This window comes from Somniosus microcephalus, unplaced genomic scaffold, assembly GCF_052327205.1.
Source record: "Somniosus microcephalus isolate GS21.2 unplaced genomic scaffold, FLI_Smic_1.0 unresolved_chr1, whole genome shotgun sequence".
In the NCBI taxonomy this organism is placed as follows: domain Eukaryota; kingdom Metazoa; phylum Chordata; class Chondrichthyes; order Squaliformes; family Somniosidae; genus Somniosus; species Somniosus microcephalus.
In genome coordinates, this window is record NW_028225179.1 from 137,357,649 (window position 1) to 137,429,737 (window position 72,089).

At 47.4% G+C, this 72,089-nt stretch overlaps 1 protein-coding gene across 1 annotated transcript; it reads right to left on the reverse strand.

The window, feature by feature from the left end:
- Positions 1–14,004: 14,004 nt before the first annotated feature.
- On the reverse strand, positions 14,005–55,592 carry LOC147095987 (zinc-binding protein A33-like). The gene is made up of 5 exons (XM_085973749.1): positions 55,171–55,592; positions 44,452–44,547; positions 43,988–44,105; positions 37,391–37,579; positions 14,005–14,968 (listed from the first exon to the last, which is right to left on the reverse strand). Exons 1-5 carry the CDS (start codon positions 55,543–55,545, stop codon positions 14,370–14,372), a joined length of 1,377 nt encoding a protein of 458 aa, XP_085829875.1. The 5' UTR covers positions 55,546–55,592; the 3' UTR covers positions 14,005–14,369.
- Positions 55,593–72,089: the final 16,497 nt, after the last annotated feature.

The window sequence follows — 72,089 nt, forward strand, 5'->3', positions numbered from 1 at the left end:
CATCCTGCCAGCGGGAGGTCGGAAGGCCCCTAGGCTTTAAGGCTAGCAGGGCAGCCTTCCAAACTGTCGCATTCTCTCTTTCCACCTGTCCGTTCCCCCGGGGGTTGTAACTGGTGGTCCTGCTTGTGGCAATACCCCTAGCGAGCAGGTACTGACGGAGTTCGTCGCTCATAAACGATGAGCCCCGGTCGCTATGGATATAGCTGGGGAAACCGAACAGGGTGAAGAGGTCATTCAGACATTTAATGACCGTGGCACTGGTCATGTCCGGGCAGGGGATGGCGAACGGGAAACGGGAGTACTCATCAATAATGTTGAGGAAGTACACATTGCGGTCGGAGGAGGGGAGAGGCCCTTTAAAATCAACGCTCAGGCGCTCGAAGGGGCGAGTGGCTTTTATCAGGTGAGCCCTGTCTGGTCTATAAAAGTGCGGTTTGCACTCAGCGCAGACTTGGCAGTTCTTGGTCATGGTCCTGACCTCCTCAATGGAGTAAGGCAGGTTGCGGGCCTTGATGAAGTGGAAGAACCTGGTGACCCCCGGGTGGCAGAGGTCATTGTGGGGGGCCTGCAGTCTATCGATCTGCGCGCTGGCGCAGGTGCCATGCGATAGAGCATCCGGGGGTTCATTGAGCTTCCCGGGCCGGTACAAGATCTTGTAATTGTAAGTGGAAAGTTCGATTCTCCACCTCAAGATCTTGTCATTTTTGATTTTGCCCCTCTGCTTGTTGTTAAACATAAAAGCAACTGAACGCTGGTCAGTGAGCAGGGTAAATCGTTTTCCAGCCAGGTAGTGCCTCCAATGACGCACAGCCTCCACAATAGCCTGGGCCTCCTTCTCAACAGCGGAGTGTCTGGTCTCCGGGCCCTGGAGAGTTCGTGAAAAGAAGGCCACGGGTCTCCCCACCTGATTAAGGGTAGCGGCCAGGGCAAAGTCGGACGCGTCGCTTTCCACCTGGAAGGGGATGGATTCGTCCACTGCGTGCATGGTGGCTTTGGCAATGTCTTCCTTGATACGGTGGAAGGCTAAGCGGGCCTCTGCCGTCAAGGGAAAAGAGGTGAACTTGATCAGCGGACGGGCCTTGTCCGCATAGTAGGGGACCCACTGGGCGTAATAGGAGAAAAACCCTAGGCACCTCTTCAGGGCCTTGAGGCAGTGGGGCAGTGGGAGTTCCATAAGGGGATGCATCCGGTCGGGGTCGGGACCGATGACTCCGCGTTCCACAACACAGCCAAGGATGGCGAGGTGGGTTGTGCGGAATATGCACTTCTCCTTGTTATACGTCAGGTTCAGGAGTTGGGCGGTGCAGAGGAATTTTTCGAGGTTTGCGTCATGGTCCTGCAAGTCATGGCCGCAGATGGTCACATTGTCCAGATATGGGAAAGTGGCCTGCAACGCATTTTGATCGACCATCTGGTCCATCTCCCTTTGGAAGACGGAGACCCCGTTGGTGACGCCAAAGGGAACCCTAAGGAAGTGATAGAGGCGGCCGTTTGCCTCAAAGACAGTATACTGGCGGTCCTCAGGGCGGATAGGGAGCTGGTGGTACGCTGATTTCAGGTCAATGGTCGAGAAGATGCGGTACTGCGCGACCTGGTTGACCATATCAGCTATGCGGGGGAATGGGTAAGCGTCCAGCAGGGTGTAGCGATTTATTGTCTGGCTGTAGTCGATGACCAGGCGCTGCTTCTCGCCGGTCTTTACGACCACAACCTGGGCTCGCCAGGGGCTGGTGCTGCCCTCAATAATCCCCTCCTTCAGGAGCCGCTCCACTTCGGTTTTAATGAAAACCCTGTCCCCGGCACTGTATCGCCTGCTCTTTGTGGCGATGGGCTTACAGTCGGGGGTGAGGTTAGCAAACAGTGGGGGGGGGGGGGGTGACTCTGAGTGTGGAGAGGTTGCACCTGGTGCGCGGCGGGCAATTTGGAAGCTGCTGGCTGCAGACTGTGAGTGGGGGGAGGGGTCCACCGTACGCCATCGTAACACTTTTAAGGTGGCACTGAAAATCTAACCCCAGTAGAACGGCAGCGCAGAGGTGGGGCAGGACCAGAAGTTTAAAATTATCATACACAGTCCCGTCTACTAAGAGTGTCACCACGCAGTAGCCGCCAATGTCCGCCGACTGGGACTCGGAGGCCATAGGAATCCGCTGGTGCGCAGGCAGGACTGGGAGAGAGCAACGCCGCACCGTGTCGGGGTGGATGAAGCTCTCCGTGCTCCCAGAGTCAAAAAGGCAGGTTGTTTCGTGACCATTTACCTTAATGTCCATTGTGGACCGGGCCAGTTGGTGCGGTCTCGCTTGGTCCAGCATAACGGAGGCCAGCGTAGGGGTCGGTGTGTCGCTGTGGGTATCAGATGAGGTGGTTTTGGGGGCCTGCTGCGTCCCGGCTGGCATCCAAGATGGCGGCGTCCATGATCCCCATGTGGCTGGAGGCGTCCAAAATGGCTGCTGTTCCGGTGGTTCGCACATGGCTGGGGAGGCCCAAGATGGCGGACCGCACGGCCCACAGGCGGCGCTGCTGGGGTTCAGGGTGGCTTTGGCCCTGCAGGCGCTGGCGTAGTGTCCCTTCTTCCCGCAGCCCGAGCAGATCGCATTTTTCGCCGGGCAGCGCGCTCTGGGGTGTTTGGCCTGGCCACAGAAGTAGCATTTCTGGCCTTGGGACACTGCTGCGGTAGTTGGGCCGTTGCTGGGATGTGGCTGGGATGGCACGGCGCTATGAGACGGTCCTACCATGTCCCAGGCTGTCGTTCCCCGCAGCGTCCACGGTGCAGAGGAGTAGGCATCCATGCCCCGGTAGGCTGCGTCCAATGATAGTGCGAGTTCAGAGGCCTTGTTGAGGTCGAGGTCACTCTGCTCCAACAGTCGCTGTCGGGTGTAATTGGACCTGTGGCCCGCTACAAAAGCGTCCCGGATAAGTTCCTCTGTGTACACGGCGGCCTTTACATCCTTACAACCACAGGCCCGGCCAAGCACAGACAGTGCCTGAAGGTATTCCTCGGTCGATTCCCCAGGTTGTTGTTTACGACTCCCCAGGAGGTGCCTGGCGTACACCTCATTCACTGGGCGCGTGTACTGGTCCTTGAGGAGCTTGAGAGCAGCCGTGTACGAGGTCGCGTCCTGGATGACCGAGTACGCTCGGTGGTTCACTTTGGAGGTCAGGACATCCAGTTTGTCCTCATCCGATTTGACCATTGCAGCGGAGGCGATCAGGAATCTTTCAAAGCACTTAAGCCAGTGAGCAAACTTGGTGGATGCGTCCGCCTCCCGATGGTCTAAGTCCAGGCATGCTGGTGTGAGGATCTTCTCCATTATAAAAAATCTTGTTAATAAAATTGATGCGCTATCAATTACTCAAAAGACTGAGGTTAAGCGAGTAACTAACAGGCTTTTATTAACAAGAGAATGAAGGTGTGCCTCGAGTGGTCGACCAGTCCAGAATACAGAGGGACTGTGGAGCAGTCACCTCTATACCTGGACTCGTGGGAGGAGTCAGCCGAGGCATGTACAGACATGTACACAGTGGAATACAACCACACACACAGGCAGGTATAACAGTGGTTTACCACAAGGCTTTTATTAACTAAGAACTGGAGCATGCCTCTGCTAGTGGATCCATCCTAAGAGCTCCCGGGGGAAGGGTGGTGAGTCACCTTTATACCTGGGCTTAGGGGTGGAGCCAGGGGCGGAGACATGCCCGGACTTGTACAGAGTTAACAGTGGTTTACCACACAGACATGTACAGAGTTAACAGTGGTTTACCACATTCACCCCTCATTTAAAAAAGAGTCCGGCGGGGTGAAGTGTTTCAAAAGTTCGTATACGAAAGTCTCTCCGGGGGTCTTGTCTGCCGTAATGATCTTCATGGTAGGCACCCCGGTGGTGCGTCATGGATAGTGGTGGTGGGTGGAGGTCGTGGATGGTGATCGATGGTGTTTCGGGTGGTACCTGAGGGTGCGAGGTCTCGAATTGAGACTGTGGCAAGGATGCCTGAATCCATCGAGACACTGGCAAGGAGTGTCCAAGACTTCGGCGCAGCACAGGCCCGGAGTGCGCAGGACTTCGGGACAGCACTGGAAAGGACTGTCCAGGGTTTCGCGACAGCAATGGAAAGGACTGTCCAGGGCTTCACCGAAGCACTGGCACCTGCCACGCAAGTGCTGAGTGCTGCCACGCAGTCACTCGCTGGTCTCATGCAGGCGCAGATTGAGGCCACGCGACAACTGACTGCTGCCACCCTCGCTGGATTAGGCAGGATTCCCCAGGGCCCTTGCAGCACCACAGCAGGCCAGCAATCTGTGGACCAACCGATTGCTGTGCAGCCTGCGTTGCTGGCCCGTCAGAGTGCCAGTGTGTTGGCCGACCAGGGAGCTGCTGTCCGCTCTCAGGATGACAGCATTCCTGCTCCAACCGCTGGCACTTCTCCACTGCAGCTGCCACCACCTGCAGGACAGACTGCTTCCATCCATGCCACGTTGGAGCAGTCAGCAGCCCGGCCCTCCAGGGCCAGAGCTCGTCCAGGCCGTTCCTCACGGGCATCTGCGATTTCAGACAGTCAGCAGGCCTCCCCCAGCCTTGCTGCAGCCACTGGGGTCCCACTACGAAGGAGCTGCAGGGAGGGATGGGGCAGAACTCGCAAGAGAAGCAGATCACCATCAAGGGGGAAAGATTAGAGGGTGCTGGTGAAACCCCGTTTTTGTTGAAATCAAGGCCGAGGATGCTGGTCTGGATGGTAGTAATGTTTTGGACAGTCTCCCGGGTGTGCGAGTCACTTATGTGTCAGTGTGATATTTTTGCTTTTTGTTGCCATTGCTTTGTTTTGTTGGAATGAAGCACATTTTGTACAATAAACAACTTCCTTTATTTACAATGGCCATGTCTGCTATTTACATGAATTTTGCCCTTCACAGGCTTTGGGGTATCAGAACGGAACCATTCCAGTTCCTAGAATGGCAGCAAGCATTCCGTTAGAGGGGCCTAGAAGTGACTTCTGATCAGCCTCTGACGGATGGACCTTCCAGTTTGTGCCTCCCTCCCATCTTGGTCCTTGTCCTCCTCGTCCTCATCCTCGTCCTCCTCCTCCTCCTCCTCCTCCTCTGCTGGTGCTTCAATGTCTGGTGGCATTGGCTGGGTACGTAGGATAGCGAGGTTATGTAGCATGCAACACACAACCACAAAGTGGGAGACTCGCTCAGGCGAGTACTGCAGGGCTCCTCCGGAATGGTCCAGTCAGCGGAACCGCTGCTTTAGCACGCCGATTGTGTGCTCCACAATGTTCCTCGTCGCCTGATGGCTCGCATTGTAGCATTCTTCAGCAGGGGTGCTGGGCGAATGGAGCGGGGTCATCAGCCAGGTGCACAGAGGATAGCCCTTGTCCCCGAGAAGCCAGCCTCTTGGGTGAGCCGGGGCCTCGAAAAGGTCTGCAACAGAAGTCTGGCGCAGGATGAAGGCGTCGTGGCTGCTTCCTGGGAACTGCGCATTCACTGCGAGGATCAGTTGTCGGTGGTCACAGAGCAGCTGGACATTCAAGGAATGGAACCCCTTGCGGTTGCGGAACTCCTCCGCATTCTCTACAGGCGCCCGCAAAGCCACGTGCGTGCAGTCAATGGCACCCTGCACCATGGGGAAGTCCGCTATTGCTGCGAAGCCCTCTGCATGCTCCCGCTGCTTGTCTGGGGTCATTGGGAAGGAAATGTACTGCCGCCTCCTTTTATACAGGGCATCAGTCACTTGACGGATGCAGCAATGCACCACAAACTGCGAGATGTTGGCTATGTCCCCAGTTGCGCCCTGAAAGGAGCCGCTTGCGTAGAAGTTAAGGGCAACAGTGATCTTCGCAGCCACCGACAGAGATGTCCTGCACCTTAGCTGAGGCTGCAGATCTGGCTGAAACAGGTGACGCAGCTCAGTCACCACCTCCTTTCTAAAGCGCAGCCTTCTGATACACTGCTCCTCCGACATGTTCATGTATGAGAACTGCTGTCGGAAAACCCTGGCAGCGTACGGTCTCCTGTGGCGACGTCTGTTGTCCCTCCTCCGTCTGGCCATGCCTGTCCCTCTCTCCCTGTGTCTCTGTGCCCTTTCCAGATGATTCAGCAGCAGAACGTTCGTCTCCAATGCAGCCCCCATAATAAGTGTGCACAGAAAGTTTCCCTGTTTGAAAAGTTCACAAACAGCAAGGTGATGGTCAGAAGGCTGAAGTTCTTCTGCCAGCACTGGCTCAGTGGTGAAAAGGCTCTCAGTGTGCAGCTCAGCAACTCTCTGTAACTCTGGAAGAAGTTGAGCTCCAGAAATGGCTGCCGCTTTTAAACCACAGCAGTCCCCTTTAAATAGCGCCCCCCCAGCCCGAGAGTGGCTGGGGAACGCTCCAGGTAAGCTGTCCTTATTAGCGCCAGGCGGAACGAAGGGGGGCACCACTGAATTTCCGGTCCGGGGCGCCCAAAAGGCATTGCACACTGAAATGACGTCATGATCTGCCTGCGCCCGCGAACGGGTGCTAAAATTTAGCGCTGGCGCTAAATGTCCGCTCAATATGGGAGGAGGTGCAAGGATCGCTGCGCCCGGGCGCTAGTTGGTTAGTGCCCCACTTCTCGGCATCTTTAGGTGCTAATAGGTGGCGCAACCAACCAAATTTCTCCCCCATTGTTTACTGCGGCCATGTTTGACTTACACCCTTGATTTCTCTGACTTCCACTTTCGCTTTTCTCCTTCCTGTCTTTTGCTTTGATCCTTGCTTCCCTTTCCTCTGTCTCCCTGCACAGGTTCCCAACCCCCTGCCATTTTAGTTTAAACCCTCCCCAACAGCACTAGCATATTTCAATATTATGTAGGGTTTTGATAGAGTAAGTAGGGAGAAACTGTTTCCAGTAGCAGGAGGGTCAGTAACCAGAGGACACAGATTTAAGGTGATTGGCAAAAGAACCAGAGGCAGCATGAGGAAACATTTATTTACACAGCGAGTTGTTGTGATCTGGAATGCACTGCCTGAAAGGGCGCTGGAAGCAGATTCAATAGTAACTTTCCAAAGAGTATTGGATAAATACTTGAAAAGGAAATAAATTGCAGGACTATGGGGAGAGAGCAGGGGCGAGTGGGACGAATTGGACAGCTCTTTCAAAGGGCCAGGACAGGAATGAGGGGCCGAATGGCCTCCTTCTGTGCTGTAAGATTCTTTGATTCTATTTAGAAATTGTTAAATGTGAAAAGTGACAAAATAAAAAGACTACAAGAGCCTTTTTCAGTAAGAACCTTTGGGACAAGGCTGCAAAAAAGAGCTTTCAATTGGAGTCATGGAAATAGACGGATCTCTCACTGTACCTCCTACGTTACACAGTGAGCGGGATGACAATGGGAATCTGATACTAAGAGATTGGATGATGACTCTTTCCCACGAGACGGTTTTCTCTGCTCCTCTCCATTGGTTCATGGGGGTGAGCACCTCTTCAGAGTGAACCTTCCTCATGTGTAAGCTGAGATAGTGAGTGGTGGAAGGCTATCTTATAACGGGGGGATGTAACACAGCGCAGCCGATCCCTGATAAATGAAAGAACTTGCATTTATATAGTGCCTTAAGACGTCCCAAAGCGCTTTACAGCTATCGTGCCTGTGCCGGCTCTCTGAAAGACCATTCCAATTAGTCCCACTCCCCCCTGCTCTCTCCCCGTAGCCCTGCAAAATTATCCTTCTCAAGTATTTATCCAATTCCCTTTTGAAAGTTACTATTGAATCTGCCTGATCTGAGATTGATTGGCACATTCCCAATCAAACACAAGAAGGGGCAGAGGGAGCGATGGAAGGTGAGCAGGGTAACAGAGACAAAGGGAGGGCAGGTCACAGAGAGGAGCAGAACTTCCTCACGGAGGACATTCCTGGAGAAGTGGCAGTGAATTAAACAATACCAACAAACAGCAACATCTGACCGTGTTCTGACAAAGGCTCCACTGCTCAGACATCGAGCTGAAACCCTCATCCAAGCCTTTGTTACCTCGAGACTTGACTATTCCACTGCTCTCCTGGCCGACCTCCCACCTTGCACACTCCGTAAACTTGAGCTCATCCAAAGCTCAGCTGCCCGTCTCCTAACTCGCACCAAGTCCCGGTCACACATCGGCCCTGTGCTCACTGACCTACATTGGCTCCCGGTCCAGCAACGCCTCGATTGTAAAATTATCATCCTTGTGTTCAAATCTCACCATGGCCTCGCCCCTCCCCACCTCTGTGACCTCCTCCAACCCCACCAACACTTCAAGATCTCAGCGCACCTCCAATTCTGTTCTCTTGTCCATCCCCAATTTCCTTCGCTCCACTATTGTGCCTGCAGCTGCCTAGGCCTAAAGCTCTGGAATTCCCTCCCTAAACCTCTCCGCCTCTCTATCCTCCTTTAAAGCGCTCCCTCAAACCTACCTCTCTCACCAAGCGTTTGGTCACATAGGAACAGGAGGAGGTCATTCAGCCTCTCGAGCCTGTTCCGTCATTCAATGAGATCATGGCTGATCTGTGACCTAACTCCATATACCCGCCTTTACCCCATATCCAGCAATATATTCGGTTAACAAAAATCTAACATTCTCAGATTTAAAATTTGCAATTGATCTAGCATCAAATACCGTTTGCGGAAGAGAGTTACAAACTTCTACCACACTTTGCTTGTAGAAGTGTTTCCGAACTTCACTCCTGAAAGGTCTGGCTCTAATTTTTAGGCTGTGTCCCCGGTCCCAGATTCCCCAACCAGCGGGAATAGTTTCTCTCCATCTTCCCGATCAGTTCCCCTGTCCTAATATCTTATTATGTGGTTCAGTGTCAAATTGTGTTTGATAATCACTCCTGGAATGTTTTATTATGTTAAAGCAGCTATATAAATGCAAGTTGTTGTTGTTGTTGTCTGCTCTGTCCACAATTGCTGCCTGACCTGCTGTGTGTTTCCAGCACTTCCTGCTGTTGTTTGTGATCTGTCCTTGTTGCTTTGTCTGCTGATGCCTCCTGTCTGATAATACAGAAAAATATCCCAAGAGATTGTTGACCGAAATATTTATCCGGAGTTCTTGCTGGATAGGAGTGATCTCTCAGCGTGTATTCAGTATCTGCTGGGCACGTTCTCTGCACTGTGTGAAAGCAAAGTATCAGAGCAAATAGCTGGAACAATTCTGCCATCTGCTGGTAGCACTGAGAAGTGGTTCATTTATTCTACCTCGTTCATGGTGGGTTTGTTAAATGCAATTCTCATTTTGAATGAAATTTGATTTATCACGGAATCATGCAGCACAGATCAGGACATTCGGCCCATCGTGCCTGTGCCGGCTCATTGAAAGAGCTATCCAATCAAGGGCAACGAGGGATGGGCAATAAATGCTGTCCCTGACAGAGACCCCCATATCCCAAGATTGAATTTAGAGAAGGACAAGGGGACACAGGATCAATATAGTAAAATGCAAGCTCGTGACTGTAAATAGGAAGTTCTTCTCCACACAAAGAGTGATTAATACTTGGAATGGGCTCCTCGATAAAGTGGAAGCAGAAACACTGAAATTATCGAATAAAAACTGGAATGCTGCAATGAAGGGGGAACAGTGGAGTCCTCCTGGATGGATCAAGTAAGATGGGCCGAATGCCCATCCTGATCCTTAAATATCCTGTGAAGTCGCCCAAGGTGCACTGATGAGTTAGGAAGAGCAACTGTGCCCACCTGTTGGCGAATCATCAGTACGGCTTAGTACATTTCTACCACAAAAAATCACAAATACTGCAGATGCTGGAAACCTGAACCGAAGACAGGAAATGCTGGAGACGCTCAGCAGGTCAGGCAACATCAGTAGAGGCAACAGACAAGCTGATGTTTCAGGCAAGAATAAAACAGGTGGGCACCATGGGCGCAGACCACCTGGCCAGCACAGTGTTCCGACTGGATGGATCCCCACCCCAAGTACCTCTCCCTCCCCCTGTCTCCAGAATCACTGGCACATCCGTCCTATATTGCTAGCAGCTCCTACTGGAGAGAAAGTGGGAGATATAGTTAAAGATTGAAGTCAATATTGAGGCTAGAGGGCTGTAAAATACCTCATAGACAAACCAGGTATCTACAGGCCTGTCCGTTTAACGTCAGTTGTGAGAAAGCTACTAGATTCTGTCATTAAGGATAGAGTGACTGAGCACTTGAACAAATCTGAGCTGATCAGAGAGAACCAGGATGGCTTGTCATGTCTGACTAATCTAGTTGAATTGTTTGTGGAGATCACTAATAAGATAGACACGGGAATGTCTGTGGCTGTTATCTATATGGATTTTCAGAAGGCATTCGATAAAGTTCCACACTAAAGATTATTGGTAAAAATGAGAGTGTACAGAATTGGAGGTAGCCTCTTGACTTGGTTTGGAAATTGTTGGGAGGTCAGAGGCAGAGAGTGGGGATAAAGGGGAGGTACTCAGATTGGCAGGATGTGACAAGTGGTGTTCCCCAGGGATCTGTTCTGGGGCCTCAACTTTTCACCATATTTATTAATGACTTGGTGATGAAAGTTGTATCTCCAAGTGTGCAGATGACAGAAGGAGGGACAGTAAGTAGTGCAGATGGGAGCAGGAAGTTGCAAAAGGATATAAACAGATTAAATGAGCGGGGAAGACTATGGCAGATGGAGTTTAATGTGGGCAAGTGTGAGGTCATCCACTTTGGACACAAGAAAAGATAAATCTGAATGGTGAGAAACGAGGGTCCGTAGAGGAACAAAGGGATTTGGGAGACCAAGTTCACAAATCATTTACAGCGAGTAGACAGGAACAAAAAGCAATCAAAGAGTCTGGTGGAGTGTTGGCCTTTATCTCAAGGGAGGTGGATTACAAAGGGGAGGAAATGATGCTGCAGTTGTATAGAGCGTTCGTCAGACCCCATCTGGAGAACTGCGCCCAGGTTTGGGCATCGCTCCTCAGGATGGAGGGGGTGCAGCAATGATTCACCAGAATGATACCGGGGTGTAAAGGGTTAATTACGAGGGCAGGCTGGCTTGTATTCCATGGGTATAGAAGATTGAGGGGTGATCTGATCGAAGTGTTTAAAATGTTACAAGGATTCGATAAGGTAGAAACAGAGAAACTATTTCTGCCGGTGGGGGAAGCAAGAACAAGGAGACATAACCTTCAATTAGAGCCAGGCCATTAAGGAGGGAAATCAGGAAGTCCTTTCTCACACAAAGGGCAGGAGAAACCTGGAACTCTCTTCCCCAAAAGACTGTAGATGCCAGGTCAATTGATATTTTCAAGACTGAGATCGATAGATTTTTGTTGGGTAAGGGGAAAGGCCATGGAGGGATTTGAAAACAAGGATGAGAATTTTAAAATTGATACATTGCTGTACCAGGAGCCAACGTAGGTCAGTGAGCACAGGGGGCAATGGGTGAACAGGACTTGGTGCGAGTTAGGAGACGGGCAGCTGAGTTTTGGATGAGCTGAAGTTTATGTCGGGTGGAAGATGGGAGGTCGGCCAGGAGAGCATTGGAATAGTCAAGTCTCGAGGTAACAAAGGCATGGATGAGGGTTTCAGCAGCAGATGAGCTGAGGATGGGGTGGATTTGGGCAATATTACAGAGGTGGGAGTACGCAGTCTTGGTGATGGAGCGGATGTGTGGTCGGAAGCTCATTTCGGGGTCAAATACAACCCCAGGGTTGTGAACGGTCTGTTTCAGCCTCAGACAGTTGCCGGGGAAAGGGCTGGAGTCAGTAGCAAGGGAACGGAGTTCGTGGTGGGGAGTGAAGACAATGGCTTCGGTCTTCTCAATATTAATTGGAGGAAATTCTGCTCATCCAGTACTGGATGTCAGACAAACAGTGTGACCAATCAGAGACAGTGGAGGGGTCAAGAAGGTGGTGGTGAGGTGGAGCTGGGAGTCGTCAGCGTACATGTGGAACCCGACATTGTGTTTTCGGATGATGTCGCCGAGGGGCAGCATGTAGATGAGCAATAGGAGGAGGCCAAGAATAGGACCTTGGGGGACACCAGGAAGAGAATCCATTGCAAGTGATTCTCTGGCTATGACTCAACAGATAAGAATGGAACCAGGCAACAGGAACTGATAACACCTGATGGCCAAATGATGTACTGTGTCCCTAAATATAATTTGAGTTCAGGCCTGTTGAATCAGACACGACTACATAGACATTGATTAAAATCAATTGAAGCTTTATTTGCGAGAGACTTGAAACATACCAGCAAAGCAGCAACATGTCACAGCAGGTAGAGGACATCGTACAACATTCCCGCCATAAGACAGCCTCACCTAACAGGGCACAGTGATCACAATGATTGTCTCTGTCCTGGGAACTACGCCAACCAAGGCTTCTTCTGTGGAGGATTCACCGTAGCTCTCATCCTCGGTTCAGGCTCTCTATTTTTATATGCACTGCGCATGCGCGGGAAACCGGCACTTCCGTTCCCCTGAAAGAAGGGGTTCAGCGGTCGAACGCGTGCGCAGGAAAGGCTGCTACCATTGGCTCTCCATGGCCCATGTGATCCCAGGGGACGCATCGAACTAACTGCGCCCCTGAGATATGCAAGCACTGCACGCCGGCAGTTGGAGGAGGCCCAGGATCGCAATTCCTTGGGGCCCCACAGCTCAACGGACGGCGCGCAAGGTAAGTGCAGGTCGGGGACTTATCATACGTGGCGGACTAAAGCTGAGATTTGACACAACTCATTGACATTCATAGAATCTTACAGCACAGAAGGAGGCCATTCAGCCCATCGAGCCTCTTTGAAAGAGCTATCCAATCAGTCCCACTTCCCGCTCTTTCCCCATGGCCCTGCAAATTCCTCCCCTTCAAGTATTTATCCAATTCCCTTTTGAAAGTTACTATTGAATCTGCTTCCACCCCGCTTTCAGGCAGTGCATTCTAGAGCATAACAACTCGCTGCATCAAATATCTCCTCATCTCCCCTCTGCTTCATTACTACACTAACAAACTTCATGAATTCACTTCAGCTTAGCTGTAGGAATCCCTGATTAACCCTTTCCATCCCCGGTCTGTTACATTCATCCGATGTTAACTGGAGTCTGATCACCTATCAGACTGGCCCGGTCACTCTGTCAGGCGGGAACGATTGTAAGGAACTTTGTTATAGATCCCAAACTCTTACATTACACACCCATCACAGGAATCACACACATGTTGTAAAGAGAGAGATGCTTTAAATGACCAACAAGTAAACCTGTTATCAGATTGCATCACAAGTATTTCTACAAAGTATCGGATCTATATTGCAGTGACCTTACATCACATGTCAAACACAGTCAGTGAAGCTGAGGGACCCCACATAAAGATCACCTCCAGAGATATAGAGCAGAGTGATGTGCCTCAATAATTCCGAGACTCGAAGGTAGCAGAACAAAACAAGGCTTTTATTAACTTAGAACGAAACACGTAAGCGAGAGAGATGTCATCCTTCTGGAGATTGGGGCTAGACTGAAGCTAGCTTACAAACGGGGCCAGGTATGGGCGGAGCCCTACACACAGCACATTCCAGCACATTCCAGTATACAATACAGCACATTCCAGTACACAATACAATGAGGTCTGGGGGAAGGGAAATGACACTGAAACCGATCTCAGTCACAGGCAGTGATGAATGGAAATATTTCATCACACAGAGCACTAAATACATGTAGAGAAATACATTCAGGACCACAGGGAATGGAATAATTATACAGACCTGATACGCCATCAATTCAGCAGTTTCCAACATCTTCCACAGGACATTATTCTTAAAGCAATGTGTTAGTGTGTGTGAGAATATTCTATCACTGTGGTTCAGTTCATTGTTTACTGATACTCATACAATTTACTATTATAAACAGAAGCTGGGATCCTAAAATCAAGCTGTTTTCTCAATCGCTGAGGCACTGGGCGATGGCAAAGTACAGAGAATCAGATTACTGCAGTTATTTTTTAAAGTGGGCGTGATTTTCCCAGACCCTGCGGGTATTTATCGGTGATTATTGTTGTTATCAGGGAGGGATTTTCCCAGACCCTGCGGGTATTTATCAGTGATTATTTGTGTTATTGGGTGGGATTTTCCCAGACCCTGCGGGTATTTATCAGTGATTATTTGGGTGGGATTTTCCCAGACCCTGCGGGTATTTAGCAGTGATTATTGGTGTTATCGGGTGGGGTTTTCCCAGACCCTGCGGGTATTTATCGGTGATTATTTGGGTGGGATTTTCCCAGACTCCTGCTCCACTGCCGGGACCTGGCACTCACCGGGTGAGTCTATGGGTGGAGTTTTGAGCCGGTGCACCGCGGGTTTCCAATAAGCTTCAGGCTGCCTGCGCGGTCTCGCCAGAGGTGCCAAGTCTGGGAATATTGTGCCAGGTATAAGAAGCTGTTTTATTTTTATAAAGGGATAAAACCCTCATCCTCCTGGATTGTTACTGTCCGGGGACAGATTTTCAGCGGGTCTGTGTTTTTACCCCCATCATTGCCACATGGACTGAAGAAAGGATAGAGTTTCTCAGTTAATATACCAGTGAAAGTGTAGATATGGGACTTGGTATCTGAGTTATAAAAGGACACCTTCCCTCCCTCATAATCCAGGCAGACTCGAATCTTTCTCGGGTTCACACTCAGCGCTGAGCTTTTCAATGATTCGCCACAAGCCCAGTATTTATTCCCATTTCTCACCGTCACTGTCCAGAATCCGTGACCTGGAGTCAGGGTGATCTTCCCCTTCCTGTTGATGGACTCCCTGGCCACACCCAGATCCCACTCAGTCTTGTTTCCCACCTCTACCTCCCAGGAATGTTTCCCTGATGTGAAACCCTCCGATCCCAGGACATTGACACAGGAATCAAATCTCTCTGGATTGTTGGGGATCTGCTGCCGTTTCTCGGTGTTTCTCACGGTGCTCAGGGCCTCAGACAGGAGAAGTTTAGGATGGGCTGTATTAGGGTCCAAGGTGACTGGAGCTGGCAACAGAGGGACACAGATAGAAAGTTAGTCACTCACTGCAACTTTCACAGCCAGTTAGTGATTGGCAAAATCAGCAATGATCCAGAATTAGAAATTAATTCAGCAGCGCACAGGGGAAACGTGAAGACACAGTCGGGGGAAGGTTTTACCGGGCGGACACACCCTGCAATGAGAGAGAGAAAGAGAGAGAGGCACAGAGTGAGAGAGAGATAGAAAGACAGCAAGAGAGAGTGTCAGAGTGTGTGTGAGAGAGAGAGGCAGGCACAGAGATAGAGAGACAGACAGAGAGAGACGGAGCGAGACGGGGAGACAGAGGCAGACAGGCAGAGAGAGGCAAAGAGAGAAAGAGAGAGGCAGACAGGCAGAGAGGGAGAGGGAGAGGGAGAGGGTGAGAGAGAGGCTCCTTATCTCACCATATATTCTCCATCACAGGGCAAAAGCAAAATACTGTGTCTGACCTCCTGAGGCTTTCCAGTATTTTCTGGGGGCTTTTCTCCATCACAGTGTATTGTGATCTACAATAAAAGGGCCAAGGAAGGGATCTGAGCCTTAAAATATCACGGTTCAGATGTGGTCGACAAGACATTGAAGTGAAGTATAACATGAACAGAAATTCATTATTGACTAAAGGATGTTTGTGTAGACTTTCACACAAGGTCAATCCAGTTTTGGTCACACTGAACATTAACGCTTTTATATCTAAACAGACTGTAATCCTCTCTAGTGACGGTGTCTGGAATTGGCCAGCAGCCCAGGTTTGCTGAATAAATAAAATAATTACAAATATTCTCATTTCAAGTTAATTATATGCTCCAAATTCTTGAGTAAGTGGCAAACAAATTATCCCCTTCACACAACAGGAGAGAAAGTATATACAGGTAGTTATCAGATAGGCAAATGGAAAAGGGATAAACAGTCAGGAGGATTGAAAGAAACTGAGACAGAGGAAGTAAAGGACCAGGTCAGTGAACTGAACGAGAAAATGTAATCAACAGCTTCCAGCAGTTACACATGCAGAACTGGTCAATATCAGTTTGATGTCATTGAATATATTTCTACCTGATGAACAAATAGATTGGGTAAAATTAAAATCATTCTGGTTAAAAACATAGAATGTAACCCTGCGTGTGGTGTGGTATAACTGTGCCAGTCACTCTGATTGATGGGGTCGATATCCTTAGAATAGGATCCCATGAAATTATTACAATTCTACATTTACAGACTCCGCTTTTGTAAAGATTGATCTGTGCACAAAATGATTCTCAGGTACCAACGTTTAACTTCAACAGTTATTGTATTTATTATAAAAACAGAAAATGCTGGAAATATACCGCACGACAAAAAGCACCTGAAACAAGAAGAGACAAGTTAACATCTTGGGTGTCGACCCTTCATCAGAACTGAAAACTGAAATAAGTAAATCCCTGAGTAGAGGGGGAGAAAGAAAAGGGGGAGAAGAAATAGCAGATGCTCCAATCACAGAGAGAACATTAATGGGCTGAGTGACCTGCTAACTGCAGGAAGTGGGACTAAGTGGCGACAAATCCCCTGGACCCGACGACCTGCATCCTAGGATTTTAAAAGAGGTAGCTGCAGAGATAGTGGATGTACTGGTATTAATCTTCCAAAAATCCCTAGAATCCCGATCAGTCCCCAAGGATTGGAAGGTAGTAAACATAACCCCGCTATTTAAGAAAGAAGGAAGAGAAAAAGCAGGGAACTATAGGCCAATTAGCCTGACATCAGTAGTAGGAAAATGCTAGAATCTATTATTAGGTACGTGGTAACAAGGCACTCAGAAAATCGTAATATGATTAGGCAGAGTCAACATGGTTTTATGAAAGGGACATCGTGTTTGACCACAAGGATCAGTGCTTGGGCCTCAGCTATTTACAGTCTATATTAATGACTTAGATGAAGGGACTGAGTGTAACGTATCCAAGTTTGCTGATGATACAATGTTAGGTTGTAAAGTAAGCTGTGAGGAGGATGCAAAGAGGCTGCAGAGAGATATAGACAGGTTGACTGAGTGGGCAAGAACATGGCAAAGGGAATACAATGTGGGGAAGTGTGAAGTTATCCTCTTTGGTAGGAAAAACAAATATGTAGAATATTTTTGAATGGTGAGAAGCTGGGGAATGTTTGCATTCAGAGGGACCTGGGTGTCCTTGTACATGAATCACAGAAAGCAAAGATGCAGGTACAGCAAGTAATTAGGAAAACAAATGGTATGTTAGTTTTTGTTACAAAGGGATTAGAGTATAAGAGTAAAGAATTATACAGAGCATTGGTGAGGTCACACCTAGCGTACTGTGTACAGTTCTGGTGTCCTTACCTAAGGAAAGACATACTTGCCCTTAGAGGGAGTGAAATGAAGGTTCACCAGACTGGTTCCTGGGATGAGGGGTTTGCCCTATAGGGAGAGACAGAGCAGACTCGGCCTATATTCCCTAGGGTTTAGAAGAATGAGAGGTGATCTCATTGAAACATTATATTTTAAGGTGCTTGACAAGGTTAATGCTGAGAAAATGATTCCCCTGGATGGGGAATCTAGATCATGGGATCATAGTCTGAGAATAAGGGGTCGGCCATTTAGGACTGAGATGAGGAGAAATTTCTTCACTCAAAGGGTTGTGAATCTTTGGAATTCTCTACCCCAGAGAGCTGTGGATGCTCAGTCATTGAGTATATTCAAGAGAGAGGTCGATACATTTTTGGGAACTAAGGAAATTAAGGGAGATGGGGATAGTGCGGGAAGGTGGAGTTGAGGTAGAAGATCAGCCATGATCTAGTTGAATGGCGGAGCAGGCTCAAAGGGCCAAATGGCCTATTCCAGCTCCTATTTGTTATGTTCTTATGAAGTCTGAAATGTAAACAGAATATGCTGCAAACACAGACCTCACCCACATTTCATGTCACCTCTCACTGCAGTATTTTATTAATTTCTATCCAATTTCTACCAAATCTTGCCTCTTTTCCTTAGGAAAATCTTTCCCATGCATTCTCCCTATCTTAGCTGGCTCCACACTCTTTGCTTCTCTTAATGACCTTTCATTGCCTCACTGACAGGATCTTGTACAATCTAATAGGTTCTCTCTTTACTACGGAGCAATTTTCAGTTCATTGAATGCTTGAACTTTCTCTCTGATTAAACTATCTGTGTTTTGTTTGTCTCTTTATTCCACCCTGCAAAGAGTTTTACTTATCTTCCAGTCTTCAGTTCCGAAGTAGGATGTAACTAAAACACGAGTCTGTTTTTTGAATGCAGACTGCTAAAAGCATAACATTCTATCAATACATATATTTCAGAATTCCAACACTCAGTGTTTTTTTTCTTTTACTTTTATTTGTCCCATTATTTACTGACATGGAGAGGAATGTTTCATCATCCTTACAAGTAACTGCAGTAATCATGTTTATTTTTAAACCATTCTTTTAGTGAATGTTCTTGTGCTAGTTATAGTTTGGACTTTCCATTACCCTCTTTATTGGTGTGAACATCAAAGTGCAGTTTCCATAAGCAGACTGTGTGTTCTGTGCAGAGCTCAGAGACTTCTAGGACTCAGACCAGGTATCAGCTGTGGCTCAGTGGTTGCACTCTCACCTCTGAGTCAGAAGGTCATGGGTTCAAGTCCCAACTCCAGAGACTTGAGCACAAAATCCAGGCTGACATTCCAGTGCAGTACTGAGGGAGTGCTGCAGTGTCGGATAAGACATTAAACCGAGGTCCTGTCTGCTCTCTCAGCTGGACATGGATTTCAATCTACAGCACAACACTAGAGATGTTGGGGGTACACCAGGAGACCCTGAGAAGGGAGAGAGGTAGCTTTTTGAAGGAAAAGCTACACAGAGATTTTCTTACTGGGAAAAGAGTCATGGAGAAAATTGATGGAGAAGTCAAGGAATCCCAGAATGCTCAATGACAGAATCAGGCCATGTCCGTGCCTGTGTCTTTTATTTCGACGTGAGGGGCTGGATTCTCGCCAGTTGCTGGTTTAGCCCACGTGTCTCTGCCACTAACACACTGATGTCCTGGGGCCCTAATTATTCAAACAGGGCGAGTTAGGAGCAGTGATAGTGCTCCTCATTGAGAGACTGAGTTAGCAGGGAGGGAATAGAGCGCTGTTGCAGCCTGTTAATTAAAGGACAGGTGACTTCTTAAACAGCAGGAAACACAAGTGGCAAGATGTCTGAAGGAGTAGCAGGAAGGACGTCCTGATTCTTTGATACATCAATGGAAGTGTGTCAGCTTTTATTCATTGAAGGCACTGCGCTATAATTGGTGTCCTCCTGTCTCTGGGTACTGGTTTTGTACCACATTCTCCCCTTCCTGTGCACCCTCCTCATGCTGTGTGAATGGATATTCTTCCCTCGTCTTCATCATCATCCCCTTCCAGTAGCAGCAAGCTTGTCTTCACTGCGATATTATGTCGTACGTAGCAAGCTGCAGTGATTCTGGAGACTCTCGACAGATTGTATTGCAGGGGGGAAATTGGGTATTGGCCATTTTGGGGCGCTAATATGTACCAAAAATGTTACCGACAAGAAGAGACAGGAATCGCCTGCCTTTAAATAGCACTCCCCTAGCCCCTTCCCGAATTGAAAACGTTCCCCTCTACCTGCTGTTCCTAGTGGCAGGAGCTAAGGCAGGGGTCGCAACTCAATATCCGGTCCGGGGTGCTACCAGGGTGCTGCACGCTCGACTGACATCACGATCTCCATGCGCAGGAGAATGTGGCGGTAGTGTTTAACGCCGCTGCAAAACGACTGGTCAATTTTGTGAGCGACGCTAAAATCGCCGCGCTCGGGTGCTAAATTCCTACCGCCCTGTTAATGACCCCCGCAGGCGCTTACCGACCGAATTTTTACCCCCTATGGTCTTCCCTATCGCACTTCTTGCACTGACATAGGCCTCATTATGTCTGGTGACCCCTCTGTCTGTAGAAAGCTTACTGCACTTGTAAGCCATGACTGCTGGGGATAACTCTGATCACCAATCAACCATCCTGATACTTGGTTTGAGTCACAGGAGCTGGTATGGTAGATTAACACATGATGAAAGCATCAAGACAGCTTCCCAGATAGTGGGCTTAATGTTCAATATTAGATATGGGACATTACACACGAGTTGCCCATGAATCAAATTAAAGCATTATGTGTTCATGATACTGAGCAGGTTTTCATACGGGGCTTTGATATGTATTCAGTCAATTGTTCTTTGCAGGTGTGTGAACCCTGCTAGTCTGTAGCACTGAACAGCTCGTCCTCATTGTTTTTCTGGTTCCATTGGGAAGAAAATGAAGTGAATGACCCACAGTTTTTTTTTACTCGTTCCTGGGATGTGGGCATCGCTGGCAAGGCCAGCATTTATTGCCCATCCCAAATTGCCCTTGAGAAGGTGGCGGTGAGACGCCTTATTTGAACAGCTGCACTCCGTGTGGTGAAGGTCCTCCCGCAGTGCTCTTCGGGAGGGAGTTCCAGGATTTTGACCCAGCGACGATGAAGGAATGCCGAAATACTTCCAAGTCAGGAGGTTGTGTGTGACTTGGAGGGGAACGTGGAGGTGGTGGTGTTCCCATGCACCTGCTGCCCTTGTCCTTCTAGGTGGAAGAGGTCGCGGGTTTGGGAGGTGCTGCCGAAGAAGCCTTGGTGAGTTGCTGCAGGCATCTTGTAGATGGTACACACTGCAGCCAGAATATGCTGGTGGTGGAGGGAGTGAATGTTTAACGTACTGGATGGGGTGCCAATCAAACAGGCTGCTTTATCTTGGATAGTGTTGAGCTTCTTCAGTGTTATTGGAGCTGCACTCATCCAGGCAAGTGGAGAGTATTCTATCACACTCCTTACTTGTGCCTTGTAGATGGTGGAAAGGCTTTGGGGAGTCAGGAGGTGAGACACTCGCCACAGACTACCTAGCCTCTGAACTGCTCTTGTTGCCACAGTATTTATGTGGCTGGTCCAGTTAAATTTCTGGTCAATGGTGACCCCCCAGGATGTTGACAGTGGGGGATTCGGCAATGGTAATGCTGTTGAATGTCAAGGGGCAGCGGTTAGACTCTCGCTTGTTGGAGATAGTCATTGCCTGGCACTTCTGTGACGCGAATGTTACCTGCCACTTATCAGCCCAAGCCTGAACGTCGTCCAGGTCTTGTTGCATACGGGCATGGACTGCTTCATTATCTGAGGAGTTGTGAATGGCTATAAACACTGTGCACTCATTAGTGAACATCTCCATTTCTGACCTTATGTTGGAGGAAAGGTCATTGATGAAACAGCTGAAGATGGTTGGGCCAGGACACTGCCCTGGGGAACTCCTGCAGGGATGTCCTGGGGCTGTGATGATTGGCATTTAATCACCACAAACTTATTCCTTTGTGCTAGGGCTCCTTGATGCCACACTCGGTCAAATGCTGCCTTGATGTCAAGGGCAATCACTCTCACCTCACCTCTGGAATTCAGCTCCTCTGTCCATGTTTGGACCAAGGCTGTAATGAGGTCTGGAGCCGAGTGGTCTTGGCGGAACCCAAACTGGGCATCAGTGAGCAGGTTGTTGGAGAGCAAGTGCCACTTGATAGCACTGTCGATGATACCTTCCATCACTTTGCTGATGATTGAGAGTAGACTGATGGGTGGTAATTGGCCAGATTGGATTTGTCCTGCTTTTTGTGGACAGGAGATACCTGGGCAGTTTTCCACATTGTCGGATAGATTCCAGTGTTGTAGCTGTACCGGAACAGCTTGGCTAGAGACGCGGCTAGTTCTGGAGCATGAAGAGAGCATCAGTCACCTTCTTTATGCAATGGTGCATGACCAATGTGGAAAAGGTAACCAGATGCTGCCTGGAAGGATCCCGGTCCAGATGCAATAAAATTCAAGACAGAAGTGACTTTGACTGCCAGACAGCACTACTGTCCAAGTGGATGTGAGCTGCAGGTCATCAGATAGGTGTTTCTGCGGTCGCAAACGAGACTCCAGGATGGTGTGTTGCCTCCCTGGTGCAAGGGTCAAGGATGTCTCAGAGCGGCTGCAGTACATCTTGGAAGGGGAGGGTGAACAGCCAGTTGTCATGGTGCATATAGGCACCAACAAAATAGGTAAAAAGTGGGATGAGGTCCTAAAAGCAGAATAGAGGGAGTTAGGAGGTAAATTAAAAAATAGGACCTCAAAGGTATTAATCGCAGGATTGCTACCAGTGCCACGTGCTAGTCAGAGTAGAAACAGAAGGATATTTCAGATGAATACGTGGCGAGAGGAATGGTGCAAGGGGGAGGGATTCAAGTTCCTTGGACATTGGAACTGGTTCTGGGGGAGGTGGGACCAGTTCCTGGGCAGGGCTGGAAGCGATGTCCTAGGGGGAGTGTTTGCTAGTGCTCTGGGGGAGGGTTTAAACTAAAATGGCAGGGGGTTGGGAACCTGAGCAGGGAGACAGAGGAAAGGGAAACAAGGATATAAGCAAAAGATAGGAAGGAGAAAAACAAAAGTGGCAGTCAGAGAAAGCAACGGTTTAAATCAAATGTGGCCACAGTAAATAATAATTTTAATAGGTCTAAGAGCGTTAAAAAAACAAGCCTGAAGGCTTTGTGTCTTAATGCGAGGAGCATTCGTAATAAGGTGGATGAATTGGCTGCGCAAATAGAGGTAAATGAATATGATTTGGTTGGGATTACGGAAACGTGGCTCAAATATGGCCAAGGCTGGGAACTCAACATCCAGGGGTATTCGATATTCAGGAAAGATAGGCAAAAAGGAAAGGGAGGTGGGGTAGCATTACTGGTTAAAGAAGGGATTAACACAATTGTAAGGAAGGATATTAGCTCTGATAATGTGGAATCTGTGTGGGTAGAATTGAGAAATACGAAGGGGCAGAAAACATTAGTGGGAGTGGTAAATAGACCTCCAAACACTAAGGCGGAGGTTGGGGATGGCATTAAAAGGGAAATTAAAGAAGCGTGCAATAAGGGCACAGCAGTCATCATGGGTGACTTTAATCTACATATAGATTGGGCTAACCAAATTACACAACACCAGGTTATAGTCCAACAGTTTTATTTGAAATCACAAGCTTTCGGAGCGCTGCTCCTTCATCAGGTGAAGTGGAGAGATGCATAAAGACACAGCTTATATAGTCAGAGAATAATGCCAGATGATTACAGGTAATCTTTCTAACTGCCAATTATCACACCTCGGCAGAGAGATAATCACAGCGATCAAAGGTATGAATGGTGTCCAAACAGGTTAGTCAGGAAAACATTACATCAAAGAATAATGAGATGGGGACACAAGGGGTCAAATGTTGTAGATGCTGGGGTCTGTATGAAAAACAAAAAACAGACAAAAAAGCATTTTTTTGTTGTTGCTGGAAATCACAGCAGGTCCGGCCGCATCGGTGTAGAGAGAACAAGCCAACGACGACTCGAGTCTGGGTGACCCTACGTCAGGTGGGGTTACATGTAGCGTGACATGAACCCAAGCTCGCGGTTGAGGCCGTCCTCATGAATGCGGAACTTGGCTATCAGTTTCTGCTCGACAATTTTGCATTGTGTGTCTCGAAGGCCGCCTTCGAGAATGCTTACCCGAAGATCGGAGACTGAATGTCCTTGACAACGGATGAACGGACACCGCGCAACAATCGCCAGGCAGGAGTGTTCCCTCCCAGTCAGGGAACACCTCAGCAGTCAAGGACATTCAGCCTCCGATCTTTGGGTAAGCATTCTCCAAGGCGGCCTTCGAGACACACGACAACGCAAAATCGTAGAGCAGAAACTGATAGCCAAGTTCCGCACTCATGAGGACGGCCTCAACTGCGATCTTGGGTTCATGTCATGCTACATGTAACCCCACCTGATGTAGGGTCACACAGACTCGAGTCGTCGTTGGCTTGTTCTCTCTACACAGATGCGGCCGGACCTGCTGTGATTTCCAGCAAAAAAAAAAAAATGCTTTTTTGTCTGATTTTTGTTTTTCATACAGACCCCAGCATCTGCAACATTTGACCCCTTGTGACCCCATCTCATTGTTCTTTGATGCAATGTTTTCCTGAGTAACCTGTTCGGACACCATTCACACCTTTGATCGCTGTGATTATCTCTCTGCCGAGGTGTGATAAATGGCAGTTAGAAAGATTACCTGTAATCATCTGGCATTATTCTCTGACTATATAAGCTGTGTCTTTATGCATTTCTCCACTTCACCTGACGAAGGAGCAGCGCTCCGAAAGCTTGTGATTTCAAATAAAACTGTTGGACTATAACCTGGTGTTGTGTGACTTCTTACATTTGTCCACTCCAGTCCAACTCCGGCATCTCCACACCATAACCAAATTAGTAACAATACTGTGGAGGAGGAATCCCTGGAGTGTTTACGGGATGGTTTCCTGGACCAATATGTCGAGGAACCAACCAGGGATCAGGCCATCTTAGACTGGGTATTATGTAACGAGAAAGGATTAATTAGCAATCTTGTTGTACGAAGCCCCTTGGGTCGGAGCGATCATAATATGATTGAATTCTTCATTAAGATGGAGAATGAAGTAGTTGACTCAGAGACTAGGGTCCTAAATTTAAATAAAGGAAACTACGATGGTCTGAGGAGCGAGTTGGGTAGGATTGATTGGGGAATGTCACTCAAAGGGTTGACGGTGGATAGGCAATGGCAAACATTCAAAGACCGAATGGATGAACTACAGAATTTGTTCATCCCAGTTTGGCATAAAAATAAAACAAAAAAGGTGACTCAACCGTGGCTAACAAGGGAAATTAGCGATAGCATAAGATCCAAGGAGAGGACATATAAATTGGCCAGAAAAAGCAATAATCCTGAGGATTGGGAGCAGTTTAGTATTCAACAAAGGAGGACAAAGTGATTAATTAAGAAGGGGAAAATAGAATATGAGAGTAAGCTTGCAGAGAACATAAAAACTGACTGTAAAAGCTTTTATAGATATGTGAAGAGAAAAAGATTGGTGAAGTCAAGCATAGATGCATTGCAGTCAGAATCAGGGGAATTTATAATGGGGAACAAAGAAATGGCACACCAACTAAATACATATTTTGGTTCTGTCTTCACAAAGGAGGACACAAATAACCTCCCAGAGATGCCGGGAAACATAGGGTCTGATGAAAGGGTGGAACTGAAAGAAATCAGTATTTGTAGGGAAATGGTGTTAGGAAAATTGATGGGACTCAAGGCCGATAAATCCCCAGGGCCTGATAATCTACATCCTAGGGGACCTAAGGAAGGGCCCTAGAAATAATAGATGCATTACTGGTCATCTTCCAGAACTCGATAGACTCTGGAACAGTGCCCATGGATTGGAGGGTGGTTAATGTTAGCCCACTATTCAAAAAAGGTGGTAGAGAAAAAGCGGGGAATTATAGACCGGTAAGCCTGACATCAGTAGTGGGGAAAATGCTAGAGTCCATTATAAAAGATGTAATAGCAGAGCACTTGGAAAGCAGTGACAGGATCGGACAAAGTCAACATGGATTTACAAAAGGTAAATCATGTTTGACTAATCTACTGGAATTTTTTGAGGATGTAACTGGTAAAATAGATAAGGGAGAACCAGTGGATGTGGTGTATTTGGACTTTCAGAAGGCTTTTGATAAGGTCCCGCATAAGAGATCAGCGTGCAAAATTAAGGCACATGGGATTGGGGGCAAGGTATTGACTTGGATAGAGAACTGGTTGGCGGATAGAAAGCAGAGAGTTGGAATAAATGGGTCATTTTCCGAGTGGCAGGCAGTGACTAGTGGGGTACCACAAGAATCGGTCCTAGGACCCCAGCTGTTCACAATATACATTAATGACCTGGACAAGGGAATTAGATGTAATATCTCCAAATTTGCAGACGACACAAAGCTGGGTGGGAGGGTATGCTGTGAGGGGGATGTCGTGAAACTCCAGTATGATTTGGACAGGTTGGGTGATTGGGCAGATGCATGGCAGATGCAGTATAATGTGGATAAATGTGAGGTTATCCACTTTGGTGGCAAAAACAGGAAGGCAGATTATTATTTGAATGGCAATAGATTGGGAGAAGGGGAAGTGCAACGAGACCTGGGTGTTCTTGTGCACCAGTCACTGAAGGTAAGCATGCAGGTGCAGCAGGCGGTTAAGAAGGCAAATGGTATGTTGGCCTTCGTAGCAAGAGGTTTCGAGTACAGTAACAAGGATGTCTTGCTGCAGTTGTACAGGGCCTTGGTGAGACCGCACCTTGAGTATTGTGTGCAGTTTTGGTCGTCTTATCTGAGGAAGGACGTTCTTGCCATGGAAGGAGTGCAGCGAAGATTCACCAGGCTGATACCTGGGATGGCAGGAATGACGTACGAGGAGAGATTGTGTCGATTGGGCCTATAATCACTGGAGTTTAGGAGATTGAGAGGGGATCTCATCGAAACCTATAAAATTCTGTCAGGCCTGGACAGACTAGATGCAGGAAGGATGTTTCCAATGGCCAGGGAGTCCAGGACCAGGGGTCACAGTCTAAGGATAAGGGGTAAGCCATTTAGGACAGAAATGAGGAGAAATTTCTTCACCCAGAGAGTGGTGAACCTGTGGAATTCTCTGCCACAGAGGGCGGTGGAGGCCAGTGTAGTGTATGTACCTTTAAGAGCCCCTGTGTACTGTAATACCGGTAGTGACCACTCGGATATATAAGCCTGTATAGCGTCTTGTATCTTTTAGTTCACCTCCAGACTTTGTTCAGTAAACACCTGTTAAACCAACTCCTGCATTCCGTGTCTCCATTAACACACAGATACAACAGTGGCGACGAATTGGAAACGGACTTACCTGCAATTCGGCAGCACCTCAAGGAAATCGATTCCTCAGACGAAGGTTGAAGAAAAAAAAATGGTTTCACCAGCTAGCCGGGCTGGTGGCAGGTACTGCACTAATCCTTCCTGGGCGGCGGGCTGGGGCTCGATCAGGTGGCTCTGCAGCAGGGCCGAGCAGCGAGTCGGAAGGCGGAGGCAAACAGAGACGGAGGGTGGAGCACTCGGGAGACGGCCGGCGCTGCAAAGCAGGTCGGTGTTCAGACCAAGCAGAGGGAGGGAAAAGTCCCAGAGAGTCCGGCGGGAACGAGTCTCCAACTATTAAAAATATCTGTGTAAATAAAAACCACGGAGAACAGCGTTGTCAGCAGCGGCAGCGGCGGGAAAGCGCGGGAGGCGCCATTTTTTCTCGGCATGGAAGAAAGGAAAGCGCGGGAGGCGCCATTTTTGATTTTCAGGATACCTAAGACTGGCAATATTACTGCTTTCGATAGTGATATAGAGGATTGGACCACATATGTGGAAAGAGTGGAGGTATATTGCACAGCGAATGAAGTAGAGGATGATAAAAAGGCATCGGTACTTCTAAATCTGATGGGCGCAAGGACATACGGGCTGTTACGAAACTTAATCACTCCAGCCAAACCGATGGACAAGAATTTTAAGGAGATTGTTGATACCCTACAGGAGCACTTAAACCCAACATCGCTGCTGATAGCAGAATGATCCAAATTCTTCAGGAGGAATCAGCACAAGAATGAAAGTAACGCTGATTACCTCACCGAATTAAGAAAGCTGTCAAAGCACTGCCAATTCGGGGCAGGACTGGCAGATTCTCTATGAGACAAATTCATCTGCAGTCTCCTAAGTGAAGGAACACAGAAAAGGCTACTTTCTGAGAAAGATTTGACACTGGACAAGGCTTTCGGTGTGGCTGTATCATACGAAGAGGAGCTGCAGAGATACAGCAAAAGCCACAGGACTTCGGCACCCATGAAATGACACGGGGCTTCGAGAGATGTTATCGCTGCGGCAGATCCACCCATGACCAGAGGGACTGCTGGCTCAAGGACAAAGCATGCAGGCAATGCAGAAAGATGGGACACATTGCACGTGTATGCCGATCTGGAAACAAAAAATCCACTGACAGAAAAAAAATCAATAAGGAAAAATACAGAAAGGTACAAATGATGACGGACAGTAGCTCCGAAGACCAGAAGAGCGATAGCGACTCCGGAAACAAGAGACTAAGCTGTCTCAAATTACATAATGTAATTGCCAAAGAAGATTACCAGACCATTTGGGTTACCCTCACGATAGCGGGGTCCCCAGTTAAAATGGAGCTAGATACAGGATCAGCTCTGACCGTCATAAGTCGACGGGATTACGAGCGGCTATTTCCGCATATACCTTTGAAAGACACATCCATTATCTTAAAGACATATACGGGGCAGAAAGTATACCCCAGAGGGAAAATAAGGGTGCCTGTTGTATACAACGGCAAGGAAATACAGAAGTTGTATTTATACGTTCTACAAGATGGTGGTCCACCGCTGTTGGGACGTGAATGGATCAGGAAGATACGTTTAGACTGGCACTCCATTCAGGCACTGATGGTGACCAGTAAGAAAAAAAATAATGATGACGTCATACCTGAACGATTAAAAGACATCTTGGCCAACGCCAATGAAGTGTTTCAACAGGAACTAGGAACCTTGAAAGGCGTCACCGCCTCAATAAAAGTGGAAGATGCGGCAATTCCCAAGTTTTTTAAGGCAAGGCCGGTGCCATACGCAATTCGTCCAGCAGTCGAGGCAGAGCTGGAGAATTTGGAAAAGGCAGGCGTGTTATCCAAGGTAGATTGGAGCGAGTGGGCAACACCCATCATCCCGGTCATGAAGAAAACGTTGAATAATGATAAATCTGAAGAACAGAGAAAAATTCGCATCTGTGGGGACTTCAAGGTGACTGTAAACCTGTTCCTTCACACGGTACAGTATCCTCTTCCGAGGATAGAAGATATTTTCGCCTCACTATCCGGAGGGAAACGTTTCACCAAAATTGACTTGGCACAGGCATATCTACAGATGGAGGTTGAAGAAGCCTCTAAAAAGTATCTCACGATAAACACACACAAAGGCCTGTACCAGTACAATTGACTGGTTTTCGGAGTAACATCAGCTCCAGCTATCTGGCAAAGAGCTATGGAGCAAGTCCTGAAAGGGATTCCGGGGACTCAATGCTACCTAGACGACATCCTTGTAACAGGAGAAAACGACAACGAGCACCTTGCCAATTTGGAGCAGGTGCTCACTAGGCTGAGAGAACGGGGCCTACGAGCAAATCGCCCCAAGTGCGAATTTTTCCAGAAACAAATATCATATTGTGACCATATAATTAACGAAGAAGGGTTGCATAAGTCACCTGAAAAAATTGAAGCGGTCATAAAAGCCCCAGCACCTGAAAATGTCTCACAATTAAGGTCGTTCCTGGGATTGATAAATTACTATCATAAATTTTTACCGAACTTGTCAAATGTTCTGCACCCTCTTAACGCACTGCTACAAACGGGAGTAATTTGGAAATGGAGCGAAGACTGTAAACGTGCCTTCCATAAATGCAAAGGCTTGATCACGTCCAAAGAAGTGTTGGCTCATTACAACCCATCACTGCCAATCAGACTGGCGTGCGATGCATCCCCTTACGGCGTAGGAGCGGTATTATCGCATAGATTCCCTGATGGCTCGGAGCGGCCGATAGCTTTTGCGTCATGCTCATTGAACTCAGCTGAGCGTAACTATGCCCAGATCGACAGGGAAGCACTCAGCCTGGTGTGGGGAGTGAAGAAATTCAACCATTACCTACACAGACAAAAATTTACCTTGTTGACTGACCATCAACCCCTCGTCTCCATATTCAACCCTAAAAAGGGCGTTCCCATTATGACAGCGCAAAGGCTACAGAGGTGGTCCCTTTTCCTAGGGGCACACCAATATGACATAGAATACAAAGGATCAAAACAGCATGGGAATGCTGACGGTTTATCGCGCCTACCGTTGCCAACGGTAGAAGAGGCACCTACAGTGGACCCAGTGGAGATGTTCCACTCAACCATAGTGGAATGTCTACCAGTAACAAATTCTACCATTGAAAAGGAAACGAGAAATGACCCGACTCTCTCACGAGTCTACAATTTAACGGTGAAGGGATGGCCAGCACATGGCGAACCACTGTTGCCAGCATTCTCGCAAAGAAGAGAACAGCTGTCAGTGTGCCGAGGAACCCTGATGTGTGGATCCAGAGTGGTGATTCCACCCAAACTCCAGGATAAAGTGCTAAAGGAGCTTCACGAGGGGCATCTGGGTGGAGTGAAAATGATGAACCTAGCCAGAGCGTTTGCGTGGTGGCCAGGTATCGATGGAGACATCGAAGAAATGACCAAGAGCTGTCTAGGATGCCAGAAGGTCCAAAACGCCCCAACACAAGCCCCTCTACATCCATGGGAGTGGCCCTCATCTCCATGGCAAAGGGTACATATCGACTTTGCTGGTCCATTTATGGACTCAATGGCCTAGAAATTCATTTTGGGGCGCCCAGCTCGCTTGGGCGCCGGAATTACCGCTGCGCGCGGATCCACTTGCGCAAGCGGGATATTCAGTGTCAGCGCACCAAGTGGAAGGCGGCCGCTAAACAGGGGTTTCGGCGCCCCGCTTGGGCGCTGAAACTGATTATCGGCGCGCTAGTGGCCGCAGCGCCACCCGCAGCGGAGCGGCAGGCTGCGGTACTGCAGGCCTTCCTCCCTCTCTTAAGGGGGAGGTGCCTGCAGCAGCCGGAGCCCCGATCGCGAGTGCCGGCAAAAGAGCCCGGCAGAACGGAGAAGTGCCGGGCTCCCGGAAACCAGCCGGCAATGCCGCGGGGGGGGGGTGGTGGAGGAGGCCGGGGAAGGAGGTGCGGGCAGGCGGCCGCCGAAAAAGCGGCCAGCCGCACCTCCACTTTAATTACCGCCACTACTGCCACAGGTAGGCCCTGTGTACCGGTCGCTGTTTGCGGCCGGCACTGAAGAGGCGGGCGCGACTTAATATGGCGTTCTTCGCGGAAACGGGGCGCTGCGCACACCGATGACGTCATCGGTGGCGGCGCAGCGCTACAGCCTAACGCCGCCATTAGCGCACCGCTGAATTTCGCCTGAAGTTTGCAGACTGGCGCAAAAGCCCTCTTTGGGCGCAAACTGGTGGCGCAGGCCACTGAATTTCTAGGCCAATGTTCTTAATCGCGGTGGATGCATACTCCAAGTGGCCGGAGGTAATAAAGATGTCCTCCACCACCATGGAAAAAACCATCACAGTATTAAGGACCATATTTGCCAGGAATGGGCTGCCTGAACAGATCTGTTCTGATAATGGACCGCAATTTGTGTCCGAAGAATTCAGGAAGTTCTTAAAAAACAATGGGGTTAAGCACTACACGTCCGCCCCATACCATCCCGCCACCAATGGATTAGCTGAAAGGTTTGTCCAGGCCTTCAAGAAGGCCATAAAGGCCATGGGTAATGAAGACATAAATCTACAACATAAGGTAGATAACTTCTTGTTTGCGTAGAGGAATGCAACACATGTGGTTACAAACCAAACTCCCGCCATGATGTTTTTCAATAGAAGACTAAGATGCCGGCTGGATTTGATCAAGCCAAATATCAGAAGGGGCGTAGAGAACCGGCAATTTCAAGGCATGAATGAAAGGCCAACTAGAACCTTCCAGATAGGTCAACAAGTTTTGGCCCGGGACTACCGTACCAAGAAATGGCAGCCTGGAACTATTTGCACACGACTAGGACCGCTGATGTATACCGTGGACATTGGAGAAAGCATAATAAGGCGCCATGCTGACCAGATCATAGAGTCATCCGAAAAGGGACAACCTACACCACAACTCTATACGCCTAATGATGAAGCAGAGATACCCATAGTATCTACCTCCGATCCGGTGATACTGGAACCAGATGAACCCGACACTGGCATTCAAGCCGAATCGACCTTGCTAAAAGAACCTACTACACCACCGAAAACTACTACACCACCGAGGCGTTATCCGGACCGAGTCAGGAAGCCTCCAGAGAGACTGACTTATAATTGATTAACTGCAGCAAATGTGTAGATTATTGTTCTTGTAAACATGTTAATTAATGATTACTTAAAATGTTATGTACTAATTATCTAAAAGGGGAGGAATTGTAGTGTATGTACCTTTAAGAGCCCCTGTGTACTGTAATACCGGTAGTGACCACTCTGGTATATAAGCCTGTATAGCGTCTTGTATCTTTTAGTTCACCTCCAGACTTTGTTCAGTAAACACATGTTAAACCAACTCCTGCATTCCGTGTCTCCATTAACACACGGATAAATATATTCAAAAAGGAGTTGGATATATTTCTTAAGGCTAAAGGGATCAAGGGATATGGGGAGAAGGCAGGGACAGGGTACTGAATTTGGATGATCAGCCATGATCGCATTGAATGGCGGAGCAGGCTCGAGGGGCCGAATGGCCTACTCCTGCTCCTATCTTCTATGTTTCTATGTTTCTATCAGCAAGCAGTGGACGAATCTACCCAAAAGCCTCTGGAGGAGGGCTACATTTTCGTGGGAGGAGAGGTATTGAGAAATCCAAGAACAGCCTTCTTGGTCATTAACCCTGGTGAGCGAGTATCCCCCCGCCCCAATATAATGGTGATGGGATTAATTAGTGTTGAGTTTGGTGCATAAGTTGGAGAAAATAGAGTGGAAGTGTTGACCACCCACATTGTGGTGGAGCAGGCTCTGGGTGGACATTCAGGAAAGGCCGCTTTGTGTTGAGGACAATTGTGGTGTAATTTTAAACCGGCAGAGTTGAGGCAGTAGCACTTATTGCCTGTTTAACTCAGATTAGTTCCCCACAATGGGAGGGGAATCATAAATTTCTCATCTCCCATCTAGATTTTTTGCCAATGATTTTAAATCTGTGACCTATGATTATTTCCCACTATTAAGTTATAGGCCAATCCAGACAAACAAATTCCACTGCCCCGCTCACTCCCCCTACACTTTAATATGCTTCTTTTCAAGCAATTATCTAATTTCCTTTTAAATAATTTACTGACTCCATTTCCCCTGTCCCTGGTGTCCAGTGTTGCTGAAGACATGGGGGGTATTTAACATTTAAAAGGCTAAATTCCCAAATGTAATAAAAACATAAGAAATAGGAGCAGGAGTCGGCCGTACAGCCCTTCGAGCCTGCTCTGACATTCAGTAAGATCATGGCTGATCTTCGACCTCAGCTCCACTTTCCTGCCCGATCCCCATATCACTTGATTCCCCTAGAGTCCAAAAATCATTCTATCTCAGCCTTGAATATACTCAACGACTCAGCATCCACAGCCCTTACAGGTGGAGAATTCCAAAGATTCACAACCCTCTGAGTGAAGAAATGGTTTTAAATGGCTGACTACTTATTCTGAGACTATGCCCCCTAGTTCTAGACTCTCCAGCCAGGGGAAACAACCTCTCAGCATCTACCCTGTCAACCCCCCTCAGAATCTTATATGTTTCAATGCGATCACCTCTCATTCTTCTGAACTCCAGAGAGTAGAGTCCCAATCTACTCAATCTCTCCTCATAGGACAACCCTCTCATCCCAGGGATCAATCAAGTGAACCTTTGTTGCACCGCCTCTAAGGCATGTATGTCCTTTCTCAGATAAAGGAGACCAGAACTGTGCACAGTGCTCCAGGTGTGGTCTCACCAAGGCCCTGTACAATTGTAGTAAGATTTCCTTACTCTTGTACTCCACATCCCTTGCAATAAAGGTCAACATGCCATTTGCCTTCCTAATTGTTTGCTGTACCTTCATGCTAACTCTCTGTGTTTCCTGTACGAGGACACCCAAATCCCTCTGAACACCAACATTATATAGTTTCTCACCATTAAAAAAAATTCTGTTTTTCTATTCTTCCTACCAAAGTGAATAACCTCACATTTTGCACATTAGACTCCATCTGCCACCTTATTACCCATTCACGTAACCTGTCTATATCCCTTTGCAGACTCTTTGGGGCCAATTTTCCTGCAGGTGTGGGGAATTGTCGGGTTCCCCGAATGTCGGGGTTCCCACACGAATGTAAATCGGTCTGCCAGATTGATGCAATTTTCCCTCAATTGGCCAATTCATTTCCAGCGTGTGGGAACCCTTGCTAATTGACTATTTCCAGTCAGAAAGTTGCACAGTATGATGTCATCATTTGTGGTGCTTTTAAGGTCCACAGCAAGCATTGCTTCCTCTGCAGGCTTCCAAACAAACCATACAGGATGGCAGAGGAGCCTGCAGCAGCTGTGGCCAGTGCTCGATCCAGGGTTGCCTCCAAATTCAACGAGGCTTCACTGCAGGCATTATTGGCTGAGGTCAGGGCCCACAGGGAGGTCCTCTTCCCTAGGTCAGGGAGGAAGAGGCCTCCCACTGAGACCAAGGCTGCATGGATGCAGGTGACAGCAGATGTCAACTCGCTGGGAGTCACCAGAAGAACCTGAATACAGTGTCGGAAACGATTCCATGACCTTCACCGTACAGGAAAAGTAAGTGTGAAGTTTCCATCACCCTCAAACTGATCCCCATTGCCTTTCCCCACCAGCACTCAGCTTTAGCACTCTCTTCCTCCACATCCCACTTCACAGTCACATCCATGCACCCTTACCCATTCCCTCTCTCTCTATGCTCACATTCACATAACTATTCCACCATGCAGCCCTCACACTCCCTCTCACTCTGATGCTTTGAACACAACTGACAACACACAGGGAGGGCCCTTGGTCTTGCAGCCTCACACCATCTTTGTCTCCCTCTAAGTATCTATGCTATGCAATCTCTACACTCACTCCTTCATTCTCACTCAAACTCCACTTGTCTCCCTCATTGCAGGAAAAGAGAGCTCACAACAGAGAGCGAGCCAGGACTGAAGGAGGCCCACCCTCAATTGTCCACCTGACCCCCTGGAAAGAAGGAGTGCTGGAAATTGTCGGGGCTGATGTGGCTGCGGAAGTTGGGAAAGGAGAGACAGGGGCAGTCCCGCAAGCTGGTGACAGAATAGTTTCCCATCTCTCTCATTGACATAGCATCAGTCGCTGTTATGATTCTGAAGCTACATCATTTGGACTTATGAACATCTGCAAAATCCAACGTGCATGTAACCTTGGCATCACATCTCTAACTCTTTCCTTTACTCCCCCACAGGACCATCCAGAGCCCTCGTCCCCACTGCAGAGGAGGAAGAGGCTGAGTAGCCAGACTCCTCAGAGGAAGCTCCAACCTCTGAGGGCACAGCGTCAGCAGAATTCAGCGCACCCAGCACCAGCGCAGACACTCACACCTCGGTGGGACCTTCACGAGATAGAGTAGTGTTGTCACCTGGTGTATCACAGCTCACAAGTGAGCATCAGCAGATGGTGGAGACAGGGACAGCAGTGGAGAGTCCTCGTCGGAGGGCGCAGGACTCTGCCAGCTCAGCTCAGCAGCATGTCGACCCTCTGCCTCAGGGTCCATCCACAAAAGAAGAGGTGATGGATCTCCATGCACAGATGCAGGAGTCTCTGGCAGGTTTTATCTCCAGGGTCGCTGTGAGTATGGAGCGAATGGAGGAGTCCATAGCGAACATGAGCAGAGCCTTTGTGGAGTCATTGGCGCATGAACGCATCACCACGGAAAGGATGGCAACCTCCGTGGAAAGGATGGCTACAGTAGAGGAGAGGATGGCTACGGCCATGGAGGAGCTAAGTCGCCAGAGTGGTGAAAACATGGTGAGTGTTCAGAATAGACTGACATCTCTGGAGGAGCGATGGTCAGCTATTGAACAGAGAAACCAGACCTTCATGGCAGGCCCTCTGAGTAGGACTACCATTGTAGAAACGGGTCCCCATGGCCCCCCTGATGTGCAGCAAGCTGCTCTCAAGCCACTTGCAGGCACTGAGGGGGACCTGACCCATGAGAGGGAGGTTGGTGGCACAGCACAAGGAAGTGGGGGCTCCTCTCCAAGTGCTCACACTTCCATGCCACTGCAGAGCCCTTGGTCAGAGCCCCGCTGGAGTCCACACCCAACAGAGATAGAGGTCTCAACCCCTGCACAGCCGCAGGAGCAGCAGACTGCTGGCTAGCCCTCACAGGCTCGCTATCCCAGAGGACGCCTGCCAAAGGTGTCGAGACAGGAGCAGCAGGAAAGTGAGCAAGGGGCCTCCACATCTGCTGAAGCCACAGGGGAACCACTACGTAGGAGCAGGCGTAAGAGGAAAATAAAGCACTAATAGTCACAAGGGTAGTCACTTGGGTGAAATGTTGTGTTTATTTAAAAAATGCCATCAGTTGGTTATTGTAAATAACATTTCTGATGGCAACTTCTGCAGTTGTGGCATGTGTCATTTCGCGAATGGGGCTGGAGGTCCTCTACTGCCAAGAGGGGAAGGAAAAAAGGCCTCCCATGCTTCTGGTAGGTGCCTCCGTTGAGCAAGCGCTGAGTGAGGGTGGTGAGAGGGGTTTCCCAGGAGCTCACACTGGGGAAGTGTGTGAGGCTCCAACCTTCCACAGCTGTGCCTAAGCCTGGAACAAGTTGCCCCAAGCCTGAAACAACAAGGTCCTGCAACCTACAAATGATTTCTGATTAAATCTCTCAATCTCTTCTTTCCTGATTGACCTGCAGCTGATAGTCAACAATCTGATATTGTTCACGCAAGGTTTCATCAGCGGGGTTCCCACCAGGCGTGTTTAACGTGGGAAAAGGCGGAAAATAGCAAGGGCCCCTTAAAATGGCATTATAGATGCCAATTATTGGTGATTAAGGTGCCTGAAGACCACTCCCGCCTGCTGTGGGCGGGACTGATTCGGGTCGGACAGAAACGCCTGGGTGAAAATCAGACGGGGCGGGGAATCAGGCGGGGGGGGGGGGGCGGTGGCCGCGAGCCCCTATTTTTGCGATTTCCCCCCCCCACACGCCTGATAGACCGCCTGACGGCTCCAGAAAAATCGGCCCCTTTGTGTTCTCCACACAGCTTACTTTCCCACCTACCTTTGTATCGTCAGCAAACTTGGAAACATTACACTCGGTCCCTTCATCCAAGTCATTAATATAGATTGTAAATAGCTGAGGCCCAAGCACTGATCCTTGCAGCACCCCACTAGTTACAGTCTGTCAACCGCAAAAAAGGCCTGTTTATCGCTGATTGATCGTGAGCTTTCAGAAAACCGGCCTCCAGCAGCAGTAGTTTTCAGTTTTCAAATGTAGCTCCTCATGTCCCTTACATTTCTAACCAGTCTACTCTCACCTAAAGTTGGCTCCCTATTCAAGCGGGTATTGGCACCGACTCACAATATGGAAATAGCCAAGACTCCAGGATTTGGGACAGGGACACATCCATGGGGCAGGCAGAAGTTCAGCACAGCCCACATCTGCCCTGAAAACACTCCCACTGGAATTTCTGCTAATTATTCAGCAAAAATGTCAAATGGAAGTTGATCTGACAATTATGTATTGTAACAGAAAACCGACCAGTAATATCTAGTCAGTTACAAATACAATTCGATATTTATTATAAACAGACAGGTCTCTTCTACTAATAGAGAGAGCTGTTTAATAGCTGGTATTAGGAAGCTCACACCCACCTGTATTAATCACCGTCAGCATCTTTCTCCACACTCTGTACTGCAGTGACCCAATGTACTTCCCCACATTTATTAAAGGGTAAACCTTCTGCGGCTCTGGGAGAGTTCGCTTCGCTCTGGAACAGGAGATAAAGGTCAGTGTTGGATCATTCCAGGGTGGGTGAGAGATGTTAGAAATTAAAATATCGACTCAAATCAAGGATGTAAATTATACCTTTTCTCAGTTTCCGGAAATCTCTGCGGAACAAGAACAATTATTACTATTTGTGTTTAGAGAACATTTTATCATGAAAAGAAAGTAACAGACTGGATTCCACAGAAAAGTACATTATAAATATGGAAAGTTATTGGACTGCCTCTTCCTGCCCTCACTGTACTGTGAGTTACTCCACAACATTAAAACTAACTCGATCTGACTGCACAACACAACTCACAGAGCTACAGTCCAATTGTAAAATCCTGAAGTCTCAAATTCTGAGAATTAAAATATTATTTAAAGAGAGTCACTTTAATCTATTCAAGTTGTAACTTGCATGTGTCCTTTGCCCAAAGGAGATGAATGTATCTGTGAATCTATACCAGTGTTGTCCAATAGAAATGGCTGACTAACCACAGGTGTGACCAGAGAGACACCGTTTTAACCACGTGATCTAATTCAGTAGAAAACACCTTACACACTCACACAATATAGGTACTTCACGTGTATATTTACTGAACAAACATCTTTCACCAATCAGTAATCACAGAAGTAAAGCACTCACAACAATCACAAAACACTGGCACACTCTGCTTCTCGTCTTACCATTTTACCATCAAATGCTCAAAGAGGTTAAAATGGACTTGCTTAATGCATGTGAATATAACTATTGAACTGTTGGGAGAAAGCTCTGCCTATCTGTGTATCTGACCCTGTGCAGAGCTCTCTCCTGGACAGAGTCAGTACAGTTCCAGCCAGGCAGGAGCCAAGCAATGTGAACACGGTCCTGCCTGGCTGATCCTGGACTGTAGTTACTGGTCTCTGACTAGCAGTTCGCTGTGTAAATGCACTCTCGGGGGAGAGTGGTCTGACCGTTCTGAGGGGTTTCTTACTCTGTATGAAGTTTATTTTCCTCAATGTTTAGATTAGATGAAACTATCCCCTTATAATAATAGCAAACAAGCTCCAGATTAGAACCTTGGTTGGACCACACTTGGTGTACTGGGAACAGTGTGGTCTGCATATTATAAAAAAAAGATAGAGGCACTGGAGAAGGTGCATAAAAGATTTACTAGAATGATACCAGAACTGAGAGGTTGTACCAATCAGGAAAGAGTGAACAAGCTGGTGTAATGATCAATAACATGTCATTCTAGAGTGGTACACTAGTTGGAGCCGTAGAGCTGTATATTGCTGTATGTTTAGTTGTATGTGTTTAAGACTACACTACCCACGATGCACTAGGCTACCCACAAGGCAGTAGTCAAGATGGATGCTGTATAGTAGAGAACATGGCTGAATAAATGACTAGCTAGAAGCTAGCTGTTCATAATGAAAATGTCTAGTTATTAATGAACATAACATGGTACCAGGATTGGTGAAAATCTGCTGAACATTGTGAAAAGTGACATGGAAAATTTGAGGCCACCAGAGGGTTTGAAACTCACGGGAAATGTCGACTGCAATTGGCGGACTTTCAAACAACAATTCTAACTCTACATTGCTGCCATCGGGTACGGTACGAAGCCAGATGCAAGAAAGATAGCGTTGCTGCTTACGGTCCCAGGCCCACAGGCGATAGAGGTATTTAATACATTTGTATTTAATCCAGAGGAGAACAGAGAAAAATTAGACAATGTGCTAAAAAAGTTTGATACACATTATTCTCCCAAAAAGAATGAAACCTATGAAAGATACGTGTTCCGTTCTCGGACACAGCAGCAAAATGAGACTTTTGATAGCTTTGTGACCAATCTGAAACTGAAAGCACAGACATGTAATTTCTCTGAGCTGAAATCATCCATGATTCGTGACCAGATTGTGTTTGGTATTCATGATAAAAATGTCTGTTGAGAGAAACCGAACTAACATTGGAAAATGCTGTGAAAATATGCCAAGCCAGTGAGCTAGCTCAAAAGCACGCGAAGACTTTCAGTGAAATCAATAATGATACGATTGTAGTAAGTGATAGTGCTGCTGTCGGTGCTGTGTCCTACAAAGGGAAGAAACGTGGGCAGAACAGAAATGCAAAGCAATCGGAGGAAGAAATGTTTAATTGTAAATGCTGTGGTTACAAACACCAGTTAAAACAATGCCCAGCATTTGGAAAAATATGCACAAAATGTCATGAAAAGAATCACTTTGCCAAACAATGCTTTTCAAAAGTAAAAACAAAGGGCAACAAGTCAATATGATTGAGGACACTGATTTAAGTGAGACATTTTTTGTACGAATGGTGTCATGTGACAATGTCAAAAATGATACAGAAAATGTGCAGCCCTCAGATATGGACAATGCTGAACATAACGTCAATGCAGTAAAAGAGGACAAATGGATAATGTCACTGCAGGTAAATGGAGCATTAGTTACATTGAAACTAGACACTGGGGCAAAAGCAAACTTAATCAGTATGAGTGGCATTAAAAATATGAAAGAAAAGCCCAAAATACAGAAAAAGTCAGTACTACTGAAGAACTAAAATGGACAGAAAATAGATAGCGTAGGTGTATGCAGACTTAAAGTGACAGTCAAAGGCAAAGTGCATCATCTCATGTTTTCTGTTGTGGCTGAAGGACTTGATTCAATACTAGGTGACAAAGCTTGTGAGGACTTAGAACTGGTCAAGAGAGTCTACCGTATAAACTGTGCCATAAACAGACCAGATGAATCAGTGGATTCTGTAGTGAGTAATTTCCAGGATGTGTTCAAAGGATTTGGAGTTCTACCATTCACTTACAAGATCCAGCTAAAGGAGGATGCTCAGCCAGTGGTACATGCTCCATGGAGAGTTCCAGCACCCCTGCGTGACCGGCTCAAGAATGAACTGGACAGAATGACCACACTAGGAGTCATCAGGAAAGTCGAAGAGCCAACAGACTGGGTTAACTCCATGGTATGTGTAAAGAAAAAGAACAATGATCTAAGAATATGCATGGATCCAAAGGACTTAAATGCAAACATAAAACGTGAACACTACCAGATTCCCAAGCGAGAAGAAATCACCAGTGAAATGTCAGGTGCCAGATACTTTACAAAGCTAGATGCCTCACAAGGATTTTGGCAACTAAAACTGGATGAAGAGAGCATCAAATACTGTACCTTCAACACACCATTTGGCAGGTATTGTTTCCTCAGAATGCCTTTCGGATAATATCTGCATCTGAAATCTTTCATAGAGCGATGGAACACATAATTGAAGGTCTGGAAGGAGTTCAGGTCTATGTTGATGACATCATCATCTGGGGCTCCACACTGAAAGAACACAATGAGAGACTGACTAAAGTGCTACAGAGCATACGCCGGAATGGACTGAAGCTCAACAAAGCCAAGTGTCAGTTTGGCGTCCAGGGAGTCACTTTCCTAAGAGATAATCTATCTGGTAAAGGAATAGAGCCAGATATGGAAAAAGTAAACGCCATACTCAACATGCCCCGACCCACTGACAAAAAAGGAGTGCTACACATCATGGGGATGATAAACTTCATTGGAAAGTTCATTCCTAACTTGTCGGCCAAGACAACCTGTCTGCGAGACCTGCTACATAAAACAAATGAGTTTGCATAGACAGAAAGACATAAACAAGAGTGGATGAATCTCAAAACAATGCTGACAACCACACCTGTACTCACTTTCTTTGACCCAACAAAGAGAATCAAAGTGTCAACGGATGCATCAAAAGATGGCCTAGGTGCGGTCTTGCTACAAGCAGAGGGTGAAGATTGGAAGCCTGTTGCCGATGCCTCCAGGTCTATGACTGGTTCTGAGTGTCGATATGCCCAGACTGAAAAGGAATGTGTAGGCTTGGTAGTTGGACTAGAAAAGTTTCATGGCTACATATATGGACTTCCCACCTTCACAGTTGAGACAGACCACTGCCCACTGGTTGCCATCATAAAAAAGAACCTGAATGAGATGTCTCCAAGGATACAACGACTCATGATGAAGCTGCAAAGATATGACTTTGAACTGATCTACACACCAGGCAAACACGATGGGTTGGATTTTGCTACGGGGGCGGGTTGGAGGTGGGAAACCCACATTCGGGCTTGTTGTCCCGCCTCCATGGAGATGTGGCCAACCCACTGGATTTTCCTCTGATTGACCTTGTTGAGCCCGCCCTGTGGGCTCAGCAGACCAATTAAGGGCCACCCGGCAACAGGTGACGTCAGAGATTGACATTTCATCTGTCAAAAGCTTTTGGCAGATGAAATATCAGTATTTAACAGCTGTTTGAAGCTGTCAAGCACTGAAAAACTGCTAATTCAGCCTCAGTCCTTTCTCAGGATAACTTTAAAATCATTTTGCTGCAGAAACCAAGAAGCTGATTTTTTTTTTTAAATCGGAGCTTCTGTGGTTCTTGCAGCCGACTCCCGACACCGGAATGCAGGACTCCTGTAAAGGTAAGTAAAAGTAAGTTAAACTTATTTAAACACTTTAAACACTTGCAAAACACTTACCTTTGCACTCCTGCACCCCTCACTCACTTGAACACTGGGCATCTCGACCCCTCCAAGACCTCAGACCCACGTCCCGCCTCGAAAACTTTTCGTGGTTTGGAGCTGTCGGGAAGCCCACAAACCAGCAATAAAAATCGCGAATAGGCAAAAAACTACCTGTTAACTACCTGTTAACAGACAGTTTAATTGCCTTTAATCCCTTCCCGCCTCTGGGAGTCGGGTTCCAGCACTTGTCGGCAACCCGACTCCTATGAAATTGACATGGAGGCGGGTTGGAGGCAGGATGGGGTCGGGACCCCCGGATCTCTGATTTTTATCGCCCGCATGCCTCCAACCCGACTCCAGGGGCTTAGGAAAATCCAGCCCATAGTGTTAGCAGATGCACTATTCCGAGCCCCCACAATGAGTCATGTGAGCTCTACTGAAGAAGACGTGGATGTTCATGTGAGTATGGTCACTGCTGCGCTGCCCGTGTCAGACACAAAATCAAAGCAAATAGCAGAAGAAACAGTAAAAGATACAGTGCTACAAACAGTAATAGAGAACATTCACAATGGTTGGCCAAAAGGTTCCTGTCCAAAATACTATCACATTAGGTCAGAGTTGAGTGTCGCAAGTGGACTATCACTAAAACAGAACAGAATAGTCATTCCACAGGCTCTACGTCAAGACATGCTCAAAAGGATTCATGAGGGACACCTCGGAATTGAAAAATGCAAAAGGAGAGCAAGAGACACTGTTTATTGGCCTGGCATAAGTAAGGACATTGAGAACATGATAGGCGAATGTGAGACTTGTCAATCACCACCAGAACAATCTCATGAAAACACATCAGACTTACCTGTGTTAAGAAGATCCACACGTGAAGTAAAAAAGCCTGATAGACTTAATCTTTGAGTACAAAGAAAACTACTTTGAAAATGTGTTGACTGTTGTGAAAATGTTTATGTTTATAGAGCATTAACAAAAGTGTTACTGATATCATCTTTATCGTTTTTCTTGAAAGCTGATTGATATTGATTTTGTTTAACCTCAAAGAAAGGGGGATGTAATGATCAATAACATGTCATTCTAGAGTGGTACACTAGATGGAGCCGTAGAGCTGTATATTGCTGTATGTTTAGTTGTATGTTTTTAAGACTACACTACCCACGATGCACTAGGCTACCCACAAGGCAGTAGTCAAGATGGATGCTGTATAGTAGAGAACATGGCTGAATAAATGACTAGCTAGAAGCTAGCTGTTCATAATGAAAATGTCTAGTTATTAATGAACATAACAGCTGGGGCTCTTTTCTCTAGAAAAGAGAAGACCGAGGGGTGACCTGATGGAGGTCTTTAAGATTATGAAAGGGTTTGATAGACATAGAGAAGATGCTTCCACTTGCAGGGGAGACCAGAACTAGGGGCCATAAATACAAGAAAGTCACTAATAAATCCAATAGTGAAATCAACAACAACTTACATTTATATAGTGCCTTTAACGTAATAAAACTTCTTTACCCAGAGAGTGGTGAGAACGTGGAACGCACTACCACATGGAGTGGTTGAGGTGAATAGTATAAATACATTTAAGGGGAAGCTAGATAAACACGAGGGAGAAAGGAATAGAATATGTTGATGGGCTTAGTTTACGAAGGGTGGGAGGAGGCTCGTGTGGAGCACACACACCAGCATGGCCCTGTTGGGCCGAAAGGCCTGTTTCTGTGCTGTAAATACTCTGTAATTCAATGTAATATTCTAGGTTTTGATGGCACACCCTGCACGGTGTTGAAGATTGTGTCAAAGAGGGACGAAGGAAACAAAAAACAAATAAATATACAGCTACCGTTAAAAACTTCATTCTGTCCTGTTCCCTCAGCTCTTGTTCAATATCCTGAACAGTGACTGAAAGCGATGAGATTTCCTCCGTTATCTTCTCAATCCTCCCCTTCATCTCCTGACTGTTTTTCTCTTTCTCCAGTTTCAGATCTCCCAACACAATCCTCTCCTCCTCACGGAGAAACTGGTGAAGTTTTTCAAATACTGCTTTAATCTGTTTCTCTGTCTTTACGCCTTGGTCCTTTGTAAAAGAATAGTGAGATTGAAAAAACAAATGAGCATTTTAAAAAGCTTGTGCAGCCTGTGCAGTTCTCTTCATACAAGAATCTTTTAGAGAAAAACATTCCCTGCTGCAGTGAAATCCAGTTAATGGGGACCAGATGATAATTTATTCAGAAGAGGGAGCTCTAACTGAGGATCGAGCTGCTGTATTTTCTTTAACTCCAGTTTCACCAGCACAAGGGAAGTGTCTGAGCTAATTCAATAATTTGCTAAATTGAGATTTTACTTTGGTAATGGACATTCAACGGTTCAAAGAAAAACAAATAGTGATTGGAAAATATACAACAAAGTGACATCAAATGTACCTGAATGTGGATTAATGTTTCCACATAATCACTTTTTACAGCGTCATATTCCTTCTTCTTGTCCTGGACCGGCTTCAGTAAGGTTCGCAGTTCCTCCTGAACAAAGATCAGTTAATTTGTATATTTTTGTGCCATAAACAGCTGAAAATTAAATACCATCTAGTTTAATCAATGAAAATGCTCAGAGCATTCATTCCCTCGAATATAGATTAAGGAGTGATCTAACTGGGGTGTTTAAGGTGATTAAAGGAGTTGCGAGGGGAGATAGAGAGAAACTATTTCCTCTGGTGGGAGAGTCCACAAGGGGGCAGAACCTTAAAATGAAAGCCAGGCCGTTCAGGGGTGATGTCAGGAAGCACTTCTTCACACAAAGGGTAGTGGAAATCTGGAACTCTCTCCCCCAAAAAGCTGTAAGGCTGGAGGTCAATTGAAAAATTCAAAACTGAGACTAATGGATTTTTGTTAGCAAGGGTATTAAGGGTTACAGAACCAAGGCAGCTACATGGAGTTAAGATACAGGTCAGCCATGATCTAACTGAATGGCAAAACAGGCTCAATGGGCTGAACGACCTATTCCTGCTCCTATGTACAGCTCTGACTTTTATGGAATATATTTTTCTTCACATTCAGCAGTTTCTGATAGATTTTCAGCTTGCTGTCTGGCATAAAACTGGCATTAGGGATCGGCCGCCCGCTACAGGAAGCAGCTGATTCCATTTCCTTTGCATCATGAATGTTTGATCCGAGATATAAAGTTAATAGAGAATTTGTGTGGTTTTTTTCAAGCTGATTTGAAGTTCGGGCCATAAATTAACTCGACCATTACTGTACTTACTCTTGTTGAGCCCATGCTGTTGAAACCATTTCTCTTCTTACTAATAAACAACCGTGCTGTAGACACCATTACACCCATGAGTCAATGCCACAGGAGTTCCAGTGCTTTATAATACAATGTTAATCTAGTGAGTCGGTCATATCTCAAAGTGTTACCCCCATCAACATAACCGCCTATTCCTTCCTCCCTCCGGTACATAACAAGCATATAGAAACTGAAACAATTACACAGAAACAGGCCATTTGGCCCAACTGGTCCATGCTGGTGTTTATGCTCCACAGGAGCCTCCCCCACCCCTCTTCATCCACCCCCATCAGCATAACCGTCTATTCCTTCCTCCCTCATTTACTTATCTAGCTTCCCCTTAAATGCATCTATGCTATTTTCCTCAACTACTCATTGTGGTAACAAGTTCCACATTTCTCCTGAATTGAACAGCAAGTGTGAAGCTTGGTTGATATACAAATGTCAATCGAAGCCCGAATAATTCAACGCACTTCTCCAACAGGATTAAAAATAATCAAATGTTTGTTCTGAATCAGGCACAGAACAAAAGAGAAACTGAAGCAGCCTGATTGTCAAGTAGCTTTGCCCTAAATAAATCAGCTGATTGCCATATTGGCCATTGAAGCACAGGACAGCTTCTTTACCAATACTATTTTTCCCTGCTACAGTTTTATATATGTAGGCATCAAGCCCACATGGCCCTATGGTTGTAAGCAAGATAGATTTAGCTATGAGGTCTGAAACCTTGCACTGACTGGTGAAGGGGACATATCCAAAACATTATAATCTGCCTTTGCTCCTTACAGATATTGACTGACTTGCTGTTTATTTCTAGCATTTTCTGTTTTTATTATCAGTTCCATCATTCTAAGTTGAAGTATTTTCTGTTGTTGATGGAGAGGGGGAGGTGCAGTTTCTCTGTACAAGCCAAATGCGTGATGTGGCACACCTGAAATTCATGAAGATATAGTTAGCAAACAATATTTAAATTTACCCATAAATTGGCCCAACTCCTGTTGGATGTCGATCCAGTAAGTTTTCTCCACGTAACCTCTGTCAGGGGCCTGGGTTTGAGTTTTGCTTTACTCATCTCTACTCTTGGTGCAGTTGTAACTCGGTTTCCCCTCTGGTGTGGCTTCTGCTAATATTGGTGCTCCTTTTGCAGCCATGACTATGTGCCCTGATGTGCCGTTCTGTGGTTATCTGCTGTGACCACATCTACAATTGATGCCCCTGTTGTGGCCGTGGCAGTTTTTCCCCTTTGCCCTCACCTGTTGCACCAACATTGTTTTCAGCTGCTGGACTCCTGGGCCTATACTGTATTCCTCATGAACGGCTCCCTAAACCCAGAACTGTCAAACCGAAAATCCTTCGCCCAGCGCTGCTGTATCTTGTGATCCCACTCCCTCAGTGTACAATATATCCTGTTACTCCCTGTGAACAACCTACACCAGGATCTTTACAGCACTACAGAGTGTGCCCTGCATTGAAAGGGCCGATCAACTTGTACTGATCTGTAAACTGCTTTTTAGAATAACGTGAAACTCTCACTTTCTTCTGCAACAGCACTACAATCGCAAGCCTGTGTTAAGGGAAAAGCATTTCAATTATCCAAGCACTTTATCTAAATTACCCAGACTGTTGAACAATCCAAATCTACTGATGTAAAATGTTTATGGTCACTTTGTCTCTCAATTTGAAGAGCGCCAAAGCAGAAATTACAAGATAATTACAATAAGGGGATGATTCCAGTTGGGAGAGCTCAAGGCTGGAGCTGATATATGTAAGATAGTCACTAGTAAATCCAATGGGGAGGGTTCAGGAGCGACTTCTTTACCCAGAGAGGGGTTGGGGTGTGGACCTCGCTACCACAGAGAGTGGTTGTGGCGACAGGGTGCGAGGAGGCCCGTGTGGAGCACAAACCGGCATGGACCAGTTTTTTTATTACTTCTTTTATGGGATGTGGGCATCGCTGGCAAGGCCAGCATTTATTGCCCATTCCTAATTGCCCTTTGAGAAGGAGGTGGTGAGCTGCCTTCTTGAACCGCTGCAGTTCGTGTGGTGAAGGTGCTCCCACAGTGCCGTTAGGGAGGGAGTTCCAGGATTTTGACCCAGCGACGATGAAGGATCGGACGATATACTTCTAAGTCAAGATGGTGTGTGCCTTGGAGGGGAATTTGGAGTTCCAAGGCGCCTGCTGCCCTTGTCCTTCTAGGTGGAAGAGGTCGCAGGTTTTGGGAGGTGCTGCCGAAGAAACCTTGGCGAGTTGATGCCATGCATCTTGTAGATGGTACACACTGCAGCCACGGTACGCTGGTAGTGGAGGGAGTGGAAGTTAAAGGTGGTGGATGGGGTGCCAATCCAGCGGGCTGCTTTGTCCTGGATGGTGTCGAGCTTCTTGAGTGTTGTTGGAGCTGCACTCATCCAGGCAAGTTGAGTGTATTCCAGCACACTCCTGACTTGTGCCTTGTAGATGGTGGAAAGGCTTTGGAGAGTCGGGAGGTGAGACACTCACCGCAGAATACCTAGCCTCTGACCTGCTGTTGTAACCACAGTATTTATGTGGCTGGTCCAGTTAAGTTTCTGGTCAATGGTAACCCCCAGGATGTTGATGATGGGGGATTCGGCGATGGTAATGCCGTTAAATGTCAAGGGGCGTTGTTTAGACTCTCGCTTGTTGAGCCCGATGGCCTGTTTCTGTGCTGTAAATTCTATGTAATTCTATGCACTGCTCTCGTTCCAGGTTGGCAGCTCACCATCCTGCAGGTATTGTCCTGAAGACACGAATGGCCAGCCACCTTCTTAGTGAACAATCACCTACGACTACAATCTCACTGTGACCTGCAAATTGTATCTTTGTTTGGCTGTCTCTGGTTTTCTATCGTCCGTTCCTTCTACGACCTTATGACCTTCTACCTACAGTGGCCTAGTGGTTATGTTACTGGACTAATACTCCAGGGAAATTGAGCTCATATCTCACTCTGGCAGTTTGAGAATTTAAATTCAGTTTAAAAAGCTGGTACCAGTAAAAGTGGCCATGAAGTTGTCGGATTGTGGTAAAAATCCAATTGCTGTCCTTACTCAGTCTGGCCTGTATGTGGCTCCAATCCCACACCAATGTGGTTCACTCTTAACTGTCCTTTGAAGTGGCCGAGCCACTCAGTTGTATAAAAACTGCGACAAAGAATAAGACTACAGAGGCTCACAAGGTCCACCACCACCTTCTCAGGTCAATTAATGTTACCTTGCCAGCAATGCACACATCCTGAGAATTATTTTAAAACTGGGCAGTGCCTGGTATCTGCTCACTAATTATAATCTCCAGTATCTTCACAGGGTTTCTGACCTTTCTTGCTTCTTTCAATAACTTCAATCCATCCAGCATTCCCCTATCATTGGCTCCCTTCAGCACGTGTCCCTCTATGATGAGAATCTGCTGCTGATTGTACTGGTCTCCAGCTACAGTCCCTGAAGGTTCCCTCTCCAGGTCTGATCCTATCCTGGCCTTATCACTGACTGAATCGAATTCTATCCACTCAGCCTCAGAAAATCTCTTGCCTTCTCTCCCTGTAAGTTCCTGCATCTCGAAGGTCAGAAATCCCGTTTAAGCTGCTGATTAACAGAAACTTTTTGTTAGATCCGTGGTTCAGTGGATAAATAATTACATGGATGCTGTACATAAACAAATAACAGGTCTTTCCTGGAGGAGGGTAATCTCTAGACTGGGGTACAGAGGCATGCGCACAGCTTATATACCGGTGTGGTCACTGCCGGTACTACAGTATACAGGAGCTGTAAAAAGTAGTTCTGACTTAAAGCACATACACTACAATTCCTCCCTTTTTAGATGAATAATACCCCCTTAATTTTCAAATAACAATTACATTTTTACATGTACATTCAATAACAAAAGTCCATTTATAGATTCAGTCTTTGGGGCAGCTTCCTGACCCTTTCGGGATAGCGCCTTTCCGGAGGTTCTTGTTCTTGGTGCAGAGGCGATTCTGACCCCCTTTCATCGGGTAGTTCATCGGGTTCCACTGCTACTGCGTCTGAAGTAGATACTACCGGAATGTCGGGTTCATCCCCAGGCACTCGAGACATGGGGTTGACGCATTCCTGTGATGCTAAGATCTGATCGACGTGGCGTCTCACAATGTTCTCCCCGACATCCACTGTGTACATTAATGGCACCTGCCTTGTACATATCGTTCCGGGTTGCCACTTCTCTGTTCAATAGTCCCGGGCCAAGACTGGTTGCCCTACATTGAAGCTCCTTGTCGGCTTCTCGTTGATGTGCTGGAATTGTTTGTCCTCAACATTTCTTCGCACATTTGGTCTGAACAAGTCCAGACGAGATCTCAACCTTCGGTTAAAGAACATCATGGCCGGGGTCTGGTTGGTAACTGCATGTGTCACGTTTCGGTAGGCTAATAAGAAATTGTCCATCTTATGCTGTAGTGGAATTTCCTCGTCGCACATGGCCTTTATCGCCTTCTTAAAGGTTTGTACGAACATCTCAGCCAATCCATTGGTGGCTGGATGATACGGGGCGGATGTGTAATGCCTTACCCCATTCCTTTTCATGAATTTTTGGAACTCGTCGGACACAAACTGTGGTCCATTATCAGAGCAGATCTGCTCTGGCAACCCGTTTCTGGCAAATATGGTCCGTAGGACTACAATCGTTTTCTCTGTAGTGGTTGAAGACATCTTCATCACCTCAGGCCACTTTGAATGAGCATCCACTGCTATTAAGAACATTGAGTCCATGAATGGACCAGCAAAATCAATGTGCACCCGTTGCCATGGAGAGGAGGGCCACTCCCATGGGTGTAGAGGGGCATGTGGTGGTGCATTTTGGACCTTCTGGCATCCTAAGCAGCTCTTCGTTAGGTCTTCGATTTGTTGATCGATTCCCGGCCACCACACATAAGCCCTAGCTAGGCTTTTCATTTTCACTCCACCCAGATGACCTTCATGTAGCTCCTTTAGCACTCGCTCCCTTAACTTGGGTGGAATCACCACTCTGGATCCACACATCACTGTCCCCTGGCATACTGACAGCTGTTCTCTTCTGGATGAGAATGCTGGCAACAGTGAGTCGCCATGTGTTGGCCATCCCCTCACCGTCAATTCATATACCCGTGACAGCGTCGGATCATTGCGGGTCTCCTTCTCTATATCCGCGTTTGTTACTGGCAATCGTTCAATTATTGACGAATAAAATATCTCGATAGGGTCCACTGCTGGTGCTTCCTCCACAGTAGGCAGTGGCAGGTGCGATAGCCCATCAGCGTTCCCATGTTGTCTCGTGCCTTTATATTCTATTTCATATTGATTCGCCCCTAGAAACAGGGACCATCTTTGTAACCGCTGTGCAGTCATTACTGGCACGCCCTTCTTAGGATTAAAGATGGAGACAAGTGGTTGGTGGTCAGTCAGCAAGGTGAACTTCTGTCCATGCAGATAGTGGTTGAATTTCTTTACTCCCCATACTAGGTTGAGGGCCTCCCTGTCAATCTGGGCGTAGTTGCGCTCAGCTGAGGTTAGTGACCGAGACGCTAAGGCTACTGGCCTCTCCAACCCGTCTGGGAATTTGTGCGTCAGCACCGCTCCAATGCCATAGGGTGATGCATCACATGCCAAATGAATTGGTAGTGCTGGGTTGAAATGGGCCAACACCTCTTTTGATGTGATCAATTCTTTACACTTCTGGAAATCTCATCTACGTTCGTCATCCCACTTCCATGGTACCCCTGTTTGCAGTAGGGTGTTCAGTGGGTGTAATACCGTAGACAAATTTGGTAAGAACTTGTGGTAATAGTTTACCAGCCCGAGGAACGACCTCAGTTGTGACACATTTTCCGGTGCTGGAGCCTTGACTACTGTCTCTATCTTGTCAGGGGGCCTATGTAACCCCTCTTCATCGATGACGTGGCCGCAATACGAGATCTGTTTCTGGTAAAACTCGCACTTGTGGCGATTAGCTCGTAGCCCACATTCCTTTAATCTGGCGAGCACCTTCTCCAAGTTAGCGAGGTGATCACCGTCATTTTCGCCCGTGACCAAGATGTCGTCCAAATAACACTGGGTCCCTGGAATCCCTTGCAGGACCTGATCCATCGCCCTTTGCCAGATAGCCGGAGCCGAGGCTATTCCAAACACCAGCCGGTTGTATTGATAGAGACCTTTATGGGTGTTGATCATAAGGTAATGTTTCGAAGCTTCTTCTACCTCCATTTGCAAGTACGCCTCGGCTAGATCAATTTTGGTGAAGTGTTTACCACCAGATAGCGAGGCGAAAATATCCTCAATTCGTGGAAGCGGATATTGCACCGTGTGAAGGACTGGGTTCACTGTCACCTTAAAATCCCCACAGATGCGGACCTTCTTTGGTTCCCCAGGCGTATTACTCAACGACCTCTTCATTACAGGAACGATGGGTGTAGCCCACTGGCTCCAGTCCACTTTGGACAGTACTCCTGAACGTTCCAACCTTTCCAGCTCTGCTTCAACCGCTGGTCTGATCGCATAAGGCACTGGTCTGCCCTTCAGAAACTTTGGGCTTGCATTATCTTCTATTTTAATTGTTGCTGTTATTCCTTTTAGTGTTCCTAGTCCCTCCTGGAACACTTCTTCTGCGTCAGTTAGCATTTTTGACAGTCGGCCAGGTGTGACGTCGTCATCCTTTTTGGCCTCCACCTTCAGTGCCTGTATGGAATGCCAATCTAAATGTATCTTCCAGATCCATTCACGTCCTAGCAGTGGTGGTCCTCCATTTGGCAATACATATATATCCATTTTAGGTATTCCCTGACCTTTATATGTCACTTTCACCCTTATTTTTCCTTTGGGGTAGACTTTTTGCCCCGTATACGTCTTCAAGACAATCTCTGTAGCATTCAAGGGTATGTGTGAAAATAGCCGTTTGTACTCTCTTTGAGTTATGACTGTTAGAGCTGACCCTGTGTCCAATTCCATTTCCACTTGGACTCCATCTATCTTGAGTGTAACCCAGATAGTCTGGTGATCCTCCATTTCGGTTACATTATGTAGTTTCAGACAACCCAGCTCCTTGCTTCCGGAGTCTGTGTCACTTTTCTGTTCGTCTGAACCACTGTCCATCACCTGGTGTACCTTTTTGTACTTCTCCTGTGGAGATTTCTTACTGTTGGTTTTCTTCCCAGACCTGCAGACTCTTGTTATGTGTCCTGCTTTCCCACACTGTCTGCACACTTGGTCCTTGAACCAACAATCTTTCTGGTCATGTGTTGTTCTGCCACAGCGATGGCACTTCCCTGTTCCATAGGTCATTTCATTGGCGCCATATTGCAGCGCCCCTTGCGGCTGCTTCGTGTGATACTGCCATACTGAAAGCTTTGTCCAGCGTAAGGTCCTTTTCTGATAGAAGCCGTTTCTGGGTTCCTTCACTTTGTAGCCCACACACAAACTTGTCCCTTAACGTGTCTGCTAGTCCCGCTCCAAACTGGCAGTATTTCGATAGCTTGCGCAGTTCTGTTAGGTACTCAGCATTGCTTTCATCTTTGTGTTGGTTCCTTTTATGGAACTTAAATCGTTCTGCTATCAGCAGCGGTGTGGGGTTTAAGTGGTCCTGTAGGATTTCTACTATGCTTTCAAAATTCTTGTTTACCGGCTTCTCTGGGGTTATTAGATTTTGCAGTAACCCATAAGTTTTTGCACCCATGGAATTTAACAGAACCAGTGCTTTATTAGCATCTGGCACTTCATTCGCCCTGCAGTACACCTCAATACGTTCCACATATGTCGCCCAATCTTCGACTTCATTGTCGAACGTAGAGATACTGCCACTCTTCGGCATCCTTGGTTGTGCGTTACTATCACCAATGGCGCCTCCCGCGCTTCCCCTTCTTCTCCGCTGGCACAAAATGGCGTCTCCCGCACTTTCCTTCCTTCCCGCGCTCACCCGTCTTCTCCACTGCGGCTTCGCAAAATGGCGTCTCCCGCACTCTTCCTTCTTCTCCGCGGCTCAATGGCACCTCCCGCGCTCTCCCTGCTTCTCCGCAGCTCAATGGCGTCTCCCGCGCTCTCCCTGCTTCTCCGCGGCTCAATGGCGTCTCCCCTTGCTTCGCCCTGCGGACCCTGATCAGCCCGTGATCCCTGGCTGTGCTCTGCGTGTTCTTCTCTTGATATTTGTCGACGCCGCTCAGTCTAGAACCCGGCTGTTTCTTACCCTCTCTCCGGTTTGCAGTATTTTTCCTCGACGCCGCTCGGTGATCAACCCCCGACTGCGCCCTGCTCTCTTCACCCTCTTTCTTACCCCGTCGACGCTGCCCGGCTCTCTCTCTCTGCCGTCGGTCGGCTCCAGCCGCCGCTGCTCGGGAAGGGTCTGCTCTGGACCTGTCGTCGGTCTCTTACTGCTCGTTGTGGCTGGGGAACCAAGCCCGGCTCTCCACAGCCTCCCCAGCGAAGTTGGATCTCTGCCTGACTGCTGGGTGGTTGCTCGCGGTCGACGCCCGTGTTCCTGGACTCGACTATTTTTTTTTATGTTGCAGGTAGATTCGCATCAACACTCGTCGCCACTGTTAGATCCGTGGTTCAGTGGATAAATATTTACACGGATGCTGTACATAAACAAATAACAGGTCTTTACTGGAGGAGGGTAATCTCTAGACTGGGGTACAGAGGCATGCGCACAGCTTATATACCGGTGTGGTCACTGCCGGTACTACAGTATACAGGAGCTGTAAAAAGTAGTTCTGACTTAAAGCACATACATTACACTTTTCATATCTCTTCACCTTTGTATTGTATCCCTCTTTCTCCTTTATGAATATTGCACAATAACCACACCTCATGGGTGTAACATTTGCATATTGAATTTTCATTGGCCCGCAGGCATCTGTAAGGAATACCTATTATATTCACATGTGATCACATGCTGAGTTGTCATTGGCCTGCAGGCATTTGTAAGGACTACTATTGTTTTGAAGACCCAGGCTAGGGGTCCTAATGCCATGCTTTCCCCGATGGTTCTGATATGAGTAAGATCAGACCTAATGCTTAATAAAAGAGTTAAACTGTAATACTCCGTTGTCCTGCAATTTATTAGTTTTATAATTTTCTCAGCTGTTTCCCTTTCTTGTTCTATTTCTCCTGTTGTCCCTTTAGGTTATACTTTTTTTTAATGCCAAACATTCCCTTTTAATTTTCCTTCTGTCTACTATCCCTATTTTTACCTTTTACTTCTCAGGGGTTTTCCTTCCTGTATCTGGTCTCTGGTGGTGTGCTGTGTCACCTAATTCACACAGGGGTTTTATTTCACCTTACTTCTCCTCCACTCTGTCCCTTTCCCCTTAACTTCTCAAGTGCTTTCACGTTAAATCTGCCTCTGTTCTTTAAGAAAATACCGAGAGTAATTGGTGTGCTTCTGTTTCCTGGTCCCTGTTGTTTTACCCAATTGCTGAAACTTTGTGCTGTTTGAGAGGCTTTGGAGGAAGTTTAACAAGTTCATGTCGACATTAAACGCATCACATCTGTAATATAAATAGGAGACACGTTCCACAGATCATCACTTGTCACGGAGACAGGATCGGTGTCGATCTGATAACATACTGTACAAGAGACTTCACTTTGCATTCCAAGGGCTGATCAATTTGCACTGACCTATTAAAATGATGTTTAGAATAAAGTGAAACTCTCACTTTCTGTCCCTGGTTCCTTCAGCAGCGATACAAATGGCAGTCCGTGTAAGGACTGAGAAATTAAATAAATACAAACGCATTATCTAAAGAGCTTTAAGTATTGAGAGACGATCAAACCTGAATCTGTGAACGCTCCCTGTTCAGGATTCTGTTACCTGTGTCTGTATTTTATTTTACACGGTGTCTCCTCACCTTAAACTCTTCAGTAGCTTCTTCCAGTGGCAGCACCTCATGGTTTTGATGACTTTTTGAAATCTGACAAACGACACAGATGGGCTGTTTGTCAGTTTTACAAAATAATTTCACCTTCTCCTTGTGGCGGCTGCATTTCTGCTGACTTTTAGCACTTTGATCACTTTTTACAAATGCCTCCACGATGTTGGCGAGGGTGCGGTTGGGTCTCAGGTTCCTGGAGGAAGTCTCCTTTCTACAGTCGGGACAGGCGGCGATGACAGCCCTCTCCCAGTACCGGGTTATACAGGATCGGCAGAAGCTGTGATCACAGTCGATTAAGACAGGGTCTTTATACAGATCATGGCACACAGCACAGGAAAGTTCACCTTCCATCTCGAAGGACTGGTCACCTTGCACTGTGCTCCAAGTAAAATGGTGATCACTGTAAAGTGAAAGTGAAACACTTTCAGTTTCAGTTTCTGATTCCAGCAGCAACATTATAAGCCACCGCCCAGAAAAGGGCAGGGAAGAGTGATAAATATGGATGGATGTTGAAAAAACCTGGCTGGTTGGTTCACTCATTTTGTTCAGGGAACCTGCCACCCCTTCCCAGTCTGGGCTGAATGTATCTCAGCTCCTGTAAAAATATAGATATGTTTTACATTCTTCTAATACAGAACAAAGACAGAACAGCTAATCTAGACAGAATTGATTTAGACTGTGCTGGCAGGCTTTTGATCACAGCAAGGGCGAGTGTAGGAGAAGGAAATTACTGCAGTATAAATAAGGCAAGAGGTTCATTTTACTACAGAGCATAACATCAAAAATTTTATAACATAGACTATGGGGGCTAAATTGGGCCGTGTAGGGCCTGCTTTTTTGTTGCTATGCCGCCACATAAGACTCGAAAATGGGGTCGGAGATGTGCACACAGTTCCGATCGGAAGTGCGTAGGATACCATCTTGGTAAAGGGGTTCGTGCGCATGTCAAACGACCACCGGCAGCAGGTAGAGCAGCGAGATGATGACGTGAATCAGAGTGCAATGCTGATTTGAAGCCACCTCTGCTATTTTGAAACTCCTCACTCTACCCAACACACTGTCTTAACCTCGCACAGCTGAACACAACGTTAAAAAAGAAAGACTTGCATTTATATAGCACCTTTCACAACCACCGGACGTCCCAAAGCGCTTTACAGTCAATGAAGTACTTTTTGATGTGCAGTCAGTCACTGTTGTAATTTAAAAAATGTAACAGCTAATTTAAGCACAGTAAGCTCCCACAAACAACAATATGATCATGTGGTTGCCAGTGGCTCAGTTGGTAACACCCTTGCTTCTGAGTCAGTAGGCTGTGGGTTCAAGTCCCACTCCAGAGACTTGAGTACCAAAATCTAGGCTGACACTCCAGTGCAGTATTGAGGGAGTGCTGCACTGTTGGAGGTGCTGTCTTTCGGAGGAGACCTTAAACCGAGGCCCTATTTCCAAGAAGAGTTGGGAATTATCCCCAGTGTCCTGGCCAATATTTATCTCTCAGTCAACATCACTAAAACATTATCTGGTCATTCTCATATTTGCTGTCTGTGGGAGCTTGCTGTGCATAAATTGGCTGCCCTGTTTCCTACATTACAAGTTTGAAAAAGTACTTCATTGACTGTAAAGCACTTTGGGATGTCCGGTGGTCATGGAAAGCAGTATATAAATGCATGTCTTTCTTTTCTTTCTGATGTTAAATGGAATGAAGGACCCCCCACCAACACTATTTAAAGAGATCATCAAGTATTTACAAGTTAGTTGCTGGATTATTTCTTCTGGTTGCTGGTGCAATTGTGTGTGTTTTTGGAGGTTTCCTATACTTGGCTAATGTTTGAATACTCTACAGGGAGTGCTGTGGCTGGTCCTGCAGTATTTCTTTTGTCATATAAAATATTGTGGTGAAAGAAGTTGTTTCCAGACATGGGTGGCCTGGTAGGGCTTCCTCTAGGAATTGAACACTGAGAATGAAGAGAAGTCACACAGAGCAGGACAAGCTGCTAGAAGGGGGATGAAGTGGAGGAGGAGGAGGAAGTGGAAAAGGAAGGAAGGCTACAACGTACACAGCTCCTTTCTACGGGAACAGATTATTCATGAGCGATACCAGTAACCTCAATGACACCTCCCCATTCCCCAACAGTCCCACACTCGTTACCTTTCCTCTATCACTGACCATCACATCATCCTCTTTCTGACAACACAAAAGTAAAAACCATCAAAAAATGCACATTTTAATCCAATTTTATACATTCACCCATTAAATAATGCATACAAAATGAAACTAATCCCTCTTGTGCATTCCCTTAGTGCCTGTCTTCAGTGTGCCTTGGCCTATCCTAGTGCTCCTACGAGGTGCTTCCTCAGTGTCTGCAGCATTGGTGGTGGAAGGCTTCTGACCTTCAATTGAGGAGATGACAGATGGCCTTGGAGGATGACCTCGAGCAGCTCTGGGCCGAGAGGGCCTGGCTTCAGACTGCACCATCTCAGTATGAACTACACCTGTCTGGGCCAGCTGACTGACAAGCAACAGCAAGGAGTGGCAGGCGTGGGAGCAGGAATGCTGTCATCCTGAGAGAGCACTGCAGGTCCCTGTTCCATGGAGCCACTGCCACTCTCTCGGGGCAACGCCTCAGCAATCCTGCTGATCTGTTGGAAAACAGATTGATGGACCACTGTGACACCGTGGAAGCCCCATTGAACAGTGGTATCCAGAGCCACAATTGCAGCAGTCTCAGATTCCACTGCAGCACTCAGACCTTTGATGGAAGCTGTGACATCGGCCATCAGACGATGCATCATGGTGGGGTCCACCTGTGTGATGATGGAAGTGACACCCGTTCCATGTTTGACACGGTGGCTCCAAGCTCTTTGGAAAGCCCTGTGCCAAGTTGGAGCCGGACTCCTCCGTGCTCCTTGACATTGTGTGCAGGCTTTCCAGTGCACCAGGCATTTGGTTGTGTACACCCTTCTTCAGTAGCCTAGGCCACTGAAGTCCTCATCTGAAGAGAGGAGGAGGATTAGGTATGCCTCAGCGATGCCCATTCAATGATGACCAGCACGGTCTCCTCCATGGAGGTTAAAACATGCAGGTGCGCTTGTCCTCCTCCAGCTCCTTCCTGCTGCCACCTGTTATGCGCCACCTTATCCTGCAAGAAAGAGGCGTGAGGCTTGTAACAGTGCTAAGTGTGTGAGGGTTTGGTAAAGCATATGAACTCAATGTTAGAGTACATCTTCCCACCGCCCCCTGAGCATATGTCTGGAGGGCCTCCTGCCCCCCTGCGGATACAAGATGTCTCACCGTCTCTCCACGTTTTGCACTAACGCCTCCAGTCAATTATCAGAAAACCTTGCTGCACACTCTCTCACAGGTCGAGTCACCTTGACAAAAATGTTCCAACTCAATTTACTTCCTGACACCAATTCCAGCAGTCACGCTGCAACTTCCCCTTTAAGACGCTCCTTAAAATTATGAATACTGCTTTTCTATTGGTGGCCACTTTAGACAACTGGTTATGTAAATTATGTGAACAACCTCTAGCTCACAATTTGGGATTATCACACAAACTTTTTCCTTTTTGAGTTAATGAAGGAATTAATAATTTAAGGTGAATGAGAACAAATAAGGCTTGAATGGTGGAGTGTGATTAAGGTACCTGGCGTTGTGAGAGCGTGAATGTGCTTGTTAACAATATGTTCATTTAAATTTAAGATTATTCCCCCAGAAGGTAGAAGAATTAAGGAAAACTTTTACGCTTTATGAAAGTGTTAGGCTTTATACATTTTAAATTAGGCAACAACAACATATTATTAAAGACATGGATGAAGGGACCGAGTGTAATGAAGCCAAATTTGCTAATGATACAAAGATAGGTGGGAAAGCAAGTTGTGAAGAGGACACAAAAAGGGGTAAAAATTGAGTAGCGACACTTTGGGGTGCTAACTTCGCCAGGGCGCAACATTTAGCCAGGGACGGGAGCACAGGCACGTGCTGGCAGGCAGCCAGCAACAAAAATGTCCGCCCCGCACCTCGTCTTTAAATAGCGGCTCCCTGGCCGCAGTTAGGCCTCCTGACCCCATTGAATATAGCGTCCGGCGGCAAGTATGGGGGCGCTCCTGAAGATCGCGGTCGGGGCGCTGCGCAGGGCGATGACGTCATTGCCAGCAGCGCAGCGCCGTGGGGCGCTAACAGTTAGTGCCGCCGCTAACCTGCTGCTAAGTTTCACAGGAGGCATTGGCAGTGCCGCACTCGGGCGCTAGTGGCTTTGCGCCCCGTTAGCGCCGTCTTAGGGTGCTAACGGGAGGCGCAAAGCAACCTAATTTTCCCCCCAAAGAATCTGCAAAGGGATATGGACAGGCTAAGTGAGTGGGCAAACATTTGGCAGATGGAGTATAATGTGGGATAATGTGAGGTTATCCACTTTGGTAGGAAAAATAAAAAAGCAAATTATTATTTAAATGGAGATAGATTACAAAATGCTGCAGTACAGAGACCTGGGTGTCCTTGTGCATGAAACACAAAAAGTTAGCATGCAGGTACAGCAAGTAATTAGGAAGGGAAATGGAATGTTGGACTTTATTGCAAGGGGGTTGGAGTATAAAAGCAGGGAAGTCCTGCTACAACTGTACAGGGTATTGGAGAGACCACACCTGGAGTACTGCGTACAGTTTTGGTCTCCTTATTTAAGGAGGGATATACTTGCATTGGAGGCAGTTCAGAGAAGGTTCACGAGGTTGATTCCTGAGATGAGGGGGTTGACGTATGAAGAAAGGTTGAGCAGGTTGGGCCTATATTCATTGGAGTTTAGAAGAATGAGGGATGATCTTATTGAAACATATAAGATACTGAGGGGGCTTGACAAGGTAGATGCAGAGAAGGTGTTTTCCCTCATGGGGGAGTCTAGAACGAGTGGGCATAGATTCAGAATAAGAGGTCGTCCATTTAAAACTGAGATGAGGAGGAATTTCTTCTCTCAGAGGGTCGTAAATCTGTGGAATTCTCTGCCCCAGAGAGCTGGGGAGGCTGGGTCATTAAATACATTTAAGGTGGAGATAGACAGATTTTTGAACAATAAGTTAGTGAAGGGTTATGGGGAGTGGGCAAGGAAACGGAGCTGAGCCCAAGATCAGATCAGCCATGATCTCATTAAATGGCGGAGCAGGCTCAAGGGACCAAATGGCCGACTCCTGCTCCTATTTCTTAAGTTCTTATGTTCTAACAACAACAACTTGTATTTATATAGCGCCTTTAACGTAGTAAAACATCCCAAGATGCTGCACAGGAGTATTTTAAGACAAACAATTTGACACCAATCCACATAAAGATAAATTAGAGCAGATGACCAAATGCTTGGTCAAAGAGGTAGGTTTTAAGAAGTGTCTTAAAGGAGGAAAGAGAGGTAGCGAGGCAGAGAGGTTTAGGCAGGGAATTCCAGAGCTTAGGGCCTAGGCAACAGAAGGCATGGCCACCAGTGGTTGAGCGATTATAATCAGGGATGCTCAAGAGGGCAGAATTAGAGGAGCGCAGACATCTCGGCGGGGGGGTTGTGGGGCTGGAGGAGATTACGGAGATAGGGAGGGTCGAGGCCTTGGAGGGATTTGAAAACAAGGATGAGAATTTTGAAATCGAGGCGCTGCTTAACCGGGAGCCAATGTAGGTCAGCAAGCACAGGGCTGATGGGCGAACTGGACTTGGTGCGAGTTAGAACACGGGCAGCCGACTTTTGGATGACCTCAAGTTTATGTAGGGTGGAATGTGGGAGGCCAGCCAGGAGTGCATTGGGATAGTCAAGCCTAGAGGTAACAAAGGCATGGATGAGGGTTTCAGCAGCGGATGAGCTGAGGTAAGGGCGGAGAAGGGCGATGTTATTGAGGTGGAGGTAGGCGGTCTTTGTTGTGCTGTGGATATGTGGTCAGAAGCTCATTTCAGGGTCAAATATGACACCAAGGTTGCGAACAGTGTGGTTTAGCCTCAAACAGATGTTAGGGAGAGGGATGGAGTCACTGGCTAGGGAACGGAGTTTGTGGCGGGGACCGAAAACAATGGCTTCGGTCTTCCCAATATTTAATTGGGGCATGTGGTATGGATTTATTTTGATGAAACCTAAATACCACTGCTAAAATACACAAAGGTTTTTTAAAGAAGGGTAAAAAGCAGCTATGGAGAAATTACAGTTTGAATTTTTGCCAAGCACATTTTGTTATTGTCTTACCAGCAGGTCTGAAAGTGCTGTTGTGCTGGCTGACTCTTCCCCCACCCCCAAGGGCTTTTCACAGTGCAGAAGTAATTAACCCCTTACTGCTATTTGCCAGATTGCAATCCTGAATGTAAAGACATGCTGGATTTGTTTATTGAAAGCATCAGCTTGAAGCGATACCCACCGCTCACTACTGCGAAAGTTCTTGTGGAACAAGTTCTTTGAGTTGGGGAATTCGAGATGATCGATCATGATAATGGTGCATGATTTGTGGGCCAGGTCATTAAACAATGTGCACTATGTTAGGGATCGAGCAGAAATTCCACATCCCAGACCACCCACTGGTGTCAGGCTTGGTGGAAAGAACAATCACAATGGTTAAAACTATGATGGAGAAAAAAGCCAGTGAGACTTGGATCTTTAAAGTACACCTGATAGGTGATAGTAATTAAAGGAACTGTGTCTAAAGTACTGAAGTAACAGCTTTTGACTTTTGAAGCCATGACAGCTTCTCCCGGAACACCAATATGCTTTTTTTTAAAATCATTTATGGGTTGTGGGTTTTGCTGACAATGGCAGTATTTATTGCCCGTCCCTAATTGCCCTTGAGAAGGTGGTGGTGCACTATCTTCTTGAACTGCTGCAGTCTATGTGGTGAAGGTACTCCCACAGTGCAGTTAGGGAGGGAGTTCCAGGATTTTGACCTAATGACAATGAAGGAACGGCGATATATTTCCAAGCCAGGATGATGTGTGACTTGGAGGGGAACTTGCAGGTGCTGGTGTTCCCATGCGTCTGCTGCCCTTGTCCTTCTAGGTGGTAGGGGTTTCAGGTTTGGGAGGTGCTGTCGAAGAAGCCTTGGCGAGTAGATGCAGTGCATCTTGTAGATACTGCACACTGCAGCCACGTTGTGCCGGTGGTGAAGGGAGTGAATGATTAAAGTGGTGGATGGGGTGCCGATTAAGTGGGTTGCTTTGGTGTCGAACTTCTCGAGTGTTGTTGGAGCGGCACTCATCCAAGCAAGTGGAGAGTATTCCATCACACTCCTGACTTGTGCCTTGTAGATGGTGGAAAGGCTTTGGGGAGTCAGGAGGTGAGACCCTCGCCGCAGAATACCTAGCCTCTGACCTGCTCTTATAGCCACAATAGCTATATGGTTGGTTCAGTTAAATTTCTGGTCAATGGTGATTCCCCAGGATGTTGATGGTGGAGGATTCGGCGATGGTAATGCCATTGAATGACAAGGGGAGGTGGACGAACTCGCACTTGTTTGAGACGGTCACTGCCTGGCACTTGTGTGGCAAAAGTGCTACTTGCCATTTATCAGCCTAAGCCTGGATGTTATCCAGGTCTTGCTGCATGTGGGCACGAACTGCTTCATTATCTGAGGAACTGTGAATGGAATTGAACACTGCGCAATCATCAGCGAACATCCCCACTTCTGACCTTATGATGGCGATAAGTTCATCGCTGCAACAGCTGAAGATGGTTGGGCCTCGGACACTGCCCTGAGGAACTCCTGCAGCAATGTCCTGGGGCTGAAGTGATTGGCCTCCAACAATCACAACCATCTTCCTTTGTGCTAGGTATGGCTCCAGCCACTGAAGAGTTTTCCCCCTGATCACCATTGACTTCAATTTTACTCGGGTTCCTTGGTGCCATACTCGGTCAAATGCTGCCTTGATGTCTTGGCCAGTCACTCTCACCTCACCTCTGGAATTCAGCTCTTTCGACCATGTCTGGACCAAGGCTGTAATGCTGTCTTGGGCTGAGTGGTCCTGACGGAACCTGTAATGTATGTACCTTTAAGGGGAGAACTACTTTTTAAAGCTCCTGTATACTGTAGTACTGGCAGTGACCACACCTGTATATAAACCCTGAGTAGTGATTTGTACAATTAGCTCTAGAGTAACCCTCATTCAGTAAACACCTGTTGATCATTCCCTGCAGTCTCCTGTCTAATTATTGAAGGACACAACAACAAGATACACGGATCTAACATTGGCGATGAGCAGATTCAAACCTACCTGCAACTCTGCATCACCTCCCAGGGATTCGCTACTGGAGAACAGTGGACGAAGGCCGAGTCCAGAAGCACGGGCGTCGACCACGGGAAACCCCCCAGTCATCCAGCAGAGATTTGAGCATCGCAGGGGAGGCTGTTGAGAGCCAGGCTTGGCTATCCAGTCACGGTGGTGCAGCGAAACGGGCTGGCAACAGGTACTGCGCAGACCCTTCCCGGACAGCGGTGGCTAGAGCCGACCGACGGCACAGAAAAAGGCCGAGCAGCGTCGACGGGGGAGAGAGAGAGGGTAGAGCGCACAGGGCGCAGCCGGTGTTCAGGACCGAGCGGCGTCAACGGGGGAGAGAGGCGAGAGAGAGCAGAGCGCAGCCGGTGTTCAAGGGCCGAGCAGCGTCAACGGGGGAGAGAGGCGCGCAGGAAAACGCGCAGAGCGCAGCCGGTGTTCAAGGGCCGAGCAGCGTCAGCGGGGAAGAAAGGAAAGCACGGGAGATGCCATTTTAAGCCACAGCGGGGAAGAAAGGAAAGCGCGGGAGACGCCATTTTAAGCCAGTCTAACCACATCCAAAAATGCCGAAGAGTGGCAGTATCACAGCGTTCGACAATGAAGTCGAAGATTGGACGACATATGTCGAACGCATAGAAGTATACTGCAAGGCGAATGAAGTGCCAGATGACAAGAAAGCGCTGGTGTTGTTGAATTCAATGGGTGCAAAAACGTATGGCTTACTATGAAACCTAGTAACCCCAGAGAAGCCAGTAGAAAAGGATTTTGAAAACATAGTGTCAATCCTACAGGACCACTTAAACCTCACACCGCTGCTGATAGCAGAAAGATTTAAGTTTCACAAAAGGAACCAGCATAAAGATGAAAGTAATGCTGAGTATTTAATGGAACTGCGCAAGCTATTGAAACACTGCCAGTTTGGAACGGGACTAGCACATACTTTAAGGGACAAGTTTGTGTGTGGGCTTCAAAGTGAAGGAACCCAGAAACGGCTTCTATCAGAAAAGGATCTTACGCTGGACAAGGCTTTCAGCATTGCAGTATCACACAAAGCAGCAGCACGGGGCGTGGCAGAGATACAACGGAGACCGCAAGAATATGACACAAATGAAATGTCATACAGAACAGTGAAGTGCTATCGCTGCGGCAGAACAACACACGACCATAAGGATTGCTGGTTCAAGGACCAAGTGTGCAGACAGTGTGGAAAAGTAGGACACATAGCGAGAGGCTGCAGGTCGGGAAAGAAAACCAGCAGCAAGAAATCTCCACAGGAGAAGTACAAGAAGGTACATAAGGTGACGGAGAGTAGTTCAGACGAACAGAAAAGTGATACAGACTCCGGAAGGAAGGAGCTGGGTTGTCTGAAACTACATAATGTGATCAAAACGGAGGATCACCAAACTATCTGGGTCACGCTCAAGATAGCAGGAGTCCAAGTGAAAATGGAATTGGACACAGGATCAGCCCTAACAGTCATAAACCGAAGGGACTACAAGCGGCTATTCTCACATATACCCTTGAGAGATACAAAGATTGTCTTGAAGACGTACACGGGGCAAAAAGCCTACCCCAATGGAAAAATAAGGGTGAACATTATATATAACGGCAAGGAAACACCAAAAATGGACCTATATGTATTGCCAGATGGAGGACCACCACTACTAGGACGTGAATGGATCCGGAAGATACAGCTAGATTGGCATTCCATACAAGCACTGACTGTAGATGCCAAAAAGGATGACGACGTCACACCTGGATGACTGTCAAAAATGCTAACTGATGCACAAGAAGTGTTCCAGCAGGGATTCGGAACACTAAAAGGCATAACAGCGATGATCAAAATAGAGGAAAATGCAACCCCAAAGTTTTTTAAGGCCAGACCGGTACCTTATGCGATCCGCCCAGCCGTCGAAGCAGAGCTGGAAGGTTTGGAATGTTCAGGAGTACTGTCCAAAGTGGACTGGAGCGAGTGGGCTACACCCATCGTTCCTGTAATGAAGAGGTCATTGAGTAATACGCCTGGGGAACCAAAGAAGGTTCGCATCTGTGGGGACTTTAAGGTGACAGTGAACCCAGTCCTTCACACTGTACAATATCCGCTTCCGCGGATTGAAGATATTTTCGCCTCGCTATCGGGAGGGAAACGCTTCACTAAGATTGATCTGGCCCAGGCGTACCTGCAAATGGAGGTAGGAGAAGCCTCGAAACAGTACCTCACGATCAACACTCATAAAGGTCTCTACCAATACAACCGGCTGGTGTTCGGGGTAGCATCAGCTCCGGCTATTTGGCAAAGGGCAATGGAACAAGTCCTGCAAGGGATTCCAGGGACCCAGTGTTATTTGGATGACATCCTGGTCACGGGCGAAAATGACAGTGATCACCTCGCCAACCTGGAGCAGGTGCTAACTAGATTGAAGGAATATGGGCTCCGAGCTAATCGCCAAAAATGCGAGTTTTTCCAGAAGCAGATCTCGTATTGTGGCCACGTTATTGATAAAGAGGGGTTACATAAGTCCCCTGAAAAGATTGAGGCAGTAGTCAAGGCTCCAGCACCGGAAAATGTGTCACAACTGAGGTCGTTCCTCGGGCTTGTGAACTACTACCATAAGTTCTTGCCGAATTTGTCTACCGTACTACGCCCACTGAACACCCTACTGCAAACGGGGGTACCATGGAAGTGGAGTGACGAATGTAAACGAGCTTTCCAGAAGAGCAAAGCATTGATCACATCAAAAGAGGTGTTGGCTCATTTCAACCCAGCACTACCAATTCGGTTGGCGTGTGATGCATCACCCTATGGCATTGGAGCGGTGCTATCGCACAAATTCCCGGATGGCTCGGAGAGGCCAGTATCCTTTGCGTCTCAGTCACTAACCTCAGCCGAGCGTAACTACGCCCAGATTGATAGGGAGGCCCTCAGCCTAGTGTGGGGAGTGAAAAAGTTCAATCACTATCTGCACGGGCAGAAGTTCACCTTGCTGACTGACCACCAACCACTTGTCTCCATCTTTAATCCAAAGAAGGGCGTTCCGGTGATGACTGCGCAACGGCTACAAAGATGGTCCCTTTTTCTAGGGGCGCACCAATATGCAATCGAGTATAAGGGCACGAAACAGCATGGAAATGCTGATGGGCTATCACGCCTGCCACTGCCTACTGCGGAGGAAGCACCAGCAGTGGATCCTGTCGAAATATTTCATTCGACTATAATTGAATGCTTGCCAGTAATTAACGCTGGTATAGAGAAGGAGACCCGAAATGACCCGACACTGTCTCGGGTATATGATTTGATGGTGAAGGGATGGCCAGCACATGGCGACTCACTGTTGCCAGCATTCTCATCCAGAAAAGAACAGCTGTCAGTATGCCAGGGGACCTTGATGTGTGGATCCCGAGTGGTAATTCCACCCAAGTTAAGGGAGAGAGTGCTCAATGTGCTAGGACTTATGTGTGGTGGCTGGGGATCGATCAGCAAATCAACAAAGAGCTGCTCAGGATGCTAGAAGGTCCAAAATGCACCACCACATGCCCCTCTATACCCATGGGATTGGCCCTCATCTCCATGGCAACGGGTGCATATTGATTTTGCTGGTCCATTCATGGACTCAATATTTTTAATAGCTGTGGATGCGCACTCGAAATGACCTGAGGTGATCAAAATGTCCTCCACCACCACGGAGAAAACAATTGCAGTCCTACGGACCATTTTTGCCAGGAACGGCTTGCCAGAGCAGATTTGCTCTGATAATGGACCACAGTTTGTGTCCGAAGAGTTTCGAAGATTTATGAAAAGGAATGGGGTAAGGCATTAGACATCCGCCACGTATCATCCAGCCACAAATGGATTGGCTGAGAGGTTCGTACAAACCTTTAAAAAAGCAGTAAGGGACATGTGCGATGACGACATTCCACTGCAGCATAAGGTGGACAATTTCCTGTTAGCCTACAGAAATGCGACACATGCAGTCACCAACCAGGCCCCGGCCATGATGTTCTTTAACCGAAGGTTGAGATCTCGTCTGGATTTGCTCAGACCAAATGTACGAAGAGATGTTGAGAATAAGCAATTCCAGCACATCAATGAGAAGCCGACAAGGAGCTTCAATGTAGGGCAACCAGTCTTGGCCCGCGACTACCGAACAGAGAAATGGCAACCAGGAACGATATGCACATGGCAGGGGCCACTAATGTACACAGTGGATGTTGGGGAGAACATTGTGAGACGCCATGCTGACCAGATCCTAGAGTCACAGGAATGAGTCAACCCCATGTCTCGCCCATACGTACCTGGTGATGAACCCGATGTACAGGTCGCATCTACCTCAGAAACAGTAGCATCGGAAGCAGATGAACCAACCGATGACAGGGGGCCAGAATCGCCTCTGCACCAAGAGCAAGACACTCGGGAAAGGCGCTATCCAGAAAGGATCAGAAAGCCTCCCCAAAGACTGAATTTATAAATAGAATATTTTCAGTTAATGTTGCATGTTAGAAGTGTTAATTGTAATTAGTTTGATATTTAATTGTTAAATGAGTGTTATGGTACTGTTAATCGAAAAGGGGAGGAATTGTAATGTATGTACCTTTAAGGGGAGAACTACTTTTTACAGCTCCTGTATACTGTAGTACCGGCAGTGACCACACCTGTATATAAACCCTGAGTAGTGATTTGGACAGTTAGTTCTAGAGTAACCCTCATTCAGTAAACACCTGTTGATCGTTCCCTGCAGTCTCTTGTCTGATTATTGAAGGAAACACAACAACAAGGTACACGGATCTAACAGAACCCAAACTGGGCATTGGTTAATAAGGTTATCGGTGAGTAAGTGCTGCTTGATAGCACTGTTGACAACACCTTCCAGGACTTTGCTGATGATGGAGAGTGTGCTGATGTGGTGGTAATTGGCCAGGTTGAATTTTCCTGCTTTCTGTGGACAGGACATACCTGGGCAATTTTCCACTTTGTCGGATAGATGCCAGTGTTGTAGCTGTATTGGAACAGCTTAGCTAGAGGCACGGCTCATTCTCGAGCATAAGTCTTCAGCACTACAGCTGGGTTGTTGTCGGGGCCCATAGCCTTTGCTGTATCCAGTGCGCTCAGCCATTTCTTGATATCACGTGGAGTGAATCGAATTGGCTGAAGACTGGCTTCTGTGATGGTGGGGACCTCAGGAGGAGGCTGATATCGACCATCCACTCGGCACTTCTGGCTGTAGATGGTTGCAAACACTTCAACCTTTTCTTTTGCACTCACATGCTGAGCTCCACCATCATTGAGGATGGGGATATTCATGGAGCCTCCTCCTCCCGTTAGTTGTTTAATTGTCCACCACCATTCACAACTGGATGTGGCAGGACTACACAGCTTTGATCTGATCCGTTGATTGTGGGATCGCTTAGCTCTGTCTATAGCATGCTGCTTCCGCTGTTTAGCACGCATGTACTCCTGTGTTGTCCCTTCATCAGGATGGCACCTCATTTTTTTTTTTTTAGGTGCACCTCGTGCTGCTCCTCCCACGCTCTTCTACACTCCTCATTGAACCAAGGCTGGTTGCCTGGTTTCATGGTAATGGTAGAGTGAGGGTTATGTCGGGCCATGAGGTTACAGATTGTGGTGGAATACCATTCTGCTGCTGCTGATGGCCCACAGTGCCTCATGGATGCCCAGTTTTCAGCTGCCAGATCTGTTATGAATCTAACCCATTTAGTACGGTGGTAGATCCACACAACTTGATGGAAGTGCCACACAACACGATGGAGGGTGGCCTCAGTGTGACGACGGGACTTTGTCTCAACAAGCTCTGTGCGGTGGTCACTCCTACCAATACTGTCATTGTCAGATGCATCTGCAAGAGGTAATTGGTGAGGACGAGTTCAAGGTTTCTCCCTTGTGTTGGTTCTCTCACTATCTGCCGCAAGCCCAGTCTAGCAGCTATGTCCTTCAAGACTCGGCCAGCTCAGTCAGTAGTGGTGCTACCGAGCCACTGTTGGTGTTGGACATTAGAGTACAGACAAGGGAAAAGGGGGCTGGGGAGAGAAATATCAAAAGGGAAGGCCTGTGATAGGGTGGAGGGCAGGAGAGATTAAATGACAAAAGGGATGATGGTGCAAGGCAAAAGAGGGTGGTAATGGGTCATTAAAGGAACAAGAGATGGGTCGAGAGGAGCTGTAAATGGCAACAGCAGAACCTTTACCAGCAGCTGCTGTCCGAGAAAAAGGGAGCAGTGGTTATGATCTGAAATTGTTGAACTCGATGTCGAGTCCGGAAGGCTGTAAAGCGTCTCATCGAAAGACGAGATGCTGTTCCTCGAGCTTGTGTCGAGCTTCATTGGAACGGTGTCGGAGGCCGAGGACAGAGAGGTCAGAGCGGGAGTGGGACGGAGAATTCTAAGGACAAGCGAGCGGAAGCTCGGGGTCGGGCTGGCGGACTGAAGGGAGGTGTCTGGTGGAGCGACCGCCCAATCTGGGGGTTGGGTCTCCCCAATGTGGGGAGGGGATTGTAACCCCATTGCCCTCACATTCAATCTGCTTGTGGCACCGGGCGGGGGATGTTGGAGAGAGGCTGCGGCTGTGTCTCAGGGCCCTGGGGACAGGGACGGAGCCAGGTGGGGACAGCGCTCTCCCAGCTCCAGCTGCTCCAGGCTGCCCAGGAGCAGTGAGCCAGGCTCTTTACCCCTGGGGCGCGCAGCCGCTGCTCAAATCACCCGGCCCCGCGCACACCCGCGCTTTTTCAAACCCTCTGTGACGTCAGGCCCCGCACACCCGCACGCTTTTTCAAACCCTCTGTGACGTCAGGCCCCGCGCACACCCGCGCGCTTTTTCAAACCCACTGTGACGTCAGATGCTCGGTGTTGTGGAGGAATTTCAAACCACTGAACACAAGTCTGAGATCGAGAGTCCAAACAGCCTTTATTCGCACCGGTGGTAAGATAGCCTGCTCCCGCCTTAGTCAAGCTTCTTCGAATTGTTACAGCAGTTAGTAGATATTTATACATACAGTTTGATGTGCTATACATTGTTCCCGCCTACCTTCTAGAATGTTCTGCGTTATAACATCATTTCATTCTTATTAGCATTTGTTTATTGGCCCATTGTCCTAGTCCCAAGAACCGTTGACTTTGTGTCTGCTTCCTGATCTACTTAATGTCCTTGGGATATTGTTAGGCCGTCTGGTTTCCAGGGCGGTTACACATCTTGAGCATCCCCTTTGTCTTGCAACATTTGTATTTCTATGTTTTTGATTGTACCTTGTAGCCAGTCCAGTTACGCGATTATGTGAGGTAATGCTATGCACTGCCTCTCCTGACCATTTTTGTGTAGAGCCAAATCCTCAACATGCACTCCCACTCTACGCTAAATTTATGCATCTTCTTTCCCCCTTTCACTCGGGCCGCTTTTTTTCTCTTGCCCCGCCCGGTAACGTCCCTCCGCTTCTTTTTCTGACGCATGCACCTTCTCGCCACTTCCCCCCTCCCCCCCCCACAGCGCTAAATTCAAACTGGCTCCGGGGCAGCGCATTGGCCTTTGCTGCTTCTGTCGCTCGAATTGGTGCAAAAACAGAGGCGGTGATTTTGCCGTCGCTCAGAGGGTGGGTTTGGAGGCTGGTCAGAGGTTGAAGTCATTTTGATTGATGCCGGGTTCGGATCCCACCGTCATCCTGTTGATTCCGATTCTTTTGCCCTCAATCTGGTTCAGTACAAACACTGAGTCGAATACCGGTAGGTTGCGTTCAACAGTTTTATTTCATCATCCCGGGAGACTTACTCTGATACAGCACAGTCCTGACTCCAGTAGAGTCCGACAGGTTCCACCAGAGCAAGTAAGTTCTCATACAGTGTGCTACATTATTATACTTGCATTTGAGAAGACATTAACACATCGTACAGTCTGCACCAATCCCGAGCTGGGCACGTATACATTTAATTTGATTTCCTGGCCTGGCAGTTTGAAATAAAGAAGTCACATTTTACTGAGTGGGTTACAGTTAAGTAAATATCCTGGTAATGGCTTCATGATCACCTAATCATTATGGTAATGCATTTGCAATCACCTAATGTTTGTATAGTTTCTGCTATTGTTCCTATCAGCAAGGTGTGACATCATGGGTGCCAGACTCGTTAACAAAAGATCAGGTATCATGGTTAGCCCTCTTTACTTTTCTGCTGTTTTTACAGTTTCTGGTTTCTGTTTCTTGAAATGATATTCTCAACGTGATCAATTCTTATACAATATACAAGTGACTCAGCGATGTCGACATTTCACCACCATTTTATGCTGACAGGATCCTCCATTTTAGATTGACAGGATCCTTGGCCATGCGAAGCGAGTTGGTACCATAGTTTGCATTCTATATCCTCAATCCCACCTCCACACAACCTTCCCAAGTGTCGGTCCCCGATTTGCGAATGGGCCTGACACCTAGCGGCGGGAAACAGATTAAAGGCAATTAACTGCCTATTAACAGGTACTTGTGAGCACTACAAGGCCTTGGACAACATGGACCACTTTCCATACCTCGGGAGCCTACTGTCAACAAGGGCAGACGTCGATGACGAAGTCCAACACCGCCTTCAGTGCACCAGTGCAGCCTTCGGTCGCCTGAGGAAGAGAGTGTTTGAACACCAGGACCTCAAACCCGGCACTAAGCTCATGGTCTACAGGGCAGCAGTAATACCCG

Excerpts from the sequence above, each read along its gene's own strand:
- LOC147095987 (XM_085973749.1), bottom strand. The coding sequence starts at position 55,545 with ATGGAAGGTGAACTTTCCTGTGCTGTGTGCCATGATCTGTATAAAGAC. Across the intron at positions 37,580-43,987 it reads ACTGGAGAAAGAGAAAAACA|TCGATATTTTAATTTCTAAC; the intron begins GTCAGGAGATGA and ends CCTTGATTTGAG. Across the intron at positions 14,969-37,390 it reads GCTGACGGTGATTAATACAG|TTTCTATCTGTGTCCCTCTG; the intron begins GTGGGTGTGAGC and ends TGAGTGACTAAC.